The 72089-nt window shown below is 41.2% G+C and overlaps 1 protein-coding gene across 3 annotated transcripts; it reads left to right on the forward strand.

Annotated features, from left to right (window-relative positions):
- Positions 1–9711: 9711 nt before the first annotated feature.
- PHF6 (PHD finger protein 6) lies at positions 9712–56806 on the forward strand. 3 transcript variants are annotated; one of them, XM_045995978.1, is made up of 11 exons: positions 9712–9865; positions 13806–13989; positions 14208–14309; positions 28275–28408; positions 28694–28737; positions 40773–40939; positions 41093–41236; positions 42657–42761; positions 45350–45483; positions 53160–53289; positions 53622–56806. In XM_045995978.1, the coding sequence occupies exons 2-10, from the start codon at positions 13852–13854 to the stop codon at positions 53287–53289; spliced, it is 1098 nt and encodes a 365-aa protein (XP_045851934.1). In that variant the 5' UTR covers positions 9712–9865; positions 13806–13851; the 3' UTR covers positions 53622–56806. The 3 variants fall into 3 exon arrangements, with proteins under 3 accessions (XP_045851934.1, XP_045851935.1, XP_045851936.1); XM_045995979.1 differs by having other exon boundaries at positions 54441–56806; XM_045995980.1 differs by having other exon boundaries at positions 54685–56806.
- Positions 56807–72089: the final 15283 nt, after the last annotated feature.

A 72089-nucleotide genomic window follows, 5' to 3' on the forward strand; every position in this document is an offset into this window, starting at 1 on the left:
TTCAAAGAGCAATCAAGAGAATGATGCAATAGTGGGCGTTTGTTGCTGTGGGAGGCCAAGCGAAATCAGTGGCGGCCAACGTTGACTGAGCTTTCGTGTTCTTTTTGGGAGACTAAAAACTTCGGATTGATGTGTAAGGCCAATCTGTCTCACCCAGAACTTCTGACATTCAGGCTCTGTATGGGCCTTCACATCCCCTTCTCTGGCATGCCTAGTCCCTGGTTCTTTTCAGCTTATTTTTTTCAGAAAGCTGTGTTTTGGTTGTTTACCTCCCTAATCCAATTGTATGTATTCTTCCGTCTGTCATCAAAATAACATAGTCATTTAGCTTTCTCTTTGGATGCTTTCTGGGTCAAGCTGGAGTTGGCATTGTGATTGTTTTTGGTTTGTTTATCTGAATACTTAGAATACATGTGCAATATCCATAACATGAAAAATTAAAGTAGCACTATCGCCACACAAATCACGAGAACTACTCCACAGGCAGTCCAAGACAGAATGTCACAGCTCATGCTGGCAATGCTCTTAAGTTACAAACTTCAGTTGCATCCCTGCAAGGGAGCAGCAATGGCTGCGATCCGCGATCGGGAAATGGAAGTCATGGTCCGGGTTGATGGTGGCTGTGGATAGATAATCTATGCCATATCTATTTGACACTAAAAAGAGTGTTGCTTTCAACTCCTATATTTGGAGCCGTGGTTTGGGTTTCATACCTTTCCCCCCAGACATGAGCAACCGTTGCCAAAAATGGATTTTTCACATCCTGGGGTGGAGTTTCCCAGGATTCAGGACGCTCAGCGCTGAAACTGGGACAGTACCAAGGAAATCAGGATGGGTGGTCACTCTGTTACACCTTTGGTAACTCTCCAGAGTACTGAAAAGGTTGTTTCTGATAGTTTTGTTCAGCACATTATGGTGGTTTTTGGGAGAAGATTTGTTACCCTCCTTCATTCATTGTGCCAGAAGGGAATTGCTCCCACTGTGTATTTTATGTATTATGAGTGTGCCTTTCTCTTACTAAAATGTAAACTCCATGGCAATAGGGAGCTTTGTGTGTGTGTGTGTGTGTGTGTGTTTTGTTTTTTTTTTTTTTTACTGCTCTATCCCCTGTGCTTAGCACATTGTGGGCAAATAGTTCTACAGTAAACATCATAATGAATAAATGAATTAATGATACTTGCAGGAGTGTGGAAACTACGTTGGAGGAGGAGAAAACTGAGTCAGATATGCAAGTCTGTAAGGTACTGGAGTGGTCCAGATTAGAGCTGGTAGAGATGGTGGAGGAGATAAGGAAAAATGGGCTGATTTTAGAGATGACCAGGAGACACAGTTGCCATGGTTAATGATAGAGTGGAGATGAGCGGAAGTGGCGGGGTAGGGAGCCGAATGGGGGTTGGTATCAAGGATGACTCCTTGATCTCTGACCTGCAGAACTGGGTGAATAGAGGGGCCGTGCAGTGAGTCAGCTAGCCAACGGTGGACAGGTACCAGCTTTATAGGGAGAAGGTCATGAGTTCTCTTTCAGACATATCGAGTTTGAGATGCCTTTGAGATGATGAAGCAAATTCAAATAGGCAGTTGGCTATATTGTCTTAGAATTCAGCGGACAGATGTTGGCTAGAGAGGTGGATGAGTATGTTACCACGTCCGTGGGTGGTAAATAAAGTGATGAGTGTGAGTGATTACGAGGGAGCGTGAGGATAGGGCCCAAGATCAAGCTACAGTCGAATCCCCATTGCATTCAAGTTTTCATCAGGACTAAGGAGATTCCTTGATAGGCAACTGACACCGAGGTTTTTTTGTTTTTTTTTTTTTAAGATTTTATTTATTTATTTGACAGACAGAGATTACAAGTAGGCAGAGAGGCAGACAGAGAGAGAGGAGGAAGCAGGCTCTCCACGGAGCAGAGAGCCCGACGCGGGGCTCGATCCCAGGGCCCTGGGATCATGACCTGAGCTGAAGGCAGTGGCTCTAACCCACTGAGCCACCCAGGCGCCCCTGACACCGAGGTTTTAAAGATTTTGAAATGCAACAAATAGAAGAGAATTCCAGGTTTTCTCCTACATTTCCTTTAGGTCCTATTTTTACAGATGATGTATGTTTCATGGCAATGCTTGGTGTCCATTGGTTATGCCTTTTTTTTTTTTTTTTCCGGGTAAGGGTGACTATGGAGGTTTATGGTTCTAACTTCAAAAGTATTTATCAAGCCCTGTGTGCTTAGCACTGTGCTGGGTGCTATGGAGAAGGTAAGGGATATCAACTGTGCCTACTCTCGAGGAAGTTTCAAGCTGTTGGTGGGAAAAATTGCGTATTAAAATCAGAAGAGTCCTTAAAGGTCATCTAGTCTGATTCCGTCATGTTTTTCAGAATGTAAAAGCATGTCCCAGAAAGAGGAAGTGACTTTTCAAGTTCGAAAAGAAGTGATAGAGAGCTAATTAGAAGCCAGGCCTCCTGATTTCTCACCTAACCAAGTATGTTACTCTCTTTCACTAAAAAGGATTCATTTAGACAACAAATATTAACTGAGTGCCTACTATGGGAAGGTACTGTTCTAGGCCATTATGATAAATCACATTCCCTTTCCATCTGCATTTGCCTCTGGGGATGAAGAGTAGGATTCACAGCGCCCCAGGGCATTCAATAAGCAGAGTTGATTGACAACTGGGTGTGGCTTACAGTTGTCTCGTCTGCTTTCCATTGGTCATCTTTTCTTCTCCGTGCTTGAGGGAAGAGGAGAGAAGTGGTACATTAACATATGAAGCAATTAGAGAATAATATATGGTAGACGGTATATGATGAGCTGCTGAATTGCATTGCGTGACTCTCTGTGCAACAGAGACAAGGGAGCCAAGGCCCAGAGTAGAAGAAGAGGGTCTCAGACAGCAGTCACCATTGGCTCCACGACATGTTCCTTTGAGAAAGTTCAGCAGATGTTTATTGGATGGGCACTGTGCTAGGTCCCACAGAGCTCTCTGTCTTCGTGGGAGAGTCAGAAGTATGTGTAATTTCAAGTGATGAGCTAGAGGTCTGGCCAGGGTGCTATGGAAGCCCTAGAGGTGAGCTATACCCTATCAAAGGGTGAGTAAATCTTCTGGAAAGGGTGAGTAAAGCTTCTGACACCTAAGGGGCTTCCTGAAGGCTGCTACGTCCTGGCTAATCCAAAAGGAGTTGTAAAGTAGTTTGGGGAGGCAAGAACAGTATGAGTAAAGAAACAGAGGATGAAAACAAATGAACAAACAAATAAATAAATAAAAATTTTTTTAAAAAAGAAAAAAGAAACAGAGGATGGATCTAGATTGTATTATGCTGAGTGAAATAAGACGGAGAAGGACAAATATCCTATGAGTTCACTTATATGTGGAATCTAAAGAACAGCAAAAACAGATCCATAAATACAGAGAACAAACATTGCCGGGGGAATGGAGGTGGGGATGGGGCAACGTGGGTCAAGGAGGGTGGGAGGTACAGGCTTCTAGTTATGAAATGTATAAGTCATAGGGATGGAAGGCACAGCGTAGGGAATATAGTCAGTGGTATCATAATAGCACTGTTTGGGGACAGATGGCAGCTACATTTGTGGTGAGCACAGCATAACGTATATGCTTGTCAAATCACTGTGTCATACACCTGAGTCTAATGGAACACTGTGTGTCAACTAGACTTCAAAAAAGAAAGAAAGAAAGACAAGCTTATTGAAATAATAAAAAAGAAACAAAGTCTTCTTGTCTCTCTATTCCACTTCTTAGAAAAACTGGAGATCATTATTAGCTCCTCGTAAGTGATAGAAGATAAAAAAAAAAAACAACACTCCGTATCACCTCCTATAAAAATAGCTCTTGTAGTTATTATTTATTGTGCTCTGTGGGCCAGAAAATGTGCTAAGTGCAGTATGTGGATTATCTCATGCAATCCTCAAAAAAAAAAAATCCTTGAGAAATTTATTTCCATCATTCTCAGCTTACAGATGAGGAAATCAAGGCACTAAGAAGTTAATCTGAAGTCAGGATTCATGCCTAGGCCATTCAGGTTTTTTGCCTCCCAGTATAGTTACATCTCACTGTGAATATTAGCTCCTTCAAATCTTAGTCATGTGTAATTCTTTGAGATTTTGGACTGATTATCGTACTATTTGAGATTAGTGTAGACCTTTCTGGTTTTGTTATTTAACCAACAGCCAAAGTAGGACCAAAAGGAACAAAGATGCTCAAGATCACCCAGGACCCAGTGGCACCTGTCTTCACTGAGATACATGCTGAAGAGTGATATTGACCAGAAGGAAGTCTCTCGGGTCTGCGGATGTAACTGACAAAATGCCCAGGAGGTAAGTGTTTATTTTCATTTTCTGTTTGAAGGCTGTAGGTTAGTGGTTCTCAAACTTTTGCGTGTACTGCAGTCTTACCAAGGGAGCTTGTTAAAAATAAAGTTGCTGGACCCTGTTTCACGTCTGTGCCAGAATCACTGTAGAGCTTAGGTTGCTGCATTACTCACCAATTTCTGAGATGTTTTCATTCCATTCCAAATGTACTTGTCCCCATTCTTCATGATATTCCCCTCCCCATTCTCCATTTCTCCTCTTTTCCGTTCCCCATTCTCCATGGTTTTTCCCTCATTAAATATTTATTGAATATCTGCTCTAGGCACAGAGTTCTCCCGGCTGGGGATGGAGCAGCGAACGTGGCACAATGAAGTCCCTGCCTCGATGGAGACAGATAAAAAACACACAACCAAATAAAAAAGAAGAAGTGCTACCTAGTGATTAAGAGTTTGGCTTCTGGAGTCGAAACAGATGTAGGCTTGACACATGGTTCTTCTTCCTAGGGCAAGTTACTTAATTGCTCAACAGTCTCTTCCTCTGTAAAATGGGCCTAATAATATTCCCTGCCCCTCACGGCTGTTGTAAGGATTGAATAAGATAACGTGCATAAAGCACTTAGCAGAGTGCCTGGTACACTGTCCGCAGAAGTCAGTTAACTCATTATTTTGCAAGCATCAGCACTATAAAGCTTAATTACTTCCCCAATATTGCCATCGATACATTATGTTCAGCTTCTGTGTTTATTTAACATCCAATAAACAATGTCTTAGGGATGTCCACGTGCCTCTAAAGCATTTCCCTCTGCCACAGGTCGCTGGTTTCCTGGGCAGATTCTGTACCGTACCCAGCGTCAAACTGCTTAACCAGGAGAAACATCAGAATCGGCCGAGGCTCCTAGCTCCTCAGTTAGGTACCCGAGTAGCTCCATAGCCTGGACTACGTAAAGGGTGTTCTAAAACCTCGCCAATACACTCAGTGGAAGTTAAATAAACAAAAAAGCAAAAACTAAGTAGAACAGCATAAGGGACCAAATTCTGGCAGCCGACATTAGCAAGTTGACCAATCAGATGATATGGCGGTTAAGGGATACACAGAAAAAATAACCATCCTTTGTATGGGTTGGGGCAAGAATACTCATGTACATAATTATCTGTCCTTGCTCTCCACGACAACTTTGCAAGTAATATCAGTCTCATCTGACTGATGTGTAAACTAAGTCTCCAAGAAGTCAGAAGAATAGCCAAGGTCTGGGGCACCTGGATGGCTCGATGGGTTCAAGCCTCCGCCTTGGGCTTGGGTCATGATCCCAGGGTCCTGGGATGGAGCCCCACATTGGGCTCTCTGCTCAGCGGGGAGCCTGCTTCCTCCTCTCTCTCTGCCTGCCTCTCTGTCTACTTGTGATCTCTGTCTGTCAAATAAATAAATAAAATCTTAAAAAAAAAAAAAGAATAGCCAAGGTCACTCTGCTAGTTAGTGGCTAGCCAACAACTCAAACACAGGGCATCTGACTCTTAAACAGCATCTCACACAAATGAAAAGCACTCCACCACCACCCCCCAGGAACATTTCTTTTTTTCTTTAAGATTTTATTTTAAGTAATCTCTATGCCCAAAGTGGGGCTTGAACTCATATCCTTGGGATTGAGAGTTGCATGCTCCACCAACTGAGCCATCCAGGTGCCCCTACACAGAAATATTTAAAAGGCAGAAGCTGTCCACTTTAAAAATAAAAAATAAGAAATGTAAAATGTATCAATATACAAAATGCAAACAGACTTCAGTTCCGTATAGGGAACATTGACTTCTTTTTGCACAAGATGCGGTTGTAATTTTACATTTGTTTGTGTTACTTGATTAAGGTCTGTCCACCACTACACCAAAACGGACTGCATCCATTTTCATCTAACACGTTGTAGGTGATCAACATGAACTTGATGAATAAATGAATGATCCCCTGGTGTTGATCATAGCTAGAATGGAGGTCACAGGCATGTAGTTGAATTTAGCCTTTGTTTTAGGCAGGAGTAGAAATACTAGAGGTATCTTACACAGAAACAGTGAAGATGGGAAAAGGAATTACTTTTTAGTTGCTGGAAAGAATGATTTTGCTTGTACTGGACTTAGTGATTGAGCTAAAAGGCAGGACCAATCCAAGCAGAGCAGATGGAGTTGTTTAAAAGGCTAAGTCTAGATACCATATCAATTCTACAAAGAAGAATGGAAGGTAGTTTCTTAATGTGTGATCCTCAACAGATCGGCATCAGAATATCTGGGAAGATTTAAGAAGGCAGCTTCCTGAACACACTACAGCATCCCAGGGCTGGGGTGTGGGGGTGGTGCCAAAAATTTCTGCATTTTTCACAAGCTCCCCAGGTAATTCTCACTTCCAAATTTTGAGACTTGCTGGGCTGGAATCACAATAGACCTGCAGCAGGTCTAAGACTCTGACTAGGGAAAACTCTGCATTGTAAGGTAAGAAGGGAAACCTTCCAGGAACAGACTGGAAGCACGGCCAGAGAGCAGGAGTCATGAGTCTCCATTAAGGGCCGAAGAAGGTGACAGTTTAAGAATAAGGAAACTTCCCAAAGTGTCAAATGTCACAGAGATGTCAAGAATGAAGATGGAGAAAAGTCGTGAAGATGGAATCCAGATTTTTCTGGGCCTGGACCTGTCCTTCAGGATCCAACTCAAAACATTTCCTCCCCAAGGATGTATTTCCTGCTCCGCTGGACAGAGCCCGTCAATCTTCGTAGTATGTAATTCCATTAGAACATTTTGTCTCTTGTACTGAGATTCGGTTTTTCTTCCTCGTTAGAAATACCAGGTTTTCATCCTCATTAGACTGAGAATTCCTTGAAGGCAGGAGCTGTTTCTTATTTCTTTTCAAATCTCCAGTGTCTGCCATAGTACCTGGCGTACAGAGAATACGTGTGCCCGCTGAACGTGTGATTGGGAAGGAATCAGAGGCTGAGAACACAGTCTGGGAGTGAAGGTAGCAGAATCTTAAGTGTTTGAGGGCAAAGGAGAGAAGCGAATAAGGAGAGAAGCAGTTCGTCTAGAGCATGGAAGAGACATGATTAAGAAAGCTGGAAGGACAATTCTGAGTTTTGAAGGAAGCAATAAAGGGCGGGTGTTCAAGGCAAAGTCACTTAGCTCAGATGGCCCAACTCTAAGTACATCAGGAAGTTAAGGCCTTTGCTGAGAATGAGGTCCAGAAAGTGGGATCTAGAGCCTGAAGAGGGAATGGAAGTGTCGATGGGAGTGTGCTGGTGGATCCATAAGAGATGAAGAGATCCTGGGCTATATCCTCAGGCATTGTTAATAGCGTGTTATCACAATATGACTCTCTTCTGTAGCCCTTGAAATAACAGGCTGCATCTATCTAGTCATGCTAACTGAAACTGGCTAGCAGACCTGGGGCCTGAAACTCACTAGGGTTGCTGAGCTCTTCCTCTCTGGAACATTTCCTGCACTTTCTTTTCACCTCTTAAGGCACGTGCTGCGGTCCATCTCCTATTAGCCATTTGTTTTTTCCTTGTTAGATGGTAAATAGTTGAGGGCAAAGGCTGCGTCTAATTCACTGTTGTGTTGTACCTTCGCATAGCACTTTGTACGTGGTAGGTGGAGGATGGCTGTACCAGGCACACACCTTTCTGTAGCATTTATTTCACCATAACCTATTTGTTTTCTTCTTTGTCTCCCTTTTTAGACCATGAACTTGAGGTTAGGGATTGAGTTGATCTGTGTCTCTTTTGTGTTTGAAACTTAGTAGTTTCGCAGATGTGTATTCAGTAAAATCTTTGAAATGAGTGCATTAATGAAAGAATGATGGCAAAATGCCGGGATTCGGAGGGAGGGATCTAAAAAGAGGACATACTGCACAAGCACTTACATTTTGTCACTTTCACAATCATCAGTCTCATTCTGACACCAGTAGGTGTGTTAAGCTGGTGAAAATAATGCTGGGGGACCTGTTTATAAATACCGTTAGTGTTTGGAACACACATTCTGATCTTATGTAAATTGCCAGCCTCTCCCTTTCACTGTAGAGGGCCTGAGTAAAAGGGCTAAGGGTCCCGTGCAGCTAAATAACTGCTTTGTCCAACCTTATTTGATACCTGTTTGTATGGGATACAATGTTACATGAACATGGTTACTGTTTTCTTTAGGATTACAATTTAACGTTGACATTGCAGGGAAAAATAAAAAGAATGATGAAACAGCATAGTAACAACATTGGATCGCAACAATGGAAATCCACCACGCCCCCCTTCCCCCTTTTACAGGAAAAATAGCTACATAAAAGACATCTTTAAATTTTCACCGGATTGTTAGGGCTTTTTTTTTTTTTTTATTTTAAGCCACTGGCGTTTAGTCTGTGAGTGTAGAAGAAAATAACAAAAGCTGACCCTCGCAAAGGGCATACTATGTGCCCCAAGTATAATTCTATATGATTTACATTTATTAACTCATTTCTCTTACAGCTCTATGAGACGGTTACCATTGTGATCTCCATTTTGGACGTGCTGAAACTGAGGGACAGAGAGGTAATGCAACGTGCTCAAGGTCACAGAACTAGAAGTGGGGGAGCTGGGATTCAAACCCAACCAGTCAGTCTCCATACATCAAAAAGGAAAAGCGCTCGGTGAGCTGTCGCGTTTACCTATGTTGAGTTACAAAGGAAATCACTTATCTTTCTCTGATTATGATAATCTCCGCATTTATAGAGGGCCTGTTATATGCGAGGGACCCTCATACACGCTTAACTTGCATTATCTCATTTCTTCTTCACAATAAACCCGTGAGATCCTATTTTTAATCCCCATCTTAGAGACCAAAAAAAAAAAAAAAAAATCATTCAGGTACAGAGATGAAAATGATCTGCCCGAGGACTGAAATCCGGGCCGACTGACTCCACTACGAGCTTCTCAGTCTCTCCTGGCAGTAAGATGAGAGACGGAGGACCTCAAAGGGATGCCACGAGAGTACAATGAAATAATGGATGTGAAAAGGCCTCGGTGAACAAGTGCAAGGATCAGGCCTACCCACTTCAATCACTGTTGAAAACTGGCTACCCAGGGCCCCTGTCCAGTGGTTTCTAGTCCCAACCCTGCCCCTTCCCCGTCCGACCCACAGCGATATCTTTGAACCTTTTTCTCTATCTCCTCGGATCCTGCCCCCAAACACTTGGCTGAGCGGCGGACCGGAGAATAGAAGGTACGCGCGCGAGCAGGAGGCGGAGCTTGCCGCCCCGATCTGTCCTGGGGGGTGGCCTCCGCACATGCGCCGTGGTTCTGCGGCTTCAGTGGCCCGGCCGTGCAGCCAATCGGGGCCCGCGGCGCGCTCGGGACGTATTAACGCTGTGTTGAGTCGTTGCGTGCGAGGGGGGCGACGTAAGGGCGCTCGGCGAGCCCGTCTCTCCTCGAATGAAAGGAAACAACCTCCGGCGACAGAGCCCCGCTCCCAGGCGCTGCCGGAGAACCGACACCGACTTCTTTCTCTTTCCCCTCATTGGCGCTTCTCCGCTGCCGTTCGCCTCCGGGCCCCGCCGGTGAGTCCCCCCAGTAGCTCGGGGCCCCCCATTCTCTGCCCGGCGGGAGAAGACAAGGAGGATGGCGGTGGCCAGGCCGCCGCCCCTGCCCGTTGTTAAGGGGGACTCTTGGTGGTCTCGCTTTATTGTCAAGGACCCCCGAAGCGCCGCTCGTTGAAGGCGCTTGGCGAAGAGGCTGCTGAGAAAAGTGCTTTGGGGGAGCTAAAGGAGAGGTTAGGCTTAAGCCTAGACTTCGGGGGAGGGGGCGCAGCATTTAGGGAGGAAAAAATACTGGGAATTTTTAGTCTTTGCCATCGCTTAGGACATATTTGGGAAGGAGGGAGACTCCCAGTTTGGGAAGCTTAAGAGGAAGAATGGTTAGGATGGCAAGAGGGTTAGCTTTACGGAATGAGAAAAAACTCTGGGGTGGGGGGAATTAGGGGCGAAACTGAGATCTGCTACGGAGACTGTTTGAGGGCGAACTCCTGGGGAAGGAGGGTTAAAGAAAGTGGTGGGATATTTGCCTGGATTCGGGAGGATTGGAAAAGGACGATTAGGGGACCCTGACTTGCCGACCGCAAGGACCTGCTTAAAGTGTTTTAAGAGAAAGATAGTTTTGGCGAGTTGATCTAGCGCTTGATTAGAGGGAGGTCTTGGAGTCTAGTGTGTATTGAGGAATAAATAACGGGGAGAGGACCCGGTACATTATGTGTACCATCCTTTATTATATGGACGAACAGCACGGCATTCTTTTGAAATTTGTTCGTTTCGATATCCTGTGTGGAAGTTGAAAAATCCTTTATTTTTGAAAACCCTTTTCTTTTCATCGGCTTACTACGTAATATCAGGTCTTATTCATACAGTTCAAATTCTTTCTTACCCTTGGGTTTGAAACAACTGGAAAATTCCTTCAGTTTCCTTTTGAATAACCGCAAAAAGCAGTGCGAAGCGTGTAATAATATCGTGCAACCAAATTCAGGTGCCCTTCCGGTTCATCTCTTATTCGTTTATTTCTCTCCGCTCTAACTTTCCTGACAGAAATACTGCTTCTCTGAGGATCACGTTTATGTATTCTGAACTGTGTATTTCAGCTTGATTGCGTGCGGAATTGTTTGATCTTCCGGAACTGCAGTTTTTGTTTTGTTTTTCTGTGAAAATGGTCTTTCAGATACGAGACATTGAATGAGCTCTCGATTTGGTTCTTCAATGCTCTCCTTGATGTTTCAGGTTATTTCTACCTTGGTTCTTTACAGCATCTTGTAAAATCAGGAACGCGTTGATGGCTTCAGCCTAACTAATTGAGCTTTTATATTTTGCCAGATATTTAAATGTTTTTCACGCCGATACCTTTGCTTTCTTATTTCTGCTTTATAACACTGTCCATAATATTCTGTTTCTTTTAAGGAAAAGGTTTCATTGTTGGGCGAAAGCATCAAAGTTTGATCTCTGCATGCGCTGAAAAACCTCTTAGACTGAAATTAAAAGGCCGTATTGCTGTGTGGATCATTATGAATCTCTTAATACTGGTCCTTGGAATGCCCTTATTCTCCCTAACTAGAGACCACAAATGAGACAGCATTAGATAAAAATCTGTATTTTTATGATAAAGACATTTTTGTTAGGAGTCATTGTTTCCATGATGTTCCCCACTTCATGTTTCAATAGGAGGCTGTAAAAAATCAGCAAGGTATGCACAGATGCATTATTTGAATTTTAGTGGAAAAATCCATTTAGTCATTGTACATTGGGCTATTTAGTCATTGTACATTGGGGAAAGTTTTTAATTGGTTTGGTGCACTTTTTGTGTGTTTCTGTTCACTTTACCAATTTATACTGATTAAGACACTAGAATATTTTTGAATGTAAAATAAAGAGTACCTTTTTTCTCTCTTACATTTTGGGGTCTTTGATATCTGGAAAAGAAAAATTCTCAAAATTAGGAGGAGAAATGTACCTGTTTATAAATTCAAAGAGGCAGAATTTAATACAGATAGAATCTGAGGGACACCATTTTCAGGATTAATTTTAAGAATAAAAAGTGCTTTTCTACTCCAGGACTTTTTAAAAAATCTTAAACTGTTTTTATAGCATATGCTAGGATTGAACAGAAATTACACATTAAAGATACCTGTGCATATTAGATTCATAATATGCCATCCTTTGAACTGGCCAAGGATGACCGGGAGAAATGCTGAATGCATTACAGTGGTTTCAGAGTGCCTACTCTCCATTGCATAGTACTAAAGAAAGCTAATTTAGAACTCACATAGCAAATTTTAGTGCTATTTGTGAATTTTGGTGTTTCGCATGGTTAATTCTAAAGATTTGGCAGCTATATTCTTGATAAAGCAACTGAACACATATTTGCCTGTACAAATGCAAACACACTTCCCCTTTTGTTTCTTTTGTTTCTCTGTTAATGTCCTTTTTTTCTTTAATCCTAAAAGTATTTGCTGCCTGTTTTCAATCAGTTTCATGGTTTATAGCCAGTGCTATGAATACAGTACTGTTGTAAAGTATCCGAAGCCATTTGGAAGACCGAGGTATTTAAAATTGTCGATAGCATAAAGAGTTTGTTAAACCCATCAATGGGGAGACTGCCAAGGCCTAGGTATAAACTGATTAAAAAAAAGAGACCTGTTTCTTTGTGGCTTCACCTTAAATTGTACTCCCGTGTCTGCATTTTTGTATTGTAAAATCCTGGCTTGCAGCTTCCACCTTGCTGGCATCTGGCAGCTACCGTTCTTGATGGGGAGTAAGTGCCTCGCAGAGAGCTACAAGGTAGCATCAGTGAGTCCGGTTTTCAACATAGTATCATGAAAGCATTTGAGTATACAGAAAAATGGGAAGAATTTCAGGAGATTTTTAAGACAAAAATTGGAGATGTTATTGATTGTGTTGTGTGTTGTAGCTGCCTGGATCCTGAACTGCTTAGGTTGGTCGATTTGGGAAAACCACACAAGTCACATCACTGATTTTACACTTGTTTAGATTCTTAAGAATCCCTGTTGAGATTGATGATCTAAATCTGACACGTCTATGTCAGAGCTTCCGCTCCCCCCCCCCCCTTTTTTTTGGTTTGACTCCGCTACCTATAATTATAACTTGACTAGATTTAAGGGTCATTCAGAAAAATTTTCCTTCCTTTTAGACAATATTGCTTATTTAATGTGGAAGTTACTACATTTAGAACACCACGGTCAGTTTGTAGCTTTCATTTGATAAGCAGGCTTGTGGAGTAAGCCCCAGACTCAGATAATATAGTTTGTTAAAAATAAATAATTGGTTCCTAAAGTATGCTTTTTTGAATAGATTGTTATAAGCTTAATTTTTTCTTTACTCTAAAAAGGACTACAATAGCAAAAATTGTTAAAGATGTATACATGATTTTTTTTTTACTTAAAAATCATTCAGATTTTTTAAAGTAAGTGTTCCAGAGTCACGGTTAAGTGCATTGATTTGTCTTTTGTTGGTTTATCACTATGTGAACTTTAAGGAATTGTGCAGTTTTAGAATTCTGTTCACCCTGGATATTGTGCCCTTCTCTTAGAAGTTTCTGCTCTGACCTTAGGTACATAATTCTTTGTCTCCTTGAAGAGGCATCTAGCTATATTTTAAAAATATTTTATATTGATTATGTCAACAGATGGTTGTTTTAGTATCACACATTGTACATGTTTTTATCAATCCACACAGAAATTTTTTTTAATTATTTCACATATCCCTTAATTTGGAAGCAGTTTGATTTTCCTGAATTATTTCATTACCTTGTCTTTATGCATATGTTCATTTTCTTCATTACAGAAGCGCTGTAGGTTTTAATATTAATTTGTCTATACTAAATAGCCATTTAAAAATGCATATGTTAAGACTTAGGTTAAATATTAAACAACTTACCTGACTGTGCAAATGGGTATTAAAGTGAAATTAACCATTTTGTTGCCCTTCTTATTCTCTGTAGCATTTCTTGAGGCTTAAAGTGGCATTCTAAAAGCAGTTTAAAAATCATGTCAAGCTCAGTTGAACAGAAAAAGGGGCCTACAAGACAGCGCAAATGTGGCTTTTGTAAGTCAAATAGAGACAAGGAATGTGGACAGTTACTAATATCTGAAAACCAGAAGGTGGCAGCACACCATAAGTGCATGGTAAGTAGAGGCCGGCAGCCAAGACACCTGAAACCACGAGAATCCTGACAATATTTCCGAATACGAAAAAACTCAGTTAAATTTTTAAAGAGATGGTTTCTCACTAATGCTATGCTATTTTTACTAGAAAATTTCCTTGTAAAGTTAACATCTTATTCAATGTTTCACTGCAATTTCTTTAAATGTGAACCTTAATTTTTTTTAAATGTAATTTATAGCTCTTTTCATCTGCTTTGGTATCATCACACTCTGATAACGAAAGTCTTGGTGGATTTTCTATTGAAGATGTCCAAAAGGAAATTAAAAGAGGCACGAAGCTGGTAAGTTGGTATTTCTGCCTCTTGAGAATAAAACTTATTTTAAGCTCATTAAAGAGGAAATTGCTTAGTTTACAGTGTATTGCATTATTAACATTATGATTTTAAATTGCAGTCTCCCCCTTCCCCCCGAACCAGAAATTCCAAGGTTGGGCTTAACTTGTTTACCACTCAACAAAAAAGGAGTGAATCAATATTAATATTATTCAAATTTTTTTTCCTTTTCAAAAAGAGTCAAAATGTTCTTGGAGGCTGTGTTGACTCAAAAAAACAAGCAGTGTGCTTAATTTGAATATATCATGTGTTGAAGTCTTCATTCAAAATTTTCATGAATCAGATGTTTTTTTCATTTTCCATCATAAAGTCATCGTGGTCATCATAAATGAAGATGACCCTACCCTTTTAGCAGCAATATGTTAGCACTTGCTGTATTTGACTGTAGTTCATCTATATAACCCCGCCTTTATAACTTAGTATCACTTTTGATGGATTTCACTCTTTGTCTGAAGCTCTGTTATGCTGAATGGTCCTGTAATCATCTTCTACCAGCAACCAGGTGGGCAGGATACTATGTTCCTCTGTTGGAAAAGTAACCTCATCTCAGTTGGCGTTTATGATCCATTATGGTTTATGTCGAAACAATGTCTCTTCATTTGGTCATTATTTTTCCCTTTGAACCCTTTGTTGAAATTATGTCTGCAAATGTGCCTTCAGTAGCTTCACTATTAAGTGCTGCATTATTTTAAAGGTGGGCTTGGCAGAACACAAAGCTGTATTCTTCGGCGCTGGATGATCTCATGTTTCACAAAGAATTTGAGGAGCAGAGCTAGGAACTGTCGTGTCGATGACCAGGAATAACCTAATTTTTTTGAAGTTGTCAGTCTGGTAGTAGTAGGGAAAAAAAAAACCCCAATATGAAGAAGTTCAAGGATTTGAGCCTTGCTTTAGGATAAATAGTCTAAAACCTTAGAATCAGGATTGGCACAAATGGGAATTCAGAGGCCAGTTTTTGTGGCAGTGAGACCTTAACTGAAAGTATTTCTTTCCCCTCCCACCCCCAAAACTGTAGTAGCAATAGAATGCTTCATTTTTTTTTTTGAACGCTTCGTTTTTTTTTAGTGTGATTTTTATTTGGTGGTTTCAGAATTCTTCATGTTTTTATGGCTTGCTGATTTTTTGAGAACCAGAGCAGTATGTTTTTATTTCCTAGTCCTTAAAAACAAATTCAGAGGTAAAGAAAGAATACTGCTTACCTGAAAGTGGTTGTACTGTAAACCTCATCACCCCATTATTTATTCCCTGGCATTATGCATATGCCTGGAAATGCATCTGCATCCTGACTCGTTAGCGTTTTTGTCACTTGGCATGGCTGCTCTGGTCCGAACGGGAGCAGTTTTGGTCTCTGATGTTACTTATTATGAATAACGAGCGCAGTGCCTGGTTTTGTTTTTTTTTGTTTTTGTTTTTGTTTTAATTTTTTATTTTATTTATTTGACAGAGAGAGAGATCACAAGTAGGCAGAGAGGTAGGCAGAGAGAGGAGGAAGCGGGTTCCCTGCGGAGCAGAGAGCCTGATGCGGGGCTCGATCCCAGGACCCTGAGATCATGACCTGAGCCGAAGGCAGCGGCTTAATCCACTGAGCCACCCAGGCGCCCCAACGCAGTGCCTGGTTTTACATGAAGCAGCAGTGTACATCTGGCAGCGTTGCTAAATCCAGCGGGCATTTTGTTTATTTGGGCGTGTTTGTGAAGACAGCACCAGAACTTTGTACAAGCTTCACGAATATAAATTGTTTTGATTAGTTTTTAATGGTATGGTGGGGGGAATTAATTTTTTTCCCAAGTGTAGTGAGTTATAAAGAATTAAATTCGTCCCTTGATCTAGGGAGTGGAAGAACACTGGAGGTGCAGACCACAAGCTATAGTGAGTAACAGACTTGGATGTGACTCCTAGCTCTGTCAGTGACTAGCTGGAAGACCCCGGGCAAGTTCCTCCCCGGCTAAAAGGAGATAGTGACAGGACTTATCTCACAGGGCTATTGTGAGAATTAAAAGAGAGGCTGGACAGGACTTAGCATGGTGCCTAGCACGTGGTTAGGACTTGATAAATGCTAGCTACCACTGTAGTTATTGTTTATAGATAATAATATCCTGCTGATGTCATTGTAGGCTAATGTAAAGCATGCTGGGCTGGGAAAGTCATGAGGCTTTTTTTTTTTTTTTTTAAATAACTCTGCCACTGACACATTATGTAACTTTAGCTAGGTTGTTAACTTATTTGTCTTTTTGTCAGTGGTAAACAGATAATGCTGTATCACCACTTATTAAACAGCGATGTCCCATGGCTAACCAGTTCTATAAAAGACAGAAAGAGTTACCCTAGGAAAGGTGTTTAAAAAAAGCTGTTTTGAGGCTGTGGGCACCTAGTCGTAAGGAATAGGGTCAAAAGGAAAGAACTCTTGAGCCTAGTACGTAGCTTTGCTTCTTTCCCTTCTCCCAGCTGTCAGAATTTAAATCACTTACGTAGGGGATAGGGCTAGAGCAGCATTCATATTTAACTTTGACTTCTAGGTGAAAAGTAGGTCATGAATACCTGTTGAAAATAAACAGGAGTGCTGGTCCCCGGGTGCTTTCAAGTCAGGTTCCAGGCTATACCTGGTGTTGGCTTAAGATAGGTGCCCACTCGCCCCAAAGAAAAGTAAAGAGAAAAGAGACTGGGGCTCGCGGTGAAAGTGTTTAGGTAACCAGATGGGTCAGAGTCTTGAGAGAGTGAGAGGTCGCAGAACAGGAGGTACAGGTATATGGTTTCTGTCTTCTTACTGCCACAGGCAGTTTTCGGAGGTTTTCGTGTCAGTCGCAAAGATCAGGGGAGGAAAGTTGTTCTGTATTAGCAAATTCATCTCTTTTGCATTACCTTTGGGCTCCAAGGTGGACCGGGAAGAATTTGCCAGGGTACTAAGGATTTTATCATTTGAGCCTTTGTTTTTGCAGTTAAGACAGATACGTATTTTTCCAGAATGGTTTCCAGTTTCTTTTGCAGCCATATGGAGATGCCACATCTGTACCATCTACTCTTAATTCTCCAGCCATCTAGCCAAGAAATGCAAATTTCCAAGTAAAATTATATGAATCATCGTCACCGTTTTCATTTTCTTTAAGGAGATACTTGGGAGGAGTATATTTGAAGAACATACTCTTTCTGGATGAAGCTAGGTGGTGAAATCATCAGCAGTATCTACGCTGGATAATAGTTACCGTTGGAAGTGGTAACTGTCAGATGTATCTGAGAGCAGGAGTTCAGAGGCCGTGTGGCTCCCCTTCCCCACCCCCTATGCGAGGTTGCCTCCAAGCCATGCAACATAAGATTTTCATCTCTGCTATTCTTAAATATATCCAGAGGTGGTGATTCTACCCAAGCAGCTTGAATCATGACCATAATTATATGACACTCTTCAGAATTGAGAAATTCGTCCTTCTTTATAATTTAATTATCTCGCTTAATTTAAGCCATTTTATTCTAGTCCTCTCTTCTTCCATTAAAGGAAGGATTTGGGTTTTTTCTTTATTAAAACTGGAAAATCTTTCATATACTTGATGAGTATACTCAGGTTACTCCTAAACTTTCCCCTTTTTGGACTGAATTTTATAGGTCTAAAGAAATCCTCTGAACATTTTTCCTGTTTTTTTTTTCCCCCAGTAGTAGAAATAGCTAGCATTTACTGAACACTTAATATGGTGGCAAAGTACTTTAAATACAGGATTCTTTATAATCCTGACCATCATAATGTGAGATGGGAAGTTTTAATTCTCCCTTTAGGGGTGAGGAAGCTGAGGCCGGCGACGTAAGCTGACTAAGGTCCTATTACTAGTAAATGGCAGAGCTGCCGTTTGACTTCAGGGCTAGTGAACTGCACAGCTAGAATCTTGATCACCCCAGGTTATACTAGACTGCCTTTTAGGTTAGCCAACCCCAAATCAGATTTTAAACAAATGTAAATATTAGAGCTTAGTAGTTTTTTTAAACAAATATGGAAATACTACTGGATTTAGGATATAATCAGACACCTTTTCATATGTATTAATAGCATTGCTTTTAGGACAGAAATCTTATATAGGTACTAGGTAAGAATATTCTGATTCTTCGCTACCTTCAAGATATTTTTTGTGGCCTCTAAAAATGGGAAGACCAATTTGACATGGTTCCAGTGGAGTGCTTGGTGCCCTATAGAAATGGGGTATCTAATTTTGAGAGTTTATGATTTAAATATTAAATACTGCACATATGACTATTCATAGATACAACTTCTTATTCTGTGTGGGAGGAGGCTTGCCTATTTAGGTAAAACTGCTTCCTAGAGATGGTGAAGTTTAAAAAAAAGGGAGGGGGATGAGTCCAGAAAATAGGTTAATACCAGGGTGGGTCACTGAGACCTGCAGTAATGGAATCGAGTTGAGTAAGGTGGGATAATGGCAGGTTCTTTAAACCGTAGGCAGGAATTTCACCGTGGGAAGGAGGGGATGGGGATGGGCAAAGCAGTTTTCAGGAGAAAAGGGATGTACAGTAGTCACCGTAGAGAATGAAATAATCACGGCAGCGTGTTCGTCTGCTGTACATAGATGTGCTGCAGCGGCGTCTTAAAACTCAGCCTGTCTGAGCCGTTATTCTTCATCTGCCCTGCCCTGAACCCTGAGTCTTTTTCTGAATTCTTTACCTTCAACTCTCCTTCTTACGTATCTGTCACACTGGTTCTCCTTCGGGGATGTCTCTGCTATCTTTTCTTTTCTTTTTTTTTTTTATTATTTTTTTTTTTTTTTTTTTTTTTTTAAAGATTTTATTTATTTATTTGACAGAGAGAGATCACAAGTAGATAGAGAGGCAGGCAGAGAGAGAGAGAGGAAAGCAGGCTTCCCGCTGAGCAGAGAGCCCGATGCGGGACTCGATCCCAGGACCCTGAGATCATGACCCGAGCCGAAGGCAGAGGCTTTAACCCACTGAGCCACCCAGGTGCCCCACCTTTTCCATTCTTGATCTCATTCTATCTCCTCTTGGTTTCCCAAACATCCCCTGTGTGTCCCTACTGCTGTGCACATACTGACATTATTCATCCTAGCTGTTTCCTAGCTGCCTCTCAGTTCTGTTTTTGAGTTCAGCTCAAACTTCACCTCTGTCATAGAGGTTTTTTTCTAAAAAAAAAAATTATTTTTATTTATTTAACAGAGACAGAGATCACAATTAGGCAGAGAAGCAGGCAGAGAGAAAGGGGGAAGCAGGCTCCCCGCCGAGCAGAGAGCCTAATGGCGGGGCTCGATCCCGGGACCCTGAGATCATGACCTGAGCCAAAGGCAGAGGCTTAACCCGCTGAGCCACCCAGGCGCCCTGTCGTAGAGTTTAACATAACGTGCATTGTGTTTGTTGCATGTGTGCAAGCCTTTCTTCCCCACTATATTCTGGTCTCTGGGAGGGTAGAGACTTCTTTCGGCCTAGCATAGGAGTAAGTGGGGGTAACACATGGAAGACACTTGGCACAGCCCTTGGTGTCTCAGTCGGGCTCAGTAGCATTCTGATAAGGAGGTGGGCACTCACTGATTGTTGGATTTGAGAAGAGAAGAGCTTCAGTTGAATAATAGTGGGAAACCTTAATAACGGGCTAGGTGTAGGGAGCGCCTGGGTGGCTCAGTGGGTTAAGGCCCCTGCCTTCAGCTCAGGTCATGATCCCAGGGTCCTGGGATCGAGCCCTGCATCGGGCTCTCTGCTCTGTAGAGAGCCTGCTTCCTCCTCTCTCTCTGCCTGCCTCCCTGCCTACTTGCGATCTCTGTCTGTCAAATAAATAAAATCTTAAAAAAAAAAAATAACGGGCTAGGTGTAGATTGGCCAAGGAAGTAATGGTAGAGCATAAAATGCCTCTTTTCTGGTTAATCAGTGCTCTGGTGTGGTTTGCAGCTCTAGTGGTTTGAAAAGGAAGGAGAGAGATCTAGTGGGAAACATGCTATTGGTTATTTGTTCAGGATGGTGGAGAGCTGTGTATGCCTCAGCCAGGAGGGTTTGCGTGTTTCTTCAACATTCCCTGACCCAGTGTGGTATTATTTTTGTTGTTTCCTTAGGCATGGAATTTGTCAAGCCCTTGCCCTAGAGTCTAGAATTCATCTCTCTGTCCATTTGTCAGCTGTTTAATTTAGTGCCTACTTTGTACCAAGCATAAGGTGAGACACTTCAGTAGGGGCCACTATGAATACATACGGTTTAGCCTTAGGAGTATGTAGAGAATGCCACGGGAGAGCTGGGATAAAGGACCATCAGTGACTCTACTTGAGAAGTCATAGAAAGTGACACTCGAATACTTCATAGAAAGTGACACTCGAAATGTGTTCCAGTGGGAAAGTGATGCTGTAGAAGTCAGAGGGGGAAGAGTTTCAAGGAGGAGGAAGTGGGCAGAAGTATTAGGTAAGTATTAAATGCTAGTGCTATTTAAAGTAGAGTGAATAGCTCATTTAGCATTCAGTAAGGGCAAAATGGAGTGCCCACAGTGCATAGAGTGCTCCGACCGTTTACTGCATACAGAGAAGCGGAAGATGCCCGGTGATCGATCAGTGGTCCTGAACCAGCTGTGAAATCTGAATGGGCCGCGCAGGGGATTGCAGGTGTGTATTTTTTGAGAAAGGTTCCCAAAGAATTTTTTAAAAGATTTTATTTATTTGAGAGAGAGAGAGAGAGAGAGTGTGAGAGTGAGATCCCAGGACCCCGGGATCATGACTTGAGCCAAAGGCAGACACTTCACCAACTAAGCCACCCAGGCGCTCTGCCTCTCTCCTCTGCAAATGATTTCTGATGAACACTTTTGGTTATGGACCATTGCCTCAGGAGAGGGGTCGGCAAACTTTGTGTCCAGGGCCAGATTATAAATATTTAAGGATTTGCCAGCTATATTATCTCAGTTTCAGTCACAGGCAATACTCAAAGAAATGAGCATGTCTGTGTTCCAATAAAACATTATTTACAGAAATGGCTGGTGAGCTGGATTGGACTCGCAGGACCCCTGCCTAAGAGTATTTTTGTGGAAAAACAGGGAAATTCTTCCTGCAGATTTGTTCACTGGCCTTATTGTCATCTGTGTAACTAAGTGTAAATCCATCGTGAGTGTATTCATCTAAGTGTGTATCTTTTTATAAAGCTCAGATTATGGCATGCAGATTAATTTTAATGTGTGCAAATATTTTACCTATCATTTATATTAAAATGAATTTTGCTTTACTTTGGAGACGATTAAGGAGAATGAATGTAAGGTGAAAGAGAAGCTTCAAGTCCAATGATGGAGAAAATCAGGTCTTTGACTATTACTGAATAAGTTATTTTCCCCTCTGCCTTCATTAAATACTTCTTTGTAACTGGGAATACTGTAAATTTATGTCATTACATAACTAGTTCTCATTTATTTGTGCTAATGGAGGAGAACCCAAACCAGTAATGTAAAATAATTTTTGTCTGGTTTGGGGGGATGTCTTGGTACTAACTTGAACATGGATGTGTATTTGACATTCTTCCCTGATTAAGGATAGCAGGCAGCATGTTTAGAGTTCAGAGTACCCTCAGCCTGAAAGACCTACCCCTGAGAACAGCCTGAACCTATTGATCTGTGCTCAGAAAAACTCGGTCTGAATGTTTTCAGGTGGAAACAAAAAAAATACCCTTCAAAAGCTACAGTAAGAGAATTTAAATTTCTCATCAGTGATGACTCATAAAGTATGAGTATGGAGTATGTAATATTCACAGCAAGGTCAGGGGACTAGTTTAAGGAAGAACTTGACAGGTTTACTTAGTTCATGGCCCTCCAGTTCTGAAAAGATTTCTAAACTGATTTGTTCAGTTAACGGTTTAGATTTAGCCTGTTACTCTAGTAAAAACAAGTACTTTTCAATAGCCCTGTTTTTTAGAAGCACTTGGGATTTAAGGTCCTACCCTATCAGGTGTGTTTTTTTCTGATGACTTTGATGGCTTTCAGATGTCATTTTTGCTTTCCAGCTTTCGATTTAGACCTAATTATTATACAGAGTTTATTATTATTGATAATGTGAAGTTTGTGTTTTTGTAAGACCCTCTTGAAAACGCTGAACTATTTTTTTCAGTTGTAGCTCTAGCATAAGCCAGAAACAGTCCTGAGTTCATGTTCCTCCCCACCATGCAGTGCTATTCTTTTAGGAATTTTTTAAAAATATTTTATTTATTTATTTGAGAGAGAGAGAGCACAGAGGGAGAGGGAGAAGCAGACTCCCCTGGGATCAGGGAGCCCAACATGGGGCTTGATCCCAGGACCCCGAGATCATGACCTGAGCCAAAGGCAGACACTTAACCGCCCGAGCCACCCAGGCACCCCATAGGAATTTTTTTAAGATTTATTTATCCATTTTTAGAGAGAGAGAGTGAGTAAGAGCAGGAGGAGGGGCAGAGGGAGAGAATCTCAAGTGGACTCTGCTTTGAGTGTGGAGCCTGGTGCAGGGCTCGATCCCATGACCCTGAGATCATGACCTGAGCCAAAATCAAGAGTTGGTCGCTCAGCTGACTGAGCCACCCAGACGCCTTTCTTTTTAGGAATTTATAATCGGTAAATCAGACAGCTGTCACTTAACCAGATAATTCAGAGGTCACTGAGCTTTCTAACCATACTGGATAGGTGAGGGATTCCATTGCTTTACTTAAAGCAGTGAACCTGGAGTTTAGGAGCATTTTTTAGGCAGCTCAGAAAACTTACCCCAACTGCCTTGTCCCACGTTTTTACTGGATTTAGTAATTATCTGTTACTGAAAACAACAGACACCGGCGTAAGGTGAACTGTCCTCACTTTATTTTTGTCTCATGTCTCCTGTGCAGATATCCTAGGTAGCCTGTTCCCAACCCAAGTGCTCTTGGGATGTTTTCTTTGCCTACAGGTCTCATTTTGGAACCTCTTCTGCATTCTCGTAGGTTTATAGCCCTTTTTTGGGAACACATGTCAAGAGTAGCAACTACTTGGCCGTGAGGATTTATATCTCTACAGTGGTGATCAGTCCCCGATACACATGGTCCATATGCAGCAGTTAAGCTGGGCACAGCTGTCTTAGCAAGCCCTTTGTCCCTAGGTTCCCTGTGACTCTGGCTGGCCATCAGACTCTAGCTTTTCCCCCCAAAAGCCATCCCTTTCTGCCCATTCTAGAAGTTGGGAATCTCATTTTAGTTTTACTTCGTGTCTCTCTGTGCTCTCAGTTAGTTTTCCCTGCGGTTTACCCATAGCTACGGAGAAAGCAGTATTTCTCCTTTTATTCCGTAGGACTTCTTCCTGTTACAGACTGAATCTCAGCCCTGGCCTGGCTCAGCTGACTGAGGAGCAGGTACATGCCAGTCTCTGGCTCCCGCAGGACTTCAGCTAAGTCATCGTCCTTTCGGTTCCCGTGGTCGGCTCTCGGGTGTGACTTAGTTCCTCTTTAATCTGTGGGCCAGCCCCTTGAGACTCAGCTTGTTGGGTACAGCTTGACGTTAGCGTCGGCTAGCTTCACAGGTTTTAGAATAGTGCTTACCACAGGCAGGGAGGGTGCAGACATGTTGGTTAAAGGGTACTAACTTGCATTTTACTAATGTTAAAATATTGTGCCATATATCCTGAACATAACTTTTAGCAAAAAAAAAAAATTAAAGTCAGTATAGCTTCTGGCCATACTGTAAAGATGGCGCACAAACATCTGCAGTAGGATGGGGCCTTCCCCCCCCCCAGGCTCCCCATTTCAGAAGAGGTGATTGAGTTTTGAGGCTTACTAGGTCTACTAGGCAGCAAACTGAAGAGAGGAAGAAAAATAAAAGAAAAATCATTATCAACAAATTTTCACCTCTACTTAAAAGAGCTTGAAATCAGGGTATGAACAGGATAAGCTGACAGTTGACATTTTATACTTCTGCTGGGGGCAGGAAATCAGCCCTCAACAGAGTATTTGCTATGTGGGACAGACATTTTTGCAGGGGGAAGAGGTCCACAGTTAGTTCACCATGTTCCTGTCAGATTAACTTTCGTTTTCCCACATTTGCAAGAGTCATGGGTAGTGTAACCTTGATATTAAATGGCAGCTCACGGTCCTTCTGCTAGGAGCCCAGTAGGGACCGTGACAAATTTGAGGGCAAATGTTTTATGTAAAGAGAAATATGGGATAGGGGCGCCTGGGTGGCTCAGTGGGTTAAGCCTCTGCCTTAGGGCTCAGGTCATGATCTCAAGGTCCTGGGATCGAGCCCCGCATTGGGCTCTCTGCTCCCCCCCCCCGCCCCGCCTGCCTCTCTGCCTACTTGTGATCCCTCTCTATCTCTGTCAAATACATAAATAAGTAAATAAAATCTTTAAAAAAAGAGAGAGAGAAATATGGGATGACATTGCCTGGGTCCAATGCACTGCTGCCTTGCTGTGTTGGGGATCCCATGTTCCTGTGACTCTACTTTTTTCAAGAGAAGTCATCTTTGTTTTATCTCCCACAATCTTTTTTAAGTGTACCAGACACCTATCTGGTTTCCCAACTTCTTTAATTTTTCTTTTTCTCTCTTTTGATTCTCAACCTTGTATCTCACAGGGCTAATCTGTTCCTCCCAAATAGTCTCACTTCTGTTCATTCTATGCCCCTTCAACTGGACTGTTCTTCTCAATTGTACCTTTCCAAACTCTAGATCAGACTGTTTAAATTTGTAGGCATGTTTAAAGATTACTGTGGAAATCTGTAGGTATTAGAAACCTACATGGTTTCTAATAATATGGGAAAAATATGCTGGGAGATACTAAAATCTTCAGTAACAGGAAGCTTAAAGTCAACACATTGATCAAGCACTACTTTGTAAAGCACAGTGGCAGTTTTCCAGAAAACTCAGTCTAGAAACAGTTGATGAATAAAATCTATACATTTATAAATATAATTAACCACACAAGGAAGTAAAGTGGTAAGAGCCAGAAATGAATACTATATCTTAAGTCCCACAGGAGTTTAGAGATAAAAGAATTATTTAGGGGTTAGGGTGTATAGTGTAGTACACGTCAAGGTAACCGTTGTGTCTCCATTTTGTGTTCATAGGCACACAACGATGTTTAAATTGTATATCTTGTTTTCTTATGGGTACTTTTTGGTGCTTGGTTAGCATCTTGCCAGAATTTCATATACAAGTGGGTATTTCAGCTTTTTTATGAATGCTGCTTAAAATAGATCCAGTAAATTCTAATTGAGAAAAATTCCTACTGCTAACCTTAAAAAGAATTTTCCACTCTTGGAAACCATTTTTAATGGAACATCTTCTTCCTTTCTTCCTTGAGGAACTGACAAAAGTGAGAATGAGCTGCTTCTCACTTAGAAATTGTATCTGTCCTAAATTACTGTAGTTAACTCGTGATACTTTGGGCAGATTTAAACTGAGAACCAGCAAAGACAAATTTTGATATATTTTGGACATTTGGTTTCCTTCTTATTCTCAACAAACTGACATATGGGTATTAAAAGCATTGGGTAGTGTATTCTCCCAAGAATAATTTTTTACATGTGAAAGTATTTTTGCCCATTGTAGGAAAAACATCAGAAAATACAGGAAATTGTAAAGAAAACCAGCCACCTAGTGACAGTCCCTCAGCATTTTGCTATATTTGCTTCCTCCCATTTTCAAAGAATTTGTGGGTTTTTAAAAAATTTTTTAAAAAGATTTTTATTTATTTATTTGACAGAGAGAGACAGCGAGAGAGGAAACACTAGCAAGGGGAGTGGGAGAGGGAGAAGCAGGCTTGCACTGAGCAGGGAGCCTGATGCGAGGCTCAATCCCAGGACCCTGGGATCATGACCTGAGCCAAAGGCAGACGCTTAACAAATGAGCACCCAGGTGCCTCCAAAGAATTTATTATAAACCCTACTGTGATAATAATTAACAGAGTTTTGTATCCTGCTTTATTCTTCATACATAAACATTTTGCCATGCCCTTAAGTTTTCTTTGGAGCGTGGCTATAGACTATTTCTACCTATGGGTGTGCTATAATTCAAAGATTTTTCAGTTGTTTTCCATGAGTGGTTTTACATTTTGGACTATTGGAAATAATTCTGCAGTGAAGATGATACGTATATAAATCATTTGAATCTAATTTTTTTAGACTAGATTAATAGAAGTAAAGTTAGTGGATCAGGAAATAAGAACTTTTTAAAAGCTTTTTGATAAATATGGCAAAAGCTGCTATGCAGAGTGTAGTGATTCCCAGCAGGATATGAGAGTGCGCGTGTCACTGTCTTTTTGCCAGCATCAAGCCAAGTACAGTATTTTTAACGGTCCCTCCCCACCTTTCATTTTTGCTTGCTAATTGAATTCAAAATCGTTTCTTCAAAATGTACCTGTGCAAACCCATTTTTGATGAAATCTCAGGATGAACTATTTACGGTAGAGTTCTTAATGAGGTGGAGTAATGTTCAACCTGTTTAGATAAAAAAAAAAGGTTGTAAAATAGTACGTACAGAATTACATAGACAAATACTTGCATGTAAACATTGTAACATACTATAAGTGCATCCCTGGTAAGCAGGAGTTAGTTGTTTGTTTTAATTTTCTTTTGCCCTCGTGTTTTCCAAAATGTCTGTAATGTGTTTTTTGATGAAAGATATAATTAGCTAAAATGGTAAAACTTCATAATTAAGCTGTAGTACAAATGCTGTGCCTTCTCAAGAATTTACAAGCTTCCCCAAAAGTATTTAACAGCTTTTCCTGCTTGATAATTTGGCACAGTATTTCTTTTTACAGTAATACTCTGAAGTTTCTGTATTTAAGGAAATGGGAGTGTTTCTCTAATATTAATAATGGGCACTAGCCCTCATGTTTTCTGGAATGTACCTGTATTGAGAATGTTTCTGACTCAGACAGGAGTATTTCTTAAATGACAGTTTGAATGAGAGGTTGAGTGTTTGACTTGCTTAGAGAAGTGTAAGGAATTTTATTGGAATTTATATTAGCTTCCCAGTATACCCAAATTGCTTAGGGGCCAAGTAATCCACAAGTTAGGGTGGTAAATGTTCTTTGTATTAAAATTAATAGAGGAATGAGAACAGTTCTGAATGAGGTATCTAGCAACCAAGAAACAGTTTTTAAGATTTGCGTTACAGTGAATTTATTTTGGCATGGCATTTATAGCTCAGGAGAATAGCTCATTAAAAGTCCACTCAGTACTGTGTACGATGATACGTTAATCAAAACCACTAACAGTCATTGCTATGTGCTTTTTTTTAAAGAGCTTTTTCATAAATTGAGAGCATGAGCTAGTTAAACAATAGGAATTATCTAATAAAGTCAAAAGATAAATTATATTAAAATATGTTTAAAGAGTCTGTTCTTCTATCTGCCTGAATTCATAACACAAGAGGTAAGTAACATAAGATTAAATTAAAATGGATGAGTGAATTTTCACAATCAATTTGATATCACAGAATATTTTAGAGCTTGAGATATTTAAATATCTACTTAATTTTTTATCCTTCTTTGCTCACTTGAAATTGATTTTACCAAGTTCCCCAATAATATGTGAGGGTATTTTTTCCCCCAAAGATTTTCATTAAGGAGAAATGTGAAGGAAAAATTTTTTCTGGTATGAGACATTTTCCGCAGTTACCCATTTCCAGGAAAATCTGGATTGTGAAAAGGTCTAAGTGACATACAGCTTACATTCCTGATTTGCAACATTTCAGATTTTCTCTTGACCACAGTGAAACAGTAGACATTAATAATATTCCATTAATTTTGTCAGCGTTCAATCTTGGGGGAGAAAGTACCACTAGTAGAATTTTATTCAAATTATTTTTAGGCAAGAAAACAAGAAAAATCGCATTATTAGTTACAAAACTTTTCAATAACCAGTTTGTTTTCCTTGACAGAGATTGATATGCCTCTAACCTGCCATCATGGCCTTAGCAGAATTGCACACTAATAATCATTACTTTATTGTTTTGCTCTAGATGTGCTCTTTGTGCCATTGTCCTGGAGCCACAATTGGTTGTGATGTGAAAACATGTCACAGGACATACCACTACCACTGTGCGCTGCATGATAAAGCTCAAATACGGGAGAAACCTTCACAAGGAATTTACATGTAATTATTTAACTCTTTCAGTTTTTTTTTTTTTTTTAGCAGTCATACTTTCTTTAGGCTTTTGTAAAAGTTTTTCCCATTTCAGAGCATTTCATCGTCATTGTAAAGGGTGTTTCTGGTAAGGAATTGAATGGTTAGACCCATGGCATAGGACGTTTAATAAGATTTTTGGAATCCAGCTTGTGAATGGGCTGAAGTGTACTGCTCATTTTCTTAATCTGAAAAAGAGTTTAGTTTGTTGGCTTGATAATTTTTGACTTCTTCGTTTTTGTTTTTTTTTTATAGGGTTTATTGCCGGAAACACAAGAAAACTGCACATAATGCTGAAGGTATGTTGTGCAGGCACTTTTCAACATCAGGAAGAGATTTGAGTGAATTCTCCTATACTAATTTTTACCATGAGGTGTATCTCAATGGTGAATACATTTCAAAGAATTAAGTGTTAGGATAAACTAATGTGCATAGTGAAAAAGATCTGGATTTTTGAGAAAATATTTACCCCTGAAGTTCTTGTAAGGAGTACGTTGAGATATATTTTATCTTTAGGGAAAAAAAGGATGCTAGTGATTTTGGATTTCTGTGTTCATGTAAGTGTTAGTAGATTGTAAAGGTAATAATTGGGATCCTTAACTACTGCCGGATGACCTAGAGTTACTGGTACATTTTGTGATCACCAGGCTTCCTGTTAAATTTTTAACATTTACTTTTTTGTACTTTTTGTACAATTGTACACATTGTACTTTTTTTGAAAACACAGACATGTTCATAAGAAGTGATCAATCTTAAAGTATGTTAACTTTTAAAATTGCTTTATAGTTTGTTTCTCCTTAAATTTATATAAAACAACATTAGGGGCGTTTATAAATAGTAAGCTAAGTTGTCCTTGGTCTTTGAAAGGGATGGAAAGTTCTTAAATTGAACTCTGACTTAGAAAGGCTTAGATTTAATCGGAGATTGTTCTACCCTTCCAGTTAAATTAGAGATCTTTAGTTTTTGGTAGCCTCTGAGAACATGTTGCTTAGAATTAGGATGGTTTGAGCCTGTCGATTTAGGAAGTGGTTTCCCATGTTAAGGTTTACCTAATTATCCGTATTAGCCTATTAAGAGTTTGTCACCCTCTTTGATATCTTAGATCGTGGCTATATCCTCCACTTTGGGACTCTAGATTAGTTCCAGTACTTAGTGTAGTGTAGACTTAAAAAACTTGTCTTTAAGGTAAACAGATTGGATAAGTAGTAAGACCAGAACATTTTAGAGATGATAAAGTACTACTGAGAAACCTTTACACTGTTTCCCTTGTTTTTTTTTTTTTTTTTCCTCATGCAGTTCTAGAATTCAGTGGAAGACCTTGTTCAAAGGTTAAGAGGAAGCTTGCCCACCTTTCATTACTTTAGATTTTAACAGTGTGTTTGCTTCTCTTTAAGACTGTGATGACCAGATGTGTATGGTAAAGCAAGAGTTAAGAGTTAAGGCTCTGCGGAACCCAAGTATAGGCTGCTCTGGGGCAGGAGAGTTGAGTGCGGCAACCATGTTTAATGGAGCCGGCTTCTCTTCTATTCCCTAGCTTTCTGAAGCTGATAGTACCATCTAGTGGTAGGGAAAAGTCACTGCAGGCTGCGTAAAGTAAGAATTTTGACCACCTTTTTGCTTTGAGAAACTTACCGAGACAGATCTAAAGTAATACTTTTCAAGATGACTGTTTTTTAATGTAACTGGCAGGTTCCTACAATTCAAATTCATGATACAATTGTTTTGAATTTTGGGTTCAGTGTATACTTTTGTAGCACTCTAGGACCTCATGCCGTATTGATGTGTGCACAGTGTGTTTACATTCACATTGTAGAACTTGAAGCATAATTTTACAATTTAAAGACATTTCAGAGTTTGTATTTATTGACTTTTGGCTCTTTATCACTTTTATCTAGCTTTAATTTACTTGATATTGAGGGCTTTGTTAGAAACAGAATTTCCAGGTATTTCATTGTTCTACTAGGAAACCATTGTTCTAGTAGGAAAATAGGAGCTCTAACAGGAAATCTACTTTATGATTATAATTTATGGTTGGGTTTCTAGGATTGTGTTTCAGGATGGTAGTTTGTGCAGCAGAGAGAACTGATACCTGTGGCAGTGTCTCTCCGTCGTTTGCCGTCGGCTCAGTAACCTGGTTTGCTAATACTTAAAATGATAAGTCCTCTGTAACTCAGTCTGTTCATATGAGTTTGATGTAATATGAACTGTGTTTTGAAATACTAAATTTGAGACTCTCTTTACTGTCTCCACAGTTTTGCCTTTTCCAGAATGTCACATAGTGGGAATCATACCCTATATAGCCTTTTCAGGTTAGCTTCTTTCACTTAGTTGGCTTTTTTTTTTTTTTTTTTTTTTGGAGGGCAGAGGATTAGTTGGTATGTAAATGCTTATGAGAAAGGCTGTGATAGGCTGTGATGGGCGAGAAGAGATTGAAGGTCGGGGAAGGAGGGAGACTCAGTGCAGAGGATTAGTTGGTATGTAAATGCTTATGAGAAAGGCTGTGATAGGCGAGAAGAGATTGAAGGTCGGGGAAGGAGGGAGACTCAGTGTGGGAGCAGAAGAACTGCCCTGTGATAAGAGAACATTTCCATTGTAATAGGAGAGAGGGAAGACGGGGGATGGTTCTTAACTGGTCTGTTTTCTCTGTGAGGGAGAACGCAGGGTGAGGCAGGGTGAGGCGTGAGGGTTGGAAATTGAAGGCGGGAGGAGAATGTTTGAAAGAATAGTTGTGAAGACTGGGAGAGGAAGTTTGCCTAGAGAAATGTAAGGTTTGAGTGGATAGAGGGCTCAGTTAAGGTTGTTAATCATCAATTGACATAGTGATACCCTCAGGCTGTGCGACTTCCTTCAGCACTTCAGGATCCTTTGCGTAGCACAGAGAGAGGGGTTAGTTGGTTAGATCAGAATTGAGATTTTTCCAAGTGGGTTCAACAAAGAAGTAATGGTAAAAGGGAGTTTAGGATATCTGCAAGGCAGAAATCTGAGGGAAGTGAAGGCAGGAAAAAAAATAGGAAGGAGTTAATAGATTGGGTGTCCTGATAAGGTTGAAGGTCAATGAGAATGAAAGCGCTTGGGAAAGCAATCATTTTGTGGTCCCAAGGTGTGTGTGATTTATAGTGATTTCATAGGTTAGAACCATTTTTAGGTGATTGTAAAGGTGTCTGGGTGTGATTATCGGAATTGGGTAGTTGATGGAGAACACCCTTGAAGGTCAAGGAATTTGCTAGGATTGTCCCATAGGCTGTTGAAGTCACCTAGGATGCAGCAGGGGCTGGAAGGAGAGAGAGCTGTGGGCTGTGCGCTACAGAAAATCTGATACAGGGGTAGAATGATTGGTAGAACGGAAGGGAGGTAGCAGAGTCAGCGTACCAGCAAAAGTGGCATCATCTGGGAGTTGGTTAGAAACGCCTAATCTCAAGCCCCACCCTTGACCTGCTAAATAGGCATCGCCACTTTGAGAGATCCCAGGTGGTTCGTGTGCATGTTAAAGTTTGAGAAGCAGTGGTTTAGCTGAATGACGTGAATGTCAGGCACAGGGCCCATGTCAGGCGCAGGGCTTTTTACGAGGGGATACAGAGCTAATGGTTCAGCAAGGCTGTCTAGTAGAACTTCTGGTGGCAGTGGTGGTGGTCTCTGTTTGCACTGTCCAATATGGTACCGCTAGCCCCACGTGGTCGTTGAGTACTTAAAAAACCGTGTAGTACCCTCCTAGTCTTAATAGGAATTTATACATTGGGGCACCTGGGTGGCTCAGTTGGTTGGGCATCTGCCTTCCGCTCAGGTCATGATCCCAGGGTCCTGGGATCAAGCCCCAGGTCCCCATATCCCCACATCAGGCACCCTGCTCAGTGGGGAGTCTGCTTCTCCTTCTGTCCCTCCCCCCAACATGTTCTCTTTCTGTCAAATACATTTTAAAAATCTTTAAAAGAATAGGAATTTATACATGAAAATTGGACAGGAAAAGCCAGAATTAAATTCTAAAGCGGTATTTTTAAAATGTCAAACATTAGCAATAGCATATAGGTCTAGCTTGTAACTGCTGCTAGTTTCTGAATTGTAGAAGTAGTTAAACATGACAGCTTGTCATCAGTAAACGTTTGAGTACCTACAAGGAACTGTGATTACCTCTTGTGGTTCTTCTAAAACCCTTTTCATTAAGGGGTTAAAGCTTTTCTGTTTAATAATTTACATGGAGCAAAGTCATCTGTGGTGAGATGGGAAGCGGAGTAGAGGCTGAGTGTTAGCTCCTTGCAGCAAGAATGTGCAGATTGTTAAAGTCGTGATCACAAACAGAACCTCAGCTCAGTTTGGGTTCTTGGCTTGTAAGTAGCCAAACTTGTGGCTTATTATTTTTGTTGAACTACCCAGTACAGAATGTTGTGCTCAGGATGGGCACTCGAGATGTCTGTAATCTCTTTCCTTTGGCTTGAAACAAAGCATGGCATGTAATGCATCACTTATTTTGGGGTGACCTTTCTGTCGCCTGTGATTGCTCTCGTACTGGATGTTAGTAGCACAAGATGAATTAATAAAACAGGGTTTTGGGTTTTTGGGGGGCATCATTTAATGACAGATATGTGACGAGCTGATTAAAATACAGTGGTGACACACGGAAGTACTTAGAGGTAAGGGGGCATCATGCTTGCATCTTAAACACTCAGAAAATAGTATATGAATGATAAAGCCGATGTGGTAAGTTGTTAACATTTGGGTGAAGGGTATAAAGGAATTGTTTGTGTCAATTTTTATAAGTCTGAAATTACTTAAAAATAGCCTAGTGGTAAGTGCCGTAATTACTTGCAGTGGCCATAAAAGACAATGTAAGGGACTCTTTTGTGTCTAACCTTGGAAGAGCTCGTCTTTAACGGACAGTTTGGAAATTTTTTTTTACAGATTTTATTTATTTATTTTACAAATTTCTTTTTTACAGATTTTATTTCTTTGACAGAGAGAGAGAGATCACAAGCAGGCAGAGAGGCTGGGGTGAGGGGGGGGAGCAGGCTCCCTGCTGAGCAGAGAGCCGGATGCAAGGCTTGACCCCAGGACCCTGGGATTATGACCTGAGCTGAAGGCAGAAGCCCAACCCACTGAACCACCCTGGTGCCTCCAGTTTGGAACTGTTTATATTGTCAAATCATTTAACTCAATTTGTGTTTCAAGAACTAGAGTCCTCATAGTTACTTAGGAGTATATTGTGTGTTATCTATGTAGATTCGAAGCCTTTGCCTGCTTGAATATTCCCTTAGTATTTTCTTTTCCTTGTTTTCTCTGGAATGTACTGCACCTTCCAGTCTTCATTACTTGTATCAAATGGAAGTTTAGGGAGATTTTACTACGATACCAATGTCTTTAAAAACCTTTTAGGTTTTGTAGCATTGAATAGCTTTAGGAAGTACTGGAAAGGCAGTTTTGTACACGGTTGAAGATGGGCTCTGAAATCAGATCTGTATCTGAATCTTAACTCTGCTACTTACTAGTCACATGGTCTTGGGCAAGTGATTTAGTATCTCTTGGAGCCTTAGGTACTGCATTTGTAAAGCTGAAAAAAAAAAAAAACCCTACGTGGAAGAATTATCATAAGGATTAAATGAAATAACGTGTGTAAGGGCCTTAGCAGTGTTCCCGGGACGTAGTCAAGGACTCAGTAAGTATTACGTTCATGCGTTCTTCCTTGGAAGGTAATAGAATTTACACTGTATTTGGGATTTGACGTGGAAAATTTTAGTGATGTATTCCCATTGTGCCCTCTGCTAGAACTGACTCCCTGTTTTTTCTTCGATTCACCAGCTTTGTTGACTACCCCCGTGCAGAGTGCTGTGCTAGGCACTCTTTACGCTTATCTTTCATTTAGCACGCTTTACAAGCTCATTATCAGAAGTTTCAGACACACACAAAAGGCATTAGCAGTCATCAGCTCGTGGCGGGTCTTGTTTCATCCGCACCCCTCACCTACTTCTCTGGATAATTGGGACGGAAATTCCAGGCCTATTTCATTTGAGCACACTTCATTAAGAATTACTATTTTTGATGTATGTTATGTGTTTAGATATGCATCCGTATATGAATATGCATAAAATCATTTATCTCCCAACTCTACCGACAAAGCAGAAAGCGGAGTCGAAGCCGAGCCAAAGCACATCGCGTTTCCATGGGTGAAGGCGGGGCAAGTGACCTCCAGGCTTCCTGTGGTCTCAGCCCTAAAGCTGCACAGCAGAGGTGGTGGCGCTTGCCCCGCAGCCTTAATGCTGGTCATTTTGCTTTTGTTTTCCAAATGATTTCAACACACCTTTATGGAGTGCCTCCTGGGTGTGGGCGCGTTGGGCAATTTCGAAAATAAGCCCTTTGACAAAGAGCTTACAGGCTACACAAGGTATGACAAGAATAATAACTAACATCTGAATAGAATTTTCTAGTTTACAAAGCATTTTTCACATTTTCTGAAGGCATCCTTTTCAGGAAGTTGTGAGCATTAGTTCCATTTGATACACCGGGAGACTTCACCTCGTGAGCATTAACTAACTACCAAGTTTTAAGACCTGGTATGTGGCTGTCTTCAGACTTTCTGTCCAAGGGGTCCTTTCTACCTGATATGAGACTTTGGGGAGGAAAGGCAATGGAGCTAAACCAGGAGGTTAGAAGACGGGAAAAATACTGATTCGGAAGAAGAGAATTGGTAAAGGAACAGGTCGGGCTTGACAGTACTAGGAGGAGGAGAGTTGGGGCCCTGGTCAGTTGGTCACTGCTGTGCCTCCTAGTGACAGTCAGAAAGGTAACAGACAGGGGCCTGGCCTTTCTGAGGGGACAGAGATGTTCAGGAGCTGTGCTCACAGCAGGTGGATGGGAATGCTTGGTGGCCCAGGAAGGAGCACAGCCTTGTTTTGTCACCTCCCTTACCAGCCTGGATTTGTAGGAGTTGAAGCTGTGAACATAAGGGTAAGGTTTTGGTTTTTTTATTGCTTTCATTTGTTTGAAAAGGTATATGAACGTTGTACAAGAGTCAGCAATACGCCAAGAGTATCCACTGTTCGCGAGCTTTCCTCCCATCCTTACCCTTCTATCTGTTCCCAGATTCCTTTGCTAAACGCAACCACTGCTGGCTGTTTCCTAAGTACCCTTCCAGAGCCTTGCTCTGCAGACAGAAGCAGATGTAAAACCGTCCTCTTTCTGACTTCCGGAGCACCTGAAACGGCGTATTTCTGTGACCGTGGATATTACCACTTTAGAAGCATGTCGGAACTCACTGGCATAGTTTTGTCCCAGCTCCGCCACTTCCCAGCTTTGTGACCCTGGCTAAAGTTATCTAACCTTTCCGAACTTTTCCTTATTTGTAAAAATGAGGGATCCCGACTGTGGCGGATAGAACCTCGTGGGGCAGGTGGTGAGGCTCCAGCACGATCACGTGTATAATTTGCAGAGCTCATGTGGCACAGTCAACTCCAGAAGCTGAAATGTGAGCTCTTAGATTTGGACTCTTCCCAGTTTAGAGGTTACACAGAAAAGGGCAAGTTGCAGAACAGGATACTTAGGATGCCATTTGTTCCTGTCTCCTTTTAAAAAACCCATTTGCACACACAGGGAAAATAGTAGCTAACAGATATGGAGAGGGTCTCACGGGCCAGGCGCTGTTCTTGAACTCACTTCTTTACATCGCCGAACTCATCCGGTTCATTCTTGGGCCCTGTGAAGTGGCTCTGAGGCAAGAGGACACGCAGTCCGGCAGTTCCAGGATCCAAAACCAGGCTCTCAACCCTTGAGGTTGAGAAGAAAAGCAGTTAAGGGGGGTTACTTGAGGGAGGGAGAAGGGGAGGGGAGGCAAGAAAGCCACGGCGCCACTGGAAGTGCCGAGCAGGCAGAATTAGAAGGTGGAAAGGGAGATTTTTACCTTTTTTATGAAGAGTTCTTTTATAATTATTACTGAAGAAGGAAACAAAATTTAATGTTAAAACATTTTCACTTTTGAAATGGGGGTGGACCTGTTGTAACCGTGAAAAATTTAAACAAAGGTGCTGTGACTGGCCTCATGCTCATTTTTCCATGTGCATTTTCAGTGATTTTTTTAGGGTAAATTTCCCAAAGTCCAGTCACTAGGTTGAAGGGTTCAGTCTTCTTAAGGTTCCTGAGGCCTGTCGCCGTGTTACTTTCTGGAAGGTTGTGCTAGCTTATACTCCCATCACTGGTGGATGAGTTTACCCTCCCTTCACCGCATTGGATGATGGAAGTTCTTTCAGTTACGGAAGTAGTTCATTTTCCATTGTTTCATATTAAAATAGTACAATAATACTAAATTAAAGCAGATCAGTAAGCCCTCCCCTTGCCCTGAAGTCACATTCTTGAGGAGTAATTGGTAAGAAGTTTGGTGGGTATCTCCCCAGAGCCTTGTTTACCTCCATACAAACCTGGGTAGATACTGTCTGCGCACACTTACTGATAAATACAGTGGCATCATAGTTGATGTACATACTATGATGCTACTTGCTTTTTTAATTCTCTGATTTATCACAGACCTCCTTCCCTATTGGTGGTTACAGATTGACCTCATTCTTTTTGCTCTTTTTCCCCTTGAAGCAATTTTGTCTTTTTTCCTATCAGTTGACCTCATTCTTTCTCCCACAGAATAAATAGAACCATAGTTTAAGGATTTCTCTATCAAATAAAATCATTTACATCTCTCTGTTTCACTAAAACAAACGAGACTGTATTGATCTTCCTGGTACATATATGCTTACTTACCTATACGAGTGATTCTATAGGATAAAGTTTTAAAAAGGGGTTTGCATTTAACTTTGGGGAAAGGACTATCACACAGGCAGGTTACATTCCCACCAACAGTGTATTTCCTGCCTCTAGGCTGGACCTTATCAGTCTTTAGTTTTTGCAAATCCTGTTATCTCATTTAATTTCCATTTCTCTTATCACTAGTAAGGTTGGCCTTACTGTTCAAGTTTTTTCAGTTATTTATATTTTTTCTGTGAATTGCCAGTTTCTGTCCTTTGTGCATTTTTCTTTCTGGGTTTGTCCTTTTGAAATAGATTCGTGAGTGAGCGATTTCTGTAATGGGGGTATTAATTCTCCGTCACTAAATGTGGATGATTTCCCAGTTCATCATTTGTCTTCTAATTCTGTTATGGTGCCTTGTGCCATGCAAAGGTTTGTTTGTTTGTTTGTTGTTTGTTTTTATTTTGTTTCGTTTACAGATCTATTATTTATTTGAGAGAGAGAGAGAGTGTGCAAGTGGGGGGGATGGGCAAAGGGAGAGGAAAGGGAGAGAATCCTGAAGCAGACTCCCTGCTGAGTGCAGAGCCCCATGGGGGGGGGGGCAGGACTGTGAGATCATGACTTGACCCGAAGTAAGAGCCAGCCACCCAACCAACTGAGCCACCCAGGTGCCCCCATGCAAAGGTTTCTAATGTTTAGTCAGATCTCAGTCCTTTCCTTTATGACTTCTTAGGTGTCTTGACCCAAGATAATAAAAATACTCTCCTCCATTTTCTTCTCTGTTATATTTATAGTTGGTTATTTTATGATGAGATTTTTCTCATATGGTATAAGGAAAGGAGTGTCGGTGTTTAAAAAGTGGATAGCCAATTATGCCATCGTGTCTTCTCCCCACTCATTTGAAATGCTACCATTATACTCTGAATTCCCATATGCTTATGGATCTATTTTCAACCTTGCTTTCTCTCTCGCTGATATAGGTCTCTTCCTGTGCCAAGCTTTGAACTGCTGTTTCTTTATTGTATATTTTGAGATTTAAAAAAAAATTCTTTGTATTATATATTTACTCTTTGAGAAAACAGTGGGATCAACCATTTTATCAGAGTTGCATTAATTAGGTTAGTGAGAGCTGACATTCTGATGTTGATCCTGTTCGTCCAGAAGCATGGTATAGCTCAGTATTTCTGTGGGGCTTCTTCTAGATTTTTATTTCTAACTCATTTTTTGTTTATTCTTACTTTTTATAAGTCTGCTATTTTGATAGGTGGAAATGACATATCACTTAATTTACACCTTGAGTCCAGAGAAGTCAAATTTTCTATAGAAGTATGTTTAACTATGTATTTTCTGTGAATTATTTGATCATATGTTTGGTCCATTTTTTCAGTTGGGGTGTTAATCTCTTTGAGCTTATATTGTAAGGATAGTGATCCTTTTTCACAATTACAGCAGGTTTTTCTTGTTTATTGTTTACCTTTTAATTTTAACACTTTTTTTGCTATGTAAGTTTGAAAATTTAATATCGTTAAATTTGTTGGTCTTTTACGATTTTTACTATTGCTGTTAAAGTCCCCTAAAATTTTACACTGAATGGTTCCATATTTAGGACCAAAAAAAAAAAAAAAGGAAAGAAAGAAAGCCATTTGGAAAACTAGTCGTGTTGGCCTGATAATGGAATCAGTTAAGTAATTTCTTTAATGGTGTTTAAGAATGCAGTGTTATAGTGTTAGTGATTATTTGTTTTCATTGTAACAGAATATTATGTATATATGTATACATGTACAGTATAACATGTATCAGAATGATTGAGACATTTGCTTATGATTTTTTATTTTAAAGAATTTTTAAATTTGGGGCAACTGCAAGTAATTCTGACAGTCCTAATGAAATTCTGTTTCTTAGAAGCTGTCAGTTTGAATGTTTAAAGTCTGTGATGTGTTCTGATGGGAAATTTGCTGTAATGTTAAGATCAGAAGGTATTTTTGACTTCTCTGTCTTCACAGGGAATTAGCCATATAAATTTGTCTTGTTGCCTATAAAATGCTATCTGCTTCTACCTTTTCCTCTTTTTTCCTCCTTCAAACCCTACTGCAGTTATGTGAAGTGGCATTGATATAAATTTTTATTAACTGTTACACAAACAGTCTGATGCTTTCGGTTCCTTGAGTTTTATGTATTCAGATACACTAATTGAATTACTCTTTTCTTGCCATAATGACTATGCTTTTATTTCTAAAACAATAAAAAGGGCGCCTGGGTGGCTCAGTGGGTTAAAGCCTCTGCCTTTGGCTCAGGTCATGATCCCAGGGTCCTGGGATTGAGGCCCTCATCGGGCTCTCTGCTCAGCAGGGAGCCTGCTTCCCTTCCTCTCTCTCTGCCTGCCTCTCTGCCTACTTGTGATCTCTGTCAAATAAATAAATAAATAATCTTTAAAAAAATAAAAAATTAAAAACCATTGTAGTATTTATTAGGAAACATATTAGCATCTATGATTCAAAGTTGATATGCTTTCTCATTGAGAAATTAGTCCCTGGAATTGAAGACTTACGTTAAAAGAAAAAAACAATGGCGGCATTAGAACTGTGCCTAAAACTTTTAGTTGGACCCTAAAAGACAAGTGAATGTTTGGGTTTTATACCTTTTTACACTAAATACATTGTCTTACATACAGTAGGGCCTCAATAAATGTTTATAGTGAATAACTGAATGAAACACCCTTTCATTAATGGTAGAAATTCTTTTCAAATTGCTGGGAAATGTAGTTGTAAAATTTCTACATACATTTTGCTTAATCTCTTAAAGTATACAACTAACTTGCAACACAGCTTTTTTTTTAACCATTTATGTTAGAAATGCCTTTTATACTTAACATTTGTTTAATTACTTGATCAGTAGTTAGTTCATTTGTAGAAGACTTCCTTGTTGAATATGATCATCTGATTTTCATGATAGTTCAAGGAGCTATGCTGGAACTGCGATGTCTAATAGAACTCTGATGATAGAAACATTCTATATCTGTGATGTCTGGTACAGGCGCAGTTTGCCTCATGTGACCGGTAATAAGCACTTGAAATGTGGTCAGTGTGAGTAAGAAACTGCGGGTTTGGTTTTGTTTAATTATAAGCAACAGAAATTGTAAAAAGCCACCATTTGCTCATGGCTGCTATACCGGACAGCACAGATACACCTGCTTTATTTTCATTTAGTTTTCCAAGTTAGAGTAAGTTTATTTTCTTTAAGTGTTCTGATTTCACCAACAGCGAAAACGCTTTGAAGCCGAAAAAAAACAGTACAAATGCTAGTTCTGAGAATTGACTTATTAGAGTTTGAAAATGTTTACTGACGTATGTGCACAGTTAAGATTCCAAAACTCATTTTTATAGAATTATAAATTCAAAAGGAATAATGATGGTGATTATAATAAAGCTATGTTTTTGTATTCAATTTTTGTTACATTTATATGAAACATTAAGGTTGCTATAGCGAGCATACCACAGACCATTTCCCTTCATCTCTGGAGGGGATTTCATTCTAAGGAGAAATGCATATTCTAAGGACCCATGAACAAATGTTCATTTTAAGATGAGTCCATGTCAAGTTTTTGTTCATTTTTGAGCAGCTGACTTAGAAGAAAGTTTTAACGAACATGAATTGGAGCCCTCATCACCTAAAAGTAAAAAGAAAAGTCGCAAAGGAAGGCCACGAAAAACTAATTTTAAAGGGCTGTCGGAAGATACCAGGTCCACATCCTCCCATGGAACAGATGAAATGGAAAGTAGTTCCTACGTAAGTAGAAAAATGTGGGATTCTTTTTGTTGTACCACGAGTATTTTGTTTAAACCGTGTGTATAGGTAAAGCTCATCATTTGAAATGTTAACTAAGCTTGAGGGTACAGATAATATATTTTTAAGTTTTTTTTTTCTCTTTTGCATTTGCAGAGAGATAGGTCTCCGCATAGAAGCAGCCCTAGTGACACCAGGCCTAAATGTGGATTTTGTCATGTAGGAGAGGAAGAAAACGAAGCAAGAGGAAAGCTGCATATATTTAATGCCAAGAAGGCAGCTGCACATTATAAGTGCATGGTAAGCATGGTTCTTTTCATGTGCTTTTTTTTTTTTTAAAGATTTTTATTTATTTATTTGTCAGAGAGAGAGAGAGAGCGAGCACAGGCAGACAGAGTGGCAGGCAGAGACAGAGAGAAGCAGGCTCCCCGCCGAGCACGGAACGGGATGTGGGACTCATCCCAGGACGCTGGGATCATGACCTGAGCCGAAGGCAGCCGCTTAACCAACTGAGCCACCCAGGCGTCCCCTTTTCATGTGCTTTTAAACCCAGGTTTTTTGGAAAGGCATTTAGCTAGCAACCAAATAGGGCACTTTTCTCTCCAGCGTAAGTGGTGTAGAATTAGGAATAGTATATCTTGTAGTTCCAGATCCTCGTAGACCTTAGGGTTTTAAAAATATAGCCTTTATGATTTAGTAAGATCTAAAGGAGTCCTAATTATAGTTCCCATATTCTAGATAATGACAGTTAACTATTTTGTGACTGTACAACTTTGCAGTTTATAAACTTGTGATGGAAGATACACGTTCGGCCTCCCCTGTAGCCCAGTTCATGTCTGTGTCATTGTCCCTCACACATTGCCTTGCAGTCATTTATGAGTCTCTCCCATAACAGACTTTTAATTCCTTGAAGAGAGGAACTGTGCTTCATCTTTGCGTCCTTAGATCCGGGTCTGACTTACAGGATACATAAACATTTTTGAATTTGATTGTATTCAGTTCTTCATCCCCTTTATGGTTAGGTTTTTAAAATTGTATTTATTATATCCCGGGTTCTTGACCAGAGATGTGTATCTGATTTGCCTGGGGAGCTTTTTCCAAAATACACACCCCTGGAGTATATCCCAGAAATGTCTAGTCTAAAAAAAAAATCCCCAGATAATTCTGATCTACATCTGTGGCTGAAATTTGCCAGTTTAAACTATTTTTTAAAACTTTGTGGAAACATAAAACAATGGAGATGACTGGCTAACACTGTTGAAATCTGCATTGTTGAATGAAATATTTAATCTTGGGTCCACACTGGCAACAGTAGTTTTGTTTTATTTTCCTTTTTTTAAATTAAAGATTTATTAGAGAGAGAGAGAGAACCCATGCGTGCAAAGGGGCAGAGAGACAGAGAAGCAGACTCCACACCAAGTGCGGAGCCCCACACAGGGCTCGATCCCATGACTCGGAGATCATGGTCTGAGCTGAAACTAAGAGCCAGACGCTTAACCAACTGTACCACCCAGGCGCCCCTGTTGTCCTTATTTTGGATTATATTTTAATCAGACATATGAATGTGTTAAAAATACTGGAGTTGATACTTGATTTTTTAAAGAAAAGTTCTCTTTCTCAGGATATTGAAGTAGTAGAACACATTTGTTACTCCGTTGTTTTTAATCTTTTTCTCACAAGGGTTCTAAACATTAAATGTTCCTGCACTTTTCTTTTCTAGTTATTTTCTTCTGGCACAGTCCAGCTCACAACAACATCAAGAGCAGAATTTGGAGATTTTGATATTAAAACTGTACTTCAGGAGATTAAGCGAGGAAAAAGAATGGTCTGTGGTTTTATATTTATGCTATGCAACGTTACTCTTCTGACTTTCTGCTTTAAATTTAGAACACATCTCAAATTTATCCAGTCATTAAAACATCTAATCTAAAGTAGTTCATATGTTAAAGCGAGTATATATTTGACTTATTTGTAATACAATAAAGGATGCTGATGTTTCTGGACCTTACTCCTTTCTATGTAACTTCAGTACCTAAGAGAATTACACTGAGATTTCTATTTCAGGGTCTCTGAGAGTCTTTTAATAAAATAAATGAAGATGTGAATGTGACACACCTTACTAAGTTTAAAATGTTAATATTATTCCAGCTTCAAGAACAGTTCCGTAACCCTAGTAGATCATCGCCAACTTCCCCATGTTGTTCTTCATTATTTTATTTTTTTTTCAAATAAAAGGAAAAGATTTCTTTCAGAGCCTTCTGTTTAGTTGAAAGTTCACATACAGAGTTATGTCTCTTAAAATGTTTACCATAGCTTTAAAGTTTTCTTTATAAACTGTGCCTAAGTCTCATGTTTTTAAACATACTGAATTACTAATAAATAGCTTTAAGAAATATTGGCATCTTTATTGATTACTTACTCCTTTACAGTTGATAAATATTATAAAATGTCAATGGAATGCTAAATCTTTTAAGACCTCAGCTGTCTCTAGAGATGACCTGAATTTAAAAAATTTTTTTATTGTGAAAGTTTTCAAACATCTCAAAATTAGAAAGACTAGTAACACACGTCTGTCCATCACCTTGACCCATCAGTTATCAAGAACTTGCGGCACTTGCTTCATCTCTGCCTTTTATTCTTGTTGCTTGAAGTGTTTTAAAGCAGAGCTGAGACTTCCTATCATTTCACCTCTACATTATTTCAGTATGTATCTCCTCAGAGTCGGACATTTTCTTACCTAACCACAATGTCATTACACCTTATGAATTAACAATGAGTTCTCAGTGTTATTTAACACCCAGTTCGTACTTGTATCTCCCCAGTTGTCTCAAAAGTACCTTTTTAAAGTCAGTTCGTGTGACCAAGTATCCAAAGGAGGATCACACATTGCGTCTGGTGGTTCTGTATCCTTGATGTAACAACCCATGGCATTTCCTTCTCTCCGTGTCTTTGTTGTGTCTGTTTTTGTTTTGTCGTATGCCATTGGCTTGTTGAAGAAAATGAATGAATTGTCCCGTAGGCAGTATCCCATGTCCCTTATGTTTTATCTGTCTGTCTGCTTATTCATGATGCCATTTAACTTGTCCCTCTAGCCACCAGATTTTCTTTTAAAGTGGAAGTTAGATGTAAAGGCTTGATTAGATTCAGTGCCAAGATTTTTGGGGGGTAAGAATACCCACAGGTAGGACTCTGCCATCCGTATTTTATCACATCAGACTAGTCGTAATGTCTGATCCTTGGATTCAGGTGGTGAGTCTAATCCCTCCCCCTCTGTTGTGAAGTTCCCCTTCAGTGTCTCATCTAGTGGTTTGCCATGTTGGTGAGCTTTATCTGAATCCTAGAGATGCCCCTTTCTTTGTGGAGCTGCATTTCTGAAGGTGTGAAGATCGTTGATGTGATCTGTTCCACTTAAATCCAGTTCCGTTTTGATACTTTGATTACTCGATGACTCTTGTAAAAATGAAACTCCTTTAAATCAGAATGTCTAATACTAAAAAAACATAAGGGAAAAATCTCTTCAGCTTACCGTACCAAGCAGTGTTGTTGTGTCATACAGCTGCGGTCCCAGTAGGTGACTAGTGTAACAGTTCAATCCTCCTGGTCAACTCATTCACCTCTGCCTGGTGGAATGTTCATGTAAACACCAAACTAGCACTTTCCCAAGTGTGCTCCAAAGGAAAGTAGTCCGTCAGGATGCTCCCCCACCCGTCCGAAAATATTAGGGCATCTGGAGTTAAGTAATTTGGGAACTATTTACTGTACCCTCCTTCTTGCAGAACGGCTGTGAGGAGTTCTGCAGTCAAGAAGTCTGTTTAAAACTAGCATTCCTCAAACTTACTTGACTGTGAAACCCTTTTGTCAACAACCGCCTTTGAATCTCAGAACATTCTTGAGGCAAGGCTGGCTGACCGAGGCCAAGACACGATGTCTTGAAAAGATTTCAGCCCCTTCAGTCTCCCTCTGCCCTTCTACCTACTTGGTAACAATCCCTCTTGGTGGGGAATTGCTTTCCTGTCTTCTCATTCTTCGGTCATCACAGGAAAGGAACTGGTCCCAGGGAGCAGAAGAAGCCAACCACTAAAGTAACAGAATCTAATTCTTTTGTGTTTGGCGGTATTGAGGAGTGTCTTATTTATGTTTGGATGTCAGATCTTTGAAGGTTAGTATAGGTAAATAATGGAAGCATCAGGGAGTGACTTAAGATCAGAAAGTCTATTGAAGTACGGTTTAACTTGTGGCATGATTTAACAGATATGCTAAACAGTAAGTTCAGTGTACTCTTTTTCCATAGAAAACTGGCTGTTTTCTTTGTAAACTAGAATGTGTGGCTGGAATATGGCTAAAATAGAATAAATAAGGTTGCAAAAACTTTGAAATACTGCTTATGATCATTCTTTCTCTTCCCTTAAACAGAAATGTACACTTTGCAGTCAGCCCGGTGCTACTATTGGATGTGAAATAAAAGCCTGTGTTAAGACTTACCATTACCACTGTGGAGTACAAGACAAAGCTAAATACATTGAAAATATGTCACGAGGAATTTACAAGTAAGAGAACAACAATTGTCCATTTGCCTAAACTTGTCAGTAAGTAATTGCCCTTAAATAGATGGCATTAGTTTACTTGGTCATGATTCCTAGGTGGTATTTAGCCAAGCGTAGGATACTTAGGACTCTTTATAAAGAAACAAGTACTACAATTGGCGTTTTCCTCTGACTACACATCCCCGGATCCGCATTCATTCAGCCGGTATGCATCTTGCTTACCACATGCCAGGTTCTGTGCTGGGAGCTGGGCATACAAGAGTGATCGGTGGGGGCGCCTGGGTGGCTCGGACAGTTCAGCCTCTGCCTTCAGCTCAGGTCATGATCCCACCATTCTGGGATCAAGCCCCGCATGAGCCCCGCATCAGGCTCCTTGCAGGGAGCCTGCTTCTCCTCCCGCTCCCCCTGCTTGTGTTCCCTCTCTCACTCGCTCTCTTTGTGTCTCTGTCAAATGAATAAATAAAATCTTTAAAAAAACTAGAGTGATCAGTAGAGGCACAGACTATGTTCCCTTGAAGCCTGTAGTCTAGTGGGAGAGACATATTAATTAAATGAGCACATAAATAAATCTACAATTACAATCTACTTAAGTGCTAGAAAGGATCCATTACAAAGCACTACAGGAGCAGCCAGCAAGGAGGACCTGACTCAGTCTGTACCGCAGAGTGTTTAGGAGTTTCCTTAAGGAAATAGAGCTTGAGCTGAAGAGCTTGATCTTCTTGGGTGAAGGTCAGGGTGGGCATTGGGACAGTGTCCTAGGCAGAAGGAACAGCACGCGCAAGACCCGAAGGTGGGACAGAAGCAAGGGTGCAGATGGGAAGGTGAGTTGGGAGGCTCCTGCTCAGGGTCCAGGTGAGGGTTCGTGGTAGCTTAGAAGAGGGAGCGTTTGTGAAGACAGAAGGCCAGAGACACTCTTACGCCTATGATGAAGGCACAAGGTTTGGAGATTTGGGATGACATGTTACCCTCTGTTTTCTGGGTCTTTCATACCAGTGTGCATCTATAATGGTTCCATTTGTTTGCTTGAATGACACGAAGTTGGTGGGGATCCGTGGATTTTTCGACTTGCCTTTGCGAGTCATAAAGCACTTCCTTACATTCCCAGGACGCAGTAGGCCAACAAGTAAACACCCTACTGCCCCATATACAAGTAGTTTATACAGACAGCCACCATGCATTTGGGTAACTGGATGAGGTGCGAGGGCTGTCTTATAAAATTTGCCAAACTCTGTTTAATAATAAAGGCAGAGCTGTTTTGCAAGTGAGTTCTATCAAGCCTTTAAGGAACAGAGAATTCCAGTACTATTTAAAGAGGTCCAGTGCATAGCAGAGATGAAAGACTTGGTTCGTTCCTTAAAACTTTGCATAACTGGGAGACCAAACCTGACAAAGATAGCATTTAAAACAAAAGCAAATAAGAAAGCTACAGATCAGTCTCACTGTTATAAATAATATACCAAAGTCCTAATAAAATGTTAGAACATCAAATACAGTGCCGTCTTCTAACAATTTGAAGACTGTTCAGAATTGGGAAATCTATTAATGTGGTCCATTGCCATTAACAGAGAAAGAAGAATCTTATCACCTTCCTGGTGGATGGTGAAAAGGCATTTCATAGCATTCAAGACCCATTTCTGAACTTTAAAGTACAGTACCAAGGGTCCCCGTGGGAAGCGGGGGGTCCTGATGGAGCATTTATAAGTAAGAAGACAACAGCGAAATGTTAAAGTAAAGGGACAGTGGTTCTTAACCAGGCCTGAGCCTCGAACCACCTGAGGGTGGATAGGGCCCTCTTTAAAAATGTTCGTGCCTGGGCCCCAGAGATTTTAAACTCAGTGGATTGAGGCCCAGACCATGTTTTTCGATGACTCCCCAGGTTATTCTCAAGTTCATCCGTAATGGAGAACCACTATACCAATACACTTTCATTCAGATCAGGAACCAGAGAAGGGTGCCAACTACCAATGTTACTTTTCAGCGTTCTTCTGGAGGGTTAAGCCGCTGCAACAAGAGAAGGAAGAAAAATGTCTAATAAATACCATGAAGGAGCAAAATAAAATTGTCAATATTTGTTATTGATGTCATTGTCTACCAAGAAAATACAAAGGGACCAACTCCATTTACTAAAATTAATAAGAGCTCAGTAAGGTCGCTGACTATGAGACGAAGTTTTAAAAACAGCTCCAGTAACAACTAGTTAGAAAATGGCAAGGAAAAATGTCACCCTCTACCCCTTCCCCACAGACATTTGCACACCAAAGTTGAACCTTAAAAAAAAAAAAAAAAACCACTGTTTTACACAGGACCCAAATGGATAGGAAAGTGTATTATGTTCCCTGATGAAAAGTTACTCAACACCGAAAGATACCTGTTCTTCTCAAATTAATCTGTACATCAAGTACAATTTTGATGAGATATAAAATGTTGATGGTTTTATCTAGAAGAGTGAGTGGGTTATGATTTTCTACTGGTAATGATTAAGTTACCTTATGAACAGGGAAGAGCTAGAGGCTTAAACAAGATAGAAATTTGTTTCTCCCTGCAAGATATCCCAAGGAGAGCAGTCCAGATGCGTTAGCCTCTTCTTTGTGTCATCAGAGATCGGGATTACCATGTTACTGCTCTCTCATCCATGGGGTGTCCTTCCGTAGGCAGTAGGAGGAAGTGGGAGCAAAGGAAAGCAAAAAGGACAAAGTGGCAGTTCCTCCAGCTGACGGGTTTTTAATCCTCCTTCCAGGAGAATACAGACTTCTGCTCAGCATCTCATTAGCCAGAATTCAGTCACCTATCCAGCGGGGGCTGGGAAATGCACCCCTGGTGGGCACAATGCTACCAGAATCTGCTTCGGTGCTACCAGGGGAAGAGGGGAAAGTAGGAACTGGGGTCGTGGACTAGTCTTTATTATGTGCAGCCAAGAACAACTTTAATGAGATCAAGAGGAGAGATCACCTATTAGATATCAAACCCACTCACCCAGTAATTAAAAAATTGGTACTGGTACAGTGACAAAGATCACAGGAAACAGATCCATTGGGTAATTTCGGTGGTTCTAGGTCTGTGGAGACAGGATGGATGGATTATTCAGTGTCTGATCTCTGTACAGCTTACGTAGTTGGCTCCATTTAGGAAACAGTTTGAATCCTTACCTCAGACTGTAGCCCAGGAATACCTCCTCGATGGGCTAAAAATCTAACCCTAAGTAAAACAAAATGTAGGAGAAATTTTCTAGAATCTCTTGAGTACAGATGACCTTTCTAAACGTGGTAGGAAACTTGGAATTTTTGACTACATTAGAATCAGGCTAAAGAGGACTCCAAATCCTTAAGAAAAAGAGCCCAGGTTAGGGGGGATAAAATGGGTGAAGAACATGAAAAGGCAGTTTATAGGAGAACTAGCCCTGGGTTATAAGCATGTGAAAAGCCACTCACCATTAGTAATGAAAGAAATGCAAATTAAACAAGATCTTCCTAGTTTTTGCCTATCTGATGGGCACAGATGAGTAGGGTTCACCTGGTGACTAGGTTCTGGAGACCTGGCATTTGCATTTGGTAGTGAGTTAGAATGTAACTTACAATTTACGAGAGCAATTTAGCATTGGAGACCACCGCCTTTAACAAAATAATGTATTTTGCTACTGGTATGTGTCGTAGGGATTTCTGCCAGGGAAGCAGAAAACAGCACAAAGATGTATGTGCAGGCAGTTCCGTTGCCCCGTGAAGGATAGCTGCACTACCCACTAGGGCACCCTGTTGATGCACCTGTGCTGGGATTGGTGCGGTGAGCGCAGATGGCATCAGTCAGCTTGGGGATAGAGACAGGAAGCGCAGCTGGCCAGCAGGGCAACATCTGCTGCCTCGAGAGAGTGCTTGCGCTACAGCGCAGGCCCAGTAAGTTTGGATTCACGTTGGGTGGGGCCATAGGGGGTCCCGCCCCCGCCTCCCCCGCCCCACCGCCTTAAAAGCTGTCTACCCCATTGAGTCAGTACCTGATACAGGATAGCCGTCTAGGCATAGGGCATTTTCAGGTCACACCACACAGGGCCAGAGAGCCGGCTCATCAGAACAGAATTCTCCTGAGCCAGATACCATCTACCAGGTGGAAGGAGGGGCGGCTTAGTAAAGAAGCCGAGGAACCATGCCAGTTTGGGTGCAGTTGCCAAGGGAATAACAGCTAGAGTTAACCAAAGGTGAAATGGGAAAGGAATTTTTTACCCTTTAACCCACAACAGCAAAAATCAAGCCCCAAACAATGTCTATCAAGAGACTCAAGTTTTCGTAGGTGCATTTAATGGATTACTATGCAGCAGTGAAAGACTGAAGTTGATCCAGGTGGAGAGTCACGGAGAGGTGTTCTGGGGTCGAGTAAGGTGAAGCAACCGAGTTGTGTGATCTGTTCTGGCATATAAAAAACACATGTCCAAGATACGTGTCTGTGTTCAGAAACGTACTTTAACAGTTGTTACCTCACTCACTGCATGGGGATGGGAGAGATGCAATTTTCTTTATACAACTTCCTGTTCAGTTTTATATTTATATAGTTCAGTGGCTGAATATCTTTATAAGCAGCCCGTTATTTAAAGTGGCATTAAGATTTAAAAACAGGCCTGTGCTAAACATCTAGAATCAGATATGTGGGAAATTCTTGTATTTAAATTTCAGCTCCATTTACATACTGTAATATTTACCCATTTTCACTTTGGGGGGAAAAAAAGTGGAAAATAAAGATAAGGGGGAAAAGCCTAACGTGAACTTCAATTCTACCAGCAGAGAGAATTTTAAATCTTTCAGAATATTTTCTAGACATGTATCTGATTGTGTATGCACATTTATTCATAAAAAGATCTTATATATGCTTTTGTAATCTGTCTTCCACTTGCTATATCTGAGACATTTTTCTGTGACATTAAACAGTTATATCACCATTTTAATGGTTGCATAGTATTCCATCGTACGGGTCTATCAGTGTAATCATTTCCTTTTTTAGACATTCAGATGGTTTTTAATCTTTAGCTATTAAGAAACTACGTCGCAGTGACCGTCTCTAAAGAAAATATTTACACCGAGATCCACAGTGATTTGAATTACTCTTTATTTTTTCGCATTGAAATTTGTTTCTAAAATCTGCTTATGGTGCAGATTCCGGATTTTGTTCATAGAGACTGTTGAGTTCAAATGAGTCCGTGTGCAAGTAGTTCGGGGGTAGAAGAACGCACAAATAGGAAATGCAAGGAGAAATACTTCTGAATGAAGTGGTGTTCCCTCTCCTGCATGTGGCTTTCCTTTACTGGCTCCTTCTGGATCCTGAATATATTCATTAAATTATTAATCTATTCATTAGATTAAATGTATTTGTTCCTTAAGAAGGTGAGGGAAGATTCCATACATAGTTTTTCTGCTTATCCTGTTTTATTGTCTCTGTTGTATTACCAAAAATTTAAAAATATGTATGTTTAAAAAGTGAGTCTCCCACCATAAAAAAGTAAATTATGTGACAGGGATCTTGTTTGACAGGATGTCACCTGTAGTCTTGGTGTCTAGATTGTCAAAGGACACATAATGGGCCTATGGGAGTGAAAAATGATGCCATAAAAAAGATTAAAATCTGTTTTAACAACTAAGGGCTTTTACTGAAATTTTTCAACAGTATACATTAATAGGATACTGTAGCCGCTCCCCATCTCAGCAGCTCCCGAGTTACTGCCACACTTGCTTTCATCTACTGGTTTTTTCTTTCTGTTGAAGCAGAATCCCATACCTCTTGTCAGTGTATCCCTACATCCATCAGTATTACTATGCCATTACCACACTTTGTAAAGTCAGCAGGAAGTTCTTAGTGTCATCTCCCAAGTCCACGTTCACATTCCCCCAGTTGTCTTGGAAATGCCTTTCCAGACCCGATTTGTTCAAATCTCAATACATACAAGGCCCCTACACTGCATTTAATGAATATATCTCGCAAGTCTCTCAAAACAGAGCAATCCCCACGCCATCCCGCCTTTCCCCCTGTTGTTGCAGAACCCTGTATAAGTCGTCCTGTGAAATCCCCACATTCTAGATTTTTTTTTTTGTCTTTTCATGATGCCGTTCACCTTGTTCCTCAACTGTGTAATTTACAAGTTGGCTCAAAGGCTTAATTCAGGTTATACTTTGGAGGAAGACACTTTATAGGTACACTATAAAGGAATTCACTCCTGATATTTGAACTCAGGCTGTTGTTTTATTTTTAAGTGATTGCCAACATATAGCATTTGAAGAACACAGATTCTCCATAGTTCTTCAGAAATAATTGAAAATGTTTTAAAAGTTAAAAAATAAGCAAAACTAGGTTGGAAGTCAGTTGTTATTGTTGCTCCCCACCCCACTCCCTACCTTTTATTCTACTCACAGGTTAGAAACTCTTCATGTTAAACCTAGTTTTAGGTCATTTGTGTCAGAATTCGTATGTGGATGTCTTACCTACTGCTGACCACAAGAGGGCACCCACTGAACATTTTTAAAGCATTGTTCCATCTTGTCACGGTATATATAATTGACCTAAAACTGAGCTGATGTCAGCTCACCCATTGATTACAGTGGGGTGGTTAACTGTAAAACATATTGGTACGTATACATTAATTGGTCTACCTACGCCCTTGTCCTAAATAACACGCATTGCTTTTTTTATTAAAAACAATGAATGCCAAACAAACAGTGTATATACCCACATAAAAGGTTGTCAGAATAGCCAGACGTCAAACCACTCCAGAGGTTATTTGCTGATTTTAAAGGGGGAAAACCTACTTATACAATGGAGAAGTCTGGCTATCACCACCACTTTAACCAAATGATCCAACAGCATCACGAATAGTGGGGCATTCTGAAATTAACATGCCTCCTGAAGTGTGCAGGGCCCCTATCAAATATCCTGGACTCACAAGGAAAAGTTGAACCTAGAGTTAACCAAACCCTTAGACCTTATTTCCAGTTTATAGGAAATATGGGGTAAGAGAGAACCAAATGAAACAGTCCCACAGTTAGACAAATCCAGAATGGTACAGTTGAAAAGGTAGATGGTCTAACTTTTCCCAAAAAGTCAGTGTCATGGGAAAAAAAAAAAGTTGGGAGGAGCCAGTCTAGATCAAGAGAGACCGAGCCGAATGAATGAATGAATGAATAAAACTAGAGACCGAGCCAAACTGTTAGGGGGCTTATAAAGGGCCAGGACACTAATGATGAAATGACATTGTGGGGAGTTTGAATAAAAGTGTTTCATGTAATACGAGTAGAAAGCAGCAGTATCTATAGAGTTTATATAATGTCCTAAAATGTGCTTTTGAATTCTGTATCTGAAGTGTAGAATTGGACTATTCGTCTACATACCTATAAGTTTATATGTTCAAGTAGTCTGGAAGCTTTATTTTCGATCTCAATGCGTAAAATGAGGAACTGTCTATATCTTTGGGCACACATGACAACTTTTATCCTAAACCACAGGTTTTATTTCAGATGAACTTTTTATGATCTCATTAACAGTGTCCTTTCCTGTCACTCAGATAGAAATGGACGACCTGTAACTAATTGTAGCATTTTTAAAAAGCATAGCTATTTTAAGTGGGCACCGACCTCATCTACTAATGGCATAAATATATTCTCATCAACAGCGAGAAAACATTTTGAGATTTTTATCTTTCCTCATTGTAGACTGTATTGTAAAAATCATAGTGGGAATGATGAGAGAGATGAAGAAGATGAGGAACGAGAGAGTAAAAGCCGGGGAAAAGTAGAAATTGACCAGCAGCAACTAACTCAGCAGCAACTTAATGGAAACTAGGTATGAATGTTACTTATGTCGGATCTGTTGTCGGGATACAGTACTCGCTGATAAATACGTTGTTGGAGTAATGGTATCTGCAGTATGATTTTTAATGCTATTATGTTTAGTTCAGCATGTTACTAGAATGCTAAAGGATTGTGTAGGCTTGCATAGTTGTTTTTTTTTTTTAACTAGCTGATTTTGCAACAGTAAAAACAAGCGATCCGCTTTATCAACCAGCATAGCTGTAATGTCGAACCAGTAAGATGTTCATGCTCCTCAGTAACTTGGTATTTATTGTGTTCCCCTCAAACATCGTATTTTACAATGTTTTATCATCTTTTAAACAGGTTCATGGGACAGAGTTAGAAAACTGGGAATGAATAAGACATCCATAACTACTATTCTTTTTTCACTGTTTTCTAAAATCAAAAAGGGTTTGTAACTTTTTACTGCCCAACTCTTAGATCCTTCATTGAACTGCCTAAAAACGTCTTGTTTGTTTTATGAGCCTTCACTAGATGGCAGAATTTGACATGTTGATATTACTAGCTGTAGTTTGCAGTTTCTGGGAAGCAATGGAAACACTATTAACCCTGTGTATAGTGTCAACAGTTAAAGCAGACTTTGAAATGAAGTAAGCTATATTTCTGGACTGAACAAAAGTTCTACTGTTTAGAGTGTCTAAGTTTGTTTAGTGGACTCATACTCAAGGGAAAGCATAAGCAAATTTCACTTTACAGTAACACGCCTCTGGTGGCAACACATGGGAATTCGTGATTTTCTTTTTTTTCCCACACTCAAGTCACGGAGGCTAGAAATGAAGAGAACCTTCTTTTTCTCTTGGCTTTGACAGCACATGCTAAAAATCTCTTCCAAGAAGTGTGCTAAAGCTTTTCATTTCGTTCCTGTTAAAGTTGTTCTCACTGACCAGCATGCACTCGGGCGACTGGTGATGTTAAGTTGTGGGCTCCGGTGCTTACGCCAAAATTCCCTTGACAGTAAACCTCTTCTCTTATCATGTCCTACAAAGAGCTTCTAGCAAAATGATTGGATCCTTTCAAGTTTAAACTAAGATTTGGCAGCAGCAAATTAAACCTCTTTAAGATTGAAAGGGTTACCACTCACGAAGGACTTCAGCCACCATGTCTGAAACTGGTTTCTCTCAGGTGCCGTGTGGTGTGGAACACTTCATGTATTGGCCCAAAGTACACGAGGAGGTCTCAGCCGCTGTTGGAATTTAAAAAAAAAAAAACAGTCTGCATAAAACAGTATTTATTTTTCATTTTGTGACCACTATTTTTTAAAAAATTATTTAATACTTCTCATGTTTTCATGCATTGCTTTGCTTATCTGTTGACTAGGCTTTCGGTGCCCTACGTGTTTTGTTTTGTTTTGTTTTTTTCCTGGTAGGGCTCGGCGGTGTTTTCTTGATCATCAGAGTTGTTTATCGAAGCCTAAGAATGCAGCTGTTTAGAAAGGATTTTCACACTGGCATTTCCAGCTAGGGATATTTTCTTCCACTTACCTGCTGAAGCACATTTATGTATTTCTTTATGGCAAAACCAAAAAACTTTAGTTGTGGTCTGCCTAATATTACCATAGCACCTCAGTACCAAGGGTAGGGACTCTGATTTCTGAATTCGTCGTTAACCTACCACATTAAAGCAAATTAGCAAATAAGAAATAATATGTTAACTTGACTGTACATCATGATACTCTGCAGCTTATGGAGAAGCATTTTTAAAATGTAACAGGTGGAAAATTACACTGTGCTTAATGACTGATTTTTTTTAACTGCTAGTCCCTTAAGGTCACATTTGTCAAATGTGTTATTCACACATTCACTTCAATCAAGGGACTCAATGATTGCTTTATTTTAACCATCTTTTATTACTTTTAGAAGGAAACTAGCTTTAGTGGGGTTGCCCTATATGTTTTTCTCTTTTTGCTCTAAATATGCCATTGGGTTTTTTGTGTGTGTGTATATGTGATGAATTTTCAAAATTCACCATGACTTGAAGTGCAACGACAGATCTAGATGTTTGTTTACCAAGCTATGTGACTTTTCCCAAAGGATCTGTACTTTATTTCCTTACAACAGCTTGAAACCTGTTATTTTAAAATCTTCGAATCACTGTGTCTTGATCATTTTTACATTGTGTGCCATAGACTTACCCATGGAACAGTAAGGGCGCCTTCATTTTCGGACAACTACTGTAATTATGTTTTTAGGAAAAATGGAAGGTGCCAGGGTAATAGTGGCCAGCCAATGATCATATCATAGACTTCACATACTGTAGTTGTTAGTCGATGGATTTGTTATGTAATCAAGTGTGTCAATTTGTATGGATGTCTTCACCCCTTTCTCTGCCACTAGCAACCAGAATAGCACTTTACCTTTTGGTTGGCTAGAATTAAGTGGCTGGCTACCTATTTTCCTCACTGTGGTGTGATTGGCTAAACAGTCTTTCATTCAAAGTTGAAATGTAAACTGAAGTCACATGAAAAATCACCTTTGGTTGTAAACCTCCAATACTTTGATTCTCCATCCATGTTTTCGTCACATGCTGAGTAAAAAGTGCCTTACAATGTAAAAATTGTACAGTACTTATGTTCCCAAGTAGCGTCATCATCTTCTGGGTAGTAATTACATTGTGGTATGAATATTTAGGAAAATGGACCTCAGCAGTGTATTTACTGTTCATCTCTTAAGTCCTTAACTGTAGTTTTAATAAGCATGACATTATTTGATAAGTATATAACATGTACATCCTTTCAAAAAATACTGCCATGACTGTCTTTTACGCATATTTTAGCTTGGAATTTCGGAGCGTCTTTTCTTTCTTTCCTTTTTTTCCCCCTCTTCTTTTTTGTTCTGTTTTCGTTATTGATATTCAACAGTGTAATCTTTGCAAGCGTATATTGAAGATTATTCTGGAGCATTTATTGCCTTACCAGAACTGTTAGTAAGAAATGTTCTTTAGCGTAGAAAGATAGACTTGAGTTTCTATACTTTAATAAGAGCTCTTTGTTCCTGGGGGGAGGGGGGGGCGGGGGTGTGAATTTTACTTTCATCTCAATTTATTAAAAACCCACAGCTGAAATAGATTTTATTTCAAAGATCAGCAATTTTAGAATTTCAGATAGTACTTGCTCAGGAGTACACGCTACTCAAGATATTAAGAGAGTAACAAGCTATGTAGATCTACTGTTGAATCAGAATCTATGTACTTGAACAAATGTGTGAATCTTAAATATCTCAAAGAAAAAGAAAAGTGTTCTAGAATGTTGTTGCTTTTTTGAAAAGCACTAAAGGTTAGACCAATGTATGCAGTTTTGTTCTAACAGGCATTTAGGTTCGTTGTAAAGATAAGGAATGCATTATGGGTCAAAATCAAACATTCCTCTCATGTTATGTATATTTTGTTCCTGTTATATTGGCTTTATTTTCAAAATGGTAGTTTGTAGTATTAGTTTCCTTTTATTGGTATCCTTGCATATACTATTCATTCAATAAATGAGTTACGACTTTCACGTTTGTACGCTTGTCTTTTTTGTGAGAGGGTCTAATGACGCTTACACGCAGCGGCGGTAGGACGGTGCTCCCTTTAGTCTTCGAGACGAGATGCCTAGTTGGCTTAGGAACTGGTCGTCAAAAAGTGCATTTGAGTCCAGTTTAAGGTGTCACAGCCCAGAGGTTTCGCCATGGAGAGAACCGGCAGTCTCCCAGGTACAGCAGAAGTGCGTGACTCCTCGCTGCTTTTATTATTACATGATTCAGGGAGAACCCTGGCTTCAACTGGGTCCTCCGGAACCTAGGTAGAAGGTGATTTTGAAAAATAAACCAAAACTCCTAGTGTGGTTTATCTGCTTGGTAATAAGGGTGAAGGGATTCCAACTTACAGACTTAAATGTCCTCCCTTTATCATGGACAGCTGACTTCTAGTAACACACTCATACAGTAGGTAGGTGTAGCCAGGGCAGAAATCAGAATTCAGTTAGTGGAATGTGCTCATTCCATACAGAAAAGTCCTCACCTGCATTCCTACTCGAGAGGAAAAAAAATTATGGAACAGGTTCTGATCAACGCCAGAACTGTGGGACGGCGTGCCTGAATGCAGACATTACCTGGGAGTGCCCGGCACGTGTGCATGCACCTGTGAGTGTGTGTGTGCTTAAAATATATTAGTTTCATTTTTTAAAATTTAAGATTGTATCTAAAAAAATTTTTTTTTTTTTTTTTTTTAAGATTTATTTATTTGACAGATAGAGATCACAAGTAGGCAGAGAGGCAGGCAGAGAGAGAGAGAGGAGGAAGCAGGCTCCCAGCCAAGCAGAGAGCCCGACGCGGGGCTCGATCCCAGGATCCTGGGATCATGACCTGAGCTGAAGGCAGAGGCTTTAACCCGCTGAGCCACCCAGGCGCCCCTAAAAAAAAATTTTTAAGTAATCCCTACACCCAAGGTGGAGCTCGAACTCACAATCCCAAGACCAGGAGTTGCACACGCTTTATCCACTGAGCCAGCCAGGCCTCCCTATTACTTAGTTTCATTTTTATTACCACCATAAAGACCTAGCGAAGGGGGAGTCTGTGCTGGGGACCTTGGGGGGCAGTTTTGTTCTCCTTTTCCAGCTGCAGTCATCAGCAGGTGCTGAGGTCATTCTAACGTATGAACCTGGTAGAATTTCCTAGGAAAATTCTATGGGCAGCAAAGGGCTGGGCCATCTTTTTTAGGGAAAACCTTCCTTATTTATGTATCAGAGTCCTCAGCTGCAGAGACAGTGCTTTGTAGATCAACCAACATTCACATAATTTTGCCTTGTTTAGATAATGAGGCCTCTGGACATTAAGGACGTAAAGTAAAAATGCATTCTTGATTTCTGTTCAGAGGGTGGAAACTAGAAAGTCACTTACGAAAGTTAATGGTCGCATTTAAAGTGTTGCAGGGCAGCGGGCATGTTCTGCTCGTGGTCAGTGTACCGAAGTCATTTAGACCTGGATCTTTGTCAAAAGATAGGAGGTCCATCAACACCCAGATTACGCTTTCGTCTCTACCTCTCTGTGGCTGTTTTTACAGTGGGGGTGGGGGCAGTGCCAGGGAGATAGGGAAGATGATGCTGGGATAAACGATCTCATAAACAGACTTAGGTGGAAACAAAAATGCTCTGTGAAGGGCCAAACCTTTGAACTGGGACCTGAGAGAGTATATTCAAGTGAGCGCTAGGAGCAGGAAGATAGAAATAAACCGTGCTTTAATATGGACATGGGATTTAGAACTGCTGAGTTTCTACAAAGTGATTAGTACAAAAGGGTGAGGTGTTTCCTTTTTCTGAGTGTCTTTTTTTAAATCAGAGCTATTTACAGATTTTTTTCTTTATTGAAGGCATACATGGCCATTTAAAGAGCTAAAGAACTGACCCCTGCTTGAAGACTTAATGCTGAGAAGCCCGGCACCAAGGATCGCATCTTGTATGGTGCCCTTCTTTTTCCCTTAAAGATTTAATTGATTTATTTATGAGAGCGAGAGCGTGAGTGCACAAGAGGGGGGAGGGGCAGAGGGAGAAGGAGAAGCAGACTCCCCGCTGAGCAGGGAGCCCAATGCGGGGCTCGATCCCAGGACCCCTGGACCAGGACCGGAGCCGAAGGCAGACGCTTCACTGACTGAGCCCCCCAGGCGCCCCTGGCGGATGCCCTTTATGTGAAATGTCCAGAAGCAGCAAGTCTGTAGAGTCAGAATGCAGGTTAGTGGGTGCAGAGAGGGGGCCCCGGGGAGCAACTGTTAGCAGGTACAGGGTTTCTTTTTGGGGTGATGCAAATGGCTGGAATTAGGTAGTAGTGATGGTCACACAACTTTGTGAATATACTAAAGACCATGAATTATATACTTGGAAAGGGTGAGTTTTATATTACATGACTTTAACCTCGATGTTTAAAAAGTACTGTGTGGTCATCGTGTCATTGCACACAATTAAAACATACAGAGATCTGTAGGGCAAAATGTGAGACGCCCTCCCCTCCCCCCGCACTACTGTCTGCAAGCCTACTCCCCAGGGTGTGACGTGGGTCCTTCCAAAGGACTTGTGCACATCTCTAACTTCTACACTTTTTAGCATAAATAGGGTCATGCTGGGCATGGAGATCTGCACCTGTCCTTTTCGCTGGAACACCACCACAAGGTGTCAGAACAACTAGATTTCTCGCCTTCTGTTTAGCAGCTCTGGGAACAGGCTGGAGTGGTTCTGTCTCGTCTCACATACATCTTACGCAGGCCATTTCGCAAGCTAAATTTCCAGAAGTGGAACTGCTAAGTAAAAGGTATATATACATTTAAAGTTTTAATAAAAATTGCCATCCAAAAAATGTATTCCAATTGAAAACTTCACCCAAAGGGATTAAGCTGCTCTGTTTTTCTGCTCCAAAGGAGTGCCTTTTAATGGAAAGAGTGACGGTACCTTCTTTTTTTTTTTAAAGATTTCATTTATTTATTTGACAGAGCTCAGAAGGAGGCAGAGAAGCAGGCAGAGAGAGAGAGGGGGAAGCAGGCTCTCCGCTGAGCGGAGAACCCAAATGTGGGGCTCGATCCTGGGACCCTGGGATCATGACCTGAGCCAAAGGCAGAGGCTTAACCCGCTGAGCCACCCAGGGGCCCAGTACCTTCTTTTAAAAAACGTGATACATGCTTACGTGTTCTATAGGAAACTCTGGGTGTTTCATTTTGTCATAAAGCCCATGTAGAGTATATCTCAAAGTAGAATATGGATTATTTGGGGGCATCTCATTTGTGAAACGAGTCAAGGTTTTGTTTCATATGTATTAGAAACAGTAGTAATTGGTGAATCATTTGTCTTCCCCCTGCTTTCTGAAATGTAACAGATTGTTCATAGCCATTCATTGTTGCCAGATGGATCTTTTCTCTGTGTGTCCATGGTCATGTGTGGCTTGGTTTGGTGCATTTGAAGGGGTCGTGGACTGTTCTGTTGAGGAATTCCTATGACCTTTATCTGTTGTGATGGTTCTTACTCCCCATCCGTGTGTCTAACAACTAGTCAATGGTGTAAAAACAAGATGAAGCCATTTGTACTTTTCACTTTTCGACTAGTTGTTTTGTCCTTGTATGCATAAAAAAATCCAAGACAAACCAGAAAAATTGGCTTGATGTATATATCATGCTTTTAGCTCATTTGCTAAAGAATGATTGCTTTCATTTAAGAATTTCAAGCAACAGTTACCTGCATGTCTGAAAATAAACTGTTGGCAAAAATAACACAAATACTCGGTTATGCTGCTCAGTCAACCTGCCAGTTTCTAAGTAAAGAATAAATGGAATGTAGTCAGGGATGATCGGTGCCACCTGAAAAGTAGTTTTTTCTAATTCTCAAGATCAATTTGCACTAATTAGGTACTTATGCCATTAGCCAAACAGCCATTTTTTTAAAAAAGATTTCAGTCAGATGCGTAATCTATAAAAATAATTCTTTAATGCTTTAGCAATAACAGAACCTTTGCTCATGTTTCCCTCCACTCATTTCTCATATGTTTATGAAATAATGAAGTCTGTAAAGAGGGGTAAGAAAACACCCTGACTCCATGAGTTCTTATAACTTTGAACTTCAGTGGTCACAGACACTGCCGTTACTTACTTTCTTTTTTTTTTAAAGATTTTATTTATTTATTTGACAGACAGAGATCACAAGTAGGCAGAGAGGCAGGCAGAGAGAGAAGGAGGAAGCAGGCTCCCCTGCTGAGCAGAGAGCCCGACGCGGGGCTCGATCCCAGGATCCCGGGATCATGACCCGAGCTGAAGGCAGAGGCTTTAACCCACTGAGCCACCCAGGCGCCCCAAGACTGCCGTTACTTTTCATTTCAGAAGTTAGCCGGACAATTTAACACAAAGGCTTATTTTCAAATGTTCCTGATCCTTAAGCCCAAATAGGCCTATGTTCTATATTTAGTATTGATTTAGCATTACCAGGAAGCAATCATTCTTGGGATCCTGGTTTCACATGTTCTCGGTTAGAGAGCAAGCACAAAAGATAAGCAGTTTCTGACAGTCTGCAGATCAGAGAGCTGGAATTTTGGCATTATCCTCAAACACAACAGTCATTCCGGACCTCCCTTAGAGGAGTTGTCCTTAAGCATTTCAACCTGTCCCAGGTGCCCAAACGGCTTAGGGCAGCTATCCAGTATGCAGGGGCTGGGGACGGGGACACAGAGAGAAGGGTTAGAAAAAAACGTATGCTGTTTAAGGGAAAGGCTTGGCAGATGCTCACTCTCGCTCAGGAAAAGGCAGGGTAGGAGAGAGAGGTCTATTTCGTAACTGGGGTCCCTTCATTCCACGAAACTTGGAAATGCAGGCACAAAACTTGGAACATTTCACATCTTTATTCTTTTCTTCCTTTGATGCTCTCCTGGAAACCCTGGTACCTTCGTTCCCATGATCTGTACCACGCCTTCAGGACGACTCCTTCCCCAGCCCTTCTCCCCAGCCCTGACTGACGGCAGCATTCTGGTCTCTGCAGTTGGGCACTGTTCTCCTTTCCACCTTCGTAGGCTGCAGAGTCGCCATCCTCATCCACAGCTGGCTCCACCCACCAAGCAGTCTCAACTCTCCTCCTGAGCATTTGTGCCCAGTCTGCAGGCTACTCCGGCATGAGTCCCAAACTCAGTTGTCCTGACCGGAATTTCATCTCTTTGTTAATAACACCATCCGTCTCTAGGGCTGCACCCGGGCTGATCACATCTCCACGTCTGCCTGCGAAGCTCCTCAGGACCCGCATTCGTTCTGTCTCTTGGATCCATCCTCTCCATAGTCTCACGGCTGATAAACTAGTTTTGATTTTACCTGGTGTTTTGTTTTTCTCTTTCACCTTTTGCTCAGAATCCTAACTTCCGTTTCCACTCTGCACCCTGGTTCATCAGCCTCTTTGTTCCTCTGTTTTCTTTGGGGGCCGTTCTTGCCTCGCTTCCTTTCCTACTCAGTCGCGTGAGATGGTTAATAGACATCACTGGCCACGACTTGCCACTCCACGATTCTCATCTGCCCTTTCACGTCCCTGTGCCTAGAGTTCCTTCTCCTGTTCCATGGGGAAGGGGACCCACTAGAGATCGCCACTGCATACGCTGCGGACTCATGCCACCACATACACTGGGGTTTCGTCTCGGGTTCTCCACATCAGTCTGCAATCCTTTTGACTTGTCTTTCCTTTTATACCTAGAACCTATTACAAACATAAGTGTACGGACTCTAGGTATGGGTGGCCTTGGCTGGGATCCTGTGTAACCTTGATTAAGTTACTGGATCTCCACCTCTATGATGTCATCTTTAAAATGCCCATAAAAATAGTACTACTTGGGACGCCTGGGTGGCTTGGTTGGTTGGGCGATTGCCTTCGGCTCAGATCATGATCCCGGAGTCTTAGGATCAAGTCCCACAGCAGGAGTCTGCTTCTCCGGCTGACCTCTCTCCTCTCATGCTTTCTCTCTCTCTCTCAAATAAATAATAAAATCTAAAAATAAAATAGTACTCCATGCATAGACTTGTGAGGATTAAAGCAGAGAACAGACTCAAGACTTTCCCATCCCCCTGACATGCTGGCCCTCGCTCCTGTGTTCCCTTCTCATTTTACCTTGTTTCTCTCTCCTCTTCACAAATAATTTTCTTGAAAGCTGAGTCCCCACTCCACGCCTCTGTTTCCCTATTTTTATGACTCAGTCCTCAGCTTCACTGCACTCCCTTCTGTTCACAGCTCTCCACTTTCTCAACGACACAGACACTGTTCCAGAAAAGTCCGCCAGTGGCCGTTGGTAAAGCCCGTCGGTCCTCTTCAGTTCTTCTTTCCTTGACTTCTTGACTGTCATGTCCCTAACTGTCCAAGCCCTGTCACATGGTTATTTTGCAGATAACCCAAGAATAAGAGTAACACATTAGATGACAGGGCCGAGATTGGAAATCCTTTCATCAGCTAGTCTCCTTGCCTGCCACACGTGAGCCTCCATATATAAACGTAATGCTATCCCGTCTCTTTGAAAAGTTTTTTTTTTTGTATTTTCACCACTTGCACATGAATTAGTGCTCACTGAATCCAAATTAGAAAATACAGAGAAGTAAAAATTTCAAATCTCCCCTAATCTTATGAACCGTAAGGCCACCATTATATTTTTCGTAAAATCTTCAAACATGTCTGTGCATATATGTAATCACACAAAATGGGCGCATTTTGGGCGCCTGGGTGGCTCAGCGGGTTAAAGCCTCTGCCTTCGGCTCAGGTCATGATCCCAGGGTCCTGGGATGGAGTCTTGCATCGGGCTCTCTGCTCGGCAGGGAGCCTGCTTCCCTTCTTCTCTCTCTGCCTGCCTCTCTGTCTGCTTGTGATCTCTCTCTGTCAAATAAATAAAATCTTTTAAAAGAAATGGGCACATTTTATACCAAAGTTGTATTCCACTTTTTTCCCACCTAAAAATCAGAAGTATCTTCACAGTTCAGTACATAAACAAACTCTTATCATTCCTATTAGTTGCCTAATAGTGCATTTTGTGGATCTGTCCTAGTGTAGCCATTTCCCTCTCCTTAGATCGTTAAGTTTCCGGGTTTTGTTGTTGCTATTACCTCGCTGTGGCAAAGAGTGCCGATCTGGTGATGAAGAAACAGCAGAGAACCCCGGGTTAAAGAATATTCTAGAGAACAGCTGGCCTGTACTTGTCTTGAATGTCTTGAAGATCAAAGAAAGCCTGAAGGACAGTCCCACATTAAAGGCAATGAAGAGACGTGACGACTGAAAGTAATGTGGGATCCTGACATGGGGACTGGTTCAGCCAAAAAGAATTCTTGGTGTGCAGGACATTTTGGGGATGACTGACTAAATGTAAACATGGACTGTCAATGTCCTGATTTTGATAATTGTGGTTGTAGGAGAATAGTCTTATTCTTAGAAAACAGATACCGATGTGTTTAGGAGTTAAGGTGTCATGTCTGCATGCCTGGTTCAGAAAAAAGAGGGCGAGAGAGAGAGAGAGAGAGAGAGAGAAAGCAAATGGAGCGTGACACCACATGTCGATGAATCTTGGTGGATGGTATGCAGGAGCTCTTTGCACTGTTATTGCCACTTTTCTATAATTTTGGGAAAAAATCTAACGTTAGGCATACCAGCAGAAATAGCAGCCATTATTAAGGGAGCCTGAAGAAGGTCCAAACTCGGAACGGGAGTAAGCCAAGACATCCTTCCGAAGGGTATGGGGAGGGAAGAGGAACCACACTCTGGAGGAAGGAGCACGAGCTATATTTGGCTCAAGTAGCCTAGAGAGGAAGGCCACTAAGGAACCCAGAGGAAGGAGCACGAGCTATACTTGGATCAAGTCGCCTATAAAGGAAGGCCACCAAAGGCCACTAAGGAACCACAATCTGGAGGAAAGAGCATCAACGATATTTGGACCAAGTGGCCCAGAGAGAACTCTCTCCCTCCCCAGTACTTGGGGTGATCGCTAACCTTTTCTGCTGGAGTACCCCTGAAATGTAGGAAATTGACCTCATGAGCGGCCTTCACCCTTCAGCTGCGCCTGTTTTGTTTGTATTTCAGTGTCCTCATCTGTCTTAGTTTCCTTTTTCATTTTGTTGAAGTAACATTTCCTTTTTTCTTATAGGAAGCCTCGATAACAAATGATGCTGAGATGAACATTCTTTTTTTAAAAAAGATTTCACTTATTTACTTAGAGTGAGCAAGAGGGAGAGAGAGAAAGCGCACCAGCCAGGGGAGGGGCAGAGAAGCAGGCTCCCTGCTGAGCAGCGAGCCCTATCCCAGGACCCTGGGATCATGACCCGAGCCGAAGGCAGATGCTTAACCGCCTGAGCCACCCAGGCTCCCTGAGATGAACATGCTTATCCATGTAGCTTTCTGCCCTTGTCTGATTATAGCCTTAAGAGGGGGGAGGGTGCAAGAGGGAGCCAGAGAGAATTCCAAGCAGATTCCCTGCTGATAGGAGAGACTGGTGTGGGCCTCAGTCTCGTGACCCTGAGAGCGTGACCGGAGCCAAAATCAAGAGTCGGACACTTAAGCAACTGAGCCACGCAGGCGCCCCGGGGCTCCTCAGGGTTTTTTTGTTTGTTTGTTTTAAAGATTTTATTTATTTATTTATTTGACACAGAGAGAGAGATCACAAGTAGACAGAGAGACAGGCAAGGAGAGAGAGAGGGAAGCAGGCTCCCTGCTGAGCAGAGAGCGCGAAGCGGGACTCGATCCCAGGACCCTGAGATCATGACCTGAGCCGAAGGCAGCAGCTTAACCCACTGAGCCACCCAGGCGCCCGACTCCTCAGTTTTTAATAGTACTCCCCGGTTGACTTTAAACCTTCAGTGTTTAAATTTCTCCTATGGTAAGTGCAACTTAAGTGTTTGCTATTCTTATCTAAATTTCCAGTTTTCTCAGGGGGAAAGGGAGATGTAAACACAAGTTCCTGAGGTTTTTGAAATCATCTCGAGGTCAGCACTTACTTGCATATAATTACCATCTCTGTATTATATGTGTTACAGGCATGTATTTCAGGCAATTCTAGTCCACTGTATAAAACTAGATGCTTATTAATCTAGTATTATACTAATTTAAACTCCCCAAAGACACTTAAGAATATTAAGAGATACAAAACGGAGATAAAATATAACTGCTAAATAAAAATAATTTTTACAAACCCATCAGATAGTATGCCCTTAAAAGGCCACACACAAAGCTGAATGTTACCTGGGTTCAGCTAAACAAATTATTACTCAATAGCTACCAGCAAAAATGAATGAAAATTCCATTAATTTGTTGCCCAGTCAATTGCTTTTAAAATTTCTAACAAATGGTGGAAATTAGACCTAGTCTTAATTATGTAGCATGCAAAGTCATTATTAAAGTCATTTCTATTCATGATAATGCAATAAAATTCCTTGAAACTGCCTTCCTCTATTAGGAAAATGTTTCTAGCAGAACAAAACCCCATGGTAACTCATTTTCACTGGCAGCTGTCACACGTAGCTATGGACACGGGTGTGGGAGTTACCATTGGTGCCCTGCTCCCCTGACCAGCTAGTGCCCTTATCCCACATTTGTTTGGTTTGTAATTTCTACCTGCGACGTCTCTGGTTACTTGCCCTTGCCTCATGGGAGCCTGGGAGGGTACCCTCCCCCTTCCCAAGGTAGCCAATGATTCTAGGATACAAAGTCCTTGTATGAGGGGTTGGTTTCCCCTGTGAGTCAGGCCAGGATTAGACTTGCCCTGAGGCCATATCCTTGCTCAGCTCTCTCCTGTCCCTATACTGCGTTGATTCCCCACCTTGCAAGGTTTTCTTTTCTTTTTTTTTAATTAAGATTTTATTTATTTGAGACAGAGAGCATGCACGTGCATGAGCAGGGTGAGGGGGAGTGGAAGAGGGAGAGGGAGAAGCAGGCTCCCTGCTGAGCAGGGACACCCCCCTCCTCCCACACCTCGGGTTTGATCCCAGGACTCCAGGATCTTGACCTGGGCTGAAAGCAGACGCTTAACTGACTGAGCCACCCAGGTGCCTCTACAAGGTCTTCTTTAAAAGCACCCCTCCACAAATCAGGTAATTGAAATGGTATTAACAGTCGAGGAAGGAGTTACGCTATTGGTTTAGAAGTTTAGGCTGGGAGTCCACTGGTAATGAACTTGGAGCGAATTCATTTACCTTAATGGCATTGATACAGCCTGCTAAACTGAGGGCTGGAAGAGAGAAAAGAGAAAGGGGGCTCTGGCTATGCCGGCCACAAAGAACATTTAGAACAATTCTGATCGAAGACAACTGTGACTCGATTTCTCATCAGTTTTACTCTGTCCTACTTTGTTTTCTACTTAGAGTAGCAGTCTACTTTTTTTTTAAATAAACTTTTAAAAAAGATTGTATTTATTTGAGAGAGAGCAAGAGCGAGAGATCACAGAGGGAAAAGGAGAAGCAGACTCACCACTGAGTAGAGAGCTGGATGCGGCGCTCGATCCCAGGACCCTGAGATCATGACCCGAGCCAAAGGCAGAGGCTTAACCGACTGAGCCACCCAGGAGTCCCAGCAGTCTACCTTCATGAAGTCTTCCCACTCTGGGCTAAGATACTCCTAGAAGTCCTGCGTCTTTGGTATACTGGAACAGTGTGTCGGTCTTGGGCCCCTCGTAGCTGTATCAGCTTACAGAGAAATCAGCTTCTTGTAGAACCTCCCTGTTCTCTGTCATTCCTCCTGGAAGTCCCACTCTTTCTACAACGATGGAAATGTTCTCTGTCCGTCCATGAGGGCTAACACAGCAGCCACCAGCTACAAGTGGCTACTGAGCATTTGAAATGTGGCTAGGAGGACTGAGAAACCACATTTTTTATTTCACTGTAATTCTTAAACGTAGACTAATGGCCACATGTAGTTAGTGGCCGCCATATTGGATAGCACAGCTCTACTTAAATCACAGCAGGGATCTTTGGGCAAGCATGAAGGGAGAGCAGAGACCATCTATGGAAAGACCAAATTGTTCTAGTGGTTCCTTAAGATAACCAAAAGTATCAGAATGGAGGTGAGCTGAACGCCTTAGCAGGGAACAGTACACAAGGGAAAGGACCCGCTTGTAACTAGTGGTGTACGATAACCCTGGGGCAAGAACATTTCATGAACAGAGAAGGCCTCGGGGAAATCTTCAGGGTGTTAAAATCTGGCCTGTACAGTGTGTGCTAGAATCCCTATAACACAACAGTTAAGGGCACCTGGGTGGCTCAGTCGGTGAAGCGTCTGCCTTCGGCTCAGGTCACAATCCCAGGGTTCCGGGATCGAATCCCACATTGGGCTCCTTGCTCAGCAGGTAGCCTGGTTCTCCCTCTGCCAAACAAATAAATAAAATCCTAAAAACAAAAACAGCCACTTCACTAGCCCTTACACCCACAAACATGAATGCTATCACCACAATGCTTGAAAAGAGATACCATTTCCCACGGTAGTAAAAGGTAAACCCAAAGTAACTTGAGCTTCTTTGACTTGACAACTTTCCCTGTGTTGTGAGCCTAAACTACAAGACAGTTTACTGTTGATCTCATGAAACATACATGAAGCATACCTATTATACCTAATTATTGCTAACACACACCCCTCCCCACCTTGCCTGTGAGGTCACACTGTGAGTCAGGTGCTAGCGGGCATCGAGGAGAGCAGCTAAGGATGGGTTTTGGTGTAAAATACCTCATCAGTTTCATTATTCTGAACTTGGTGCCTGATCCTAGGAAAGAACAACATTAGAAAGAGATGTTGGGCAGCGGGGGGATGGGTTAAATATGCGATGGGCATTAAGGAGGGCACTCGTTACATAGCACATGCCCTCCTCAATACCCATCACCCTGTTACCCCTACCCCCACCCTCCTCCCCTCGGAAAGCCCCAGATTGTTTCTCGGGGTCCATAGTCTCTCATAGTTCTCCCTCTCTGATTTCTCCCGCTTTGGATTTCGCTCCCTTCCCCTATGGTCCTCCATGCTATTCCTTATGTTCCACGTTATGAGAGAAAGCATATGATTGTCTTTCTCTGCTTGACTTATTTCACTCAGCATAATCCCCTCCAGTCCCATCCATGCTGATGCAAAAGTTGGGTATTCATCCTTTCTGATGGCTGAGTCATATTCCATTGTGTGTATGAACCACATCTTCTTTATCCATTCATCCGTTGAAGGGCATCTCGGCTCCTTCCACAGTTTGGTGATTGTGGCCATTGCTGCTATGAACACTGGGGTGCACGTGCCCCTTCTTTTCACTACATCTGTGTCTTTGGGGCAAATACCCAGTAGTGCAATGGCTGGGTCGTAGGGTAGCTCTATATATTTTCAACTTTTTGACGACCCTCCATACTGTTTTCCAGAGTGGCTGTACCAGCTTGCATTCCCACCAACAGTGCAAGAGGGTTCCCCTTTCTCTGCATCCTCCCCGCTCTGGAGCTTTAACCTTTGGCCCAGCTTTGCCTATAAGGGTTTCATTTCATTGTTTTAGGGCTTGGCCCTGGAGCCAGAATTTTACAAGCTTCCCAAGTGACTGGCCTGTGCCACCAGGGTTGAGAACCCTCACTAGATCTATCCTGTATCTTCTGGAATAACTATATTGAGGTAGAACAGGGACCATTTCTTATTCATCTTTATGCCGACTGAAACACCTAGCACAATGTCTTACAGTTAGCAATTTCTTAGGAAATGCTCCTTAATCTCTCTCTGTCAAATAAATAAAAAAAATCTTTTTTAAAAAAGGAAATGCTCCTTAAATACTCAATTTCTAGAGAACCTGCTGTTCTAAAATATTGGTGTTTGTCATTTTGGTGCAATGGAATCACTGTTTTCTTTCAAATATACATTGGTTAGATACTTTGGTGAGAATGTCTAAAAGAATATATTACTCAGCTCTATACCTTGTTGTGGCAAACATTCTTAATTTTCTTTCCAGCAGTCCTTTCCCCCACCTTCTTTTCTTTGCTAACAGAACCCTGGGTCTCGTTCAGTGGACAATGTGCCCAGTCTAAACCAATTCTCTCTAGACTGGTCTAGAGAGAAGTAAGTATGACACAGGTTTTGGCCATCTAGATTACAGGGGTGCATATGAGAAAGACTTTTCTTCCTTCTTAGAGAGTCTTGGGGAGCCCTCTTCCCTCCTATTGTGCTTTGAATCTTGTGTGAGTGTCTGGAGCTGCAGGAGACATCTTGTGACCAAGAGGGGACAAACCTGAGAAGGGTGTAATAGAATGGGAAGAAAGGCTTGACTTCTGGATCATGTCTTTGAGCACTCAAAGCCTGGGACTGTTTTCCACTAGATTTATAATTCAGCAAACAGTAAATGTCCCCCTGGAATACAAAAAATAAAATAAAATAAAATAAAATAGATGTTATAACCTAATGCCCAGAGCTTAGTTTCTAATACTAGCATTTTCTCCTACTTCTAATACTACTTTCCAATGAGTAGAACCAGGGCTTTTTGGAAAAACAGCCAATTCTAAGGCTAGGACAGGAAAAGTACAAGATGAGCCTGGTTTATCTTGTGGTGCCAGAAATTAAGACATCAGAGAATGATGGGAAAATAACCACAAAGACACAGGAATCAACGCAAAGGGACTCCCAAGAGCCAACTTCTGGGCACAAAAGTAATTAATGCTGCTGATGGATCACTACCTGCAGGATAAAATGCCTGGGTCTGTGGTGATTTAAATAATTTAAGAACTAATGAATAGGGAGAAGAGAACGCTCTTTATTACAGTAGCATTCCAAATAATAAGTGAAGAAGGAATGATATTAATGAAAAGAGCAACATTCGACAAACATCCCAGTAAGAACTGTTACAGTCCAGAATCACCAATGGATGCCAGAATGAGTCAGTGAAAGTTTGATGGGGAACAAAATAGTTCAGTCTCCAAGCAGCCTGCCTCATGATCCTTATTAATTACAAGGAGGAAAATAGTGTGTAGTGAAGAAATGTGGCAGACACTGCCTTAACTGAGTGATTCAACTTAGCATCAATAATGGAATAAACTGGGGCGCCTGGGTGGCTCGGTGGATTGGGCTGCTGCCTTCGGCTCAGGTCATGATCTCAGGGTCCTGGGATCGAGCCCCGCATCGGGCTCTCTGCTCCGCAGGGAGCCTGCTTCCTCCTCTCTCTCTGCCTGCCTCTCTGCCTACTTGTGATCTCTCTCTCTCTGTCAAATGAATAAATAAAATCTTTAAAAAAAAATAATGGAATAAACTGGAGCACCTGGGTGGCTCAGTCATTAAGTGTCTGTGTTTGGCTCAGGTCATGATCCCAGGGTCCTGGGATCCAGCCCCGAATCAGGCTCCCTGCTCAGCAGAAGCCTGCTTCTCCCTCTCCCACTCCCCCTGCTTGTGTTCTCTCTCTCGCTGTGTCCCTCTCTGTCAAATAAATAAATAAATAAAATTTTTTAAAGGGACAAATTGACAAGCCTGTGCCTCCTAATAGAGAAACACACCATTGTGACTGTTGTGTTTCTGGTCCAAAATGGAACACCTGAAATTCTGTCGTGTGGTAACATCAGACAAACCCGAACCGAGGGATATTCTACAGAATAACTGGCCAGTGCCCTTTGAGAAATGTGAAGGTCATAACAGACAAACACGGGAGCTGTTCCAGAATAAAGGAGGTTAAGGAGATTTAAGGAAAGGCAACACGTGCTCCCAGATCAGATCTTGGTCTGGAAAAAGTACACTGATGGGACGACTGATGAAATTTAGATAACGATTCTAGATTAGTTAATAATGTTACATCAATGTTAATTTCCTGATTTTGATCATTGTACTGGGTGTGGTTATATTAAATGTTAATGCTGGGGAAGGGTATACACACCTTGCCCCACTTACAGTGGGGGGAGACCCTGATAAACCCACTGTAAGTTGAAAATATCATAAATCAAAAGAGCATTTACTACACCAAACCTAACAATTATTACAGCTTAGCCTGGCCACCTTAAACATGCTCAGAACACTTACATGAGCCTACAGTTGGGCAAAATTATCTAACACAAAGCCTATTTTATAATCAAGTGTTGAAGATCTCATGGAATATATTCAACATTGTACCGAAAGTGAAAAACCAGAATGGTTGTCAATGTATGGGTTGTTCACCCCCGTGACCGTGTGGCCGACTGCGAGCTATGGCTTGCTGCCGCCGCCCAGCATCACAAGAAAGGTCTGTATGGTACGCTGCCAGCCTGGGAAAAGACCAAAATCCCAAATTCCAGGTACACGTTCTACCGAAGGTATACCGCTGTTGCACCACCATAAAGTCGAAAAAGTGTAGGTAAGTCAGGAACCACCTG

This window comes from Meles meles, chromosome X (assembly GCF_922984935.1).
Source record: "Meles meles chromosome X, mMelMel3.1 paternal haplotype, whole genome shotgun sequence".
NCBI lineage: Eukaryota > Metazoa > Chordata > Mammalia > Carnivora > Mustelidae > Meles > Meles meles.

Coding starts and splice junctions, on each gene's coding strand:
- PHF6 (XM_045995978.1), top strand. CDS start 13,852: ATGTCAAGCTCAGTTGAACAGAAAAAGGGGCCTACAAGACAGCGCAAA. Junction 13,990..14,207: donor CAGCACACCATAAGTGCATG/GTAAGTAGAGGC, acceptor TGTAATTTATAG/CTCTTTTCATCTGCTTTGGT. Junction 42,762..45,349: donor TTAAGCGAGGAAAAAGAATG/GTCTGTGGTTTT, acceptor TCCCTTAAACAG/AAATGTACACTTTGCAGTCA.